At 38.7% G+C, this 68,838-nt stretch overlaps 2 protein-coding genes and 1 long non-coding RNA gene across 4 annotated transcripts; 1 reads left to right on the plus strand and 2 right to left on the minus strand.

Annotated features, from left to right (window-relative positions):
• Positions 1-1,496: 1,496 nt before the first annotated feature.
• On the minus strand, positions 1,497-6,523 carry LOC127143429 (uncharacterized). Its single transcript, XR_007814826.1, has 5 exons — positions 6,407-6,523; positions 4,889-4,952; positions 4,368-4,443; positions 3,094-3,155; positions 1,497-1,744 (listed from the first exon to the last, which is right to left on the minus strand). It is a non-coding gene; the product is annotated as an uncharacterized LOC127143429 (long non-coding RNA).
• Positions 6,524-8,737: 2,214 nt separating this feature from the next.
• On the plus strand, positions 8,738-13,513 carry gtf2a1l (general transcription factor IIA, 1-like). 2 transcript variants are annotated; one of them, XM_051076808.1, is made up of 9 exons: positions 8,738-8,912; positions 9,424-9,525; positions 9,681-9,900; positions 10,132-10,181; positions 10,821-10,914; positions 11,019-11,503; positions 11,615-11,848; positions 12,006-12,095; positions 12,197-13,513. In XM_051076808.1, the coding sequence occupies exons 1-9, from the start codon at positions 8,889-8,891 to the stop codon at positions 12,302-12,304; spliced, it is 1,407 nt and encodes a 468-aa protein (XP_050932765.1). In that variant the 5' UTR covers positions 8,738-8,888; the 3' UTR covers positions 12,305-13,513. The 2 variants fall into 2 exon arrangements, with proteins under 2 accessions (XP_050932765.1, XP_018548762.1); XM_018693246.2 differs by having other exon boundaries at positions 9,777-9,900.
• A 21-nt stretch (positions 13,514-13,534) lies between these two features.
• LOC108894551 (lutropin-choriogonadotropic hormone receptor-like) lies at positions 13,535-23,670 on the minus strand. The gene is given in 13 exon segments (XM_051076807.1): positions 13,535-13,998; positions 14,001-14,463; positions 14,465-15,011; positions 15,650-15,703; positions 15,871-16,059; positions 17,803-17,877; positions 18,335-18,403; positions 18,589-18,666; positions 18,954-19,028; positions 20,011-20,085; positions 20,330-20,404; positions 22,914-22,985; positions 23,291-23,670. Coding segments are annotated over 13 exon segments (2,019 nt in total). The 5' UTR covers positions 23,461-23,670; the 3' UTR covers positions 13,535-13,921.
• Between the last annotated feature and the right edge of the window lie 45,168 nt (positions 23,671-68,838).

Below are 68,838 nucleotides of genomic sequence, written 5' to 3' on the forward strand. Positions count from 1 at the left end.
AAAATGTCATAGTATAGTACGGGGTCAAAAATGGTCAAAAAATGTCACAGTATAGTATGGTGTCAAAAATGGTCAAAAAATGTCACAGTATAGTAAGGCATGAAAAATAGTCAAAAAATGTCATAGTATAGTATGGTGTCAAAAATGGTCAAAAAATGTCATAGTATAGTAAGGCATGAAAAATAGTCAAAAAATGTCATAGTATAGTAAGGCATGAAAAATAGTCAAAAAATGTCATAGTATAGTAAGGCATGAAAAATTGTCAAAAAATGTCAGTATAGTATGGGGTCAAAAATGGTCAAAAAATGTCACAGTATAGTATGGTGTCAAAAATGGTCAAAAAATGTCACAGTATAGTAAGGCATGAAAAATAGTCAAAAAATGTCAGTATAGTATGGGGTCAAAAATGGTCAAAAAAATGTCATAGTATAATAAAGGGTCAAAAATAGTCAAAAAATGTCATAGTATAGTACGGGGTCAAAAATGGTCAAAAAATGTCATTGTATAGTAAGGCGTCAAAAAATGTAGTATATTAAAAGGTCAAAAACCACCAAAAAATGTCATAGTATAGTGTGGTGTCAAAATGGTCAAAAAAATGTCATAGTATAGTAAAGGGTCAAAAAACACCAAAAAATGTCTCAGTATAGTACGGGGTCAAAAATGGTCAAAAAATGTCACAGTATAGTATGGTGTCAAAAATGGTCAAAAAATGTCATAGTATAGTAAGGCATGAAAAATAGTCAAAAAATGTCATAGTATAGTGTGGGGTCAAAAATGGTCAAAAAATGTCACAGTATAGTATGGTGTCAAAAATGGTCAAAAAATGTCAGTATAGTATGGGGTCAAAAAATGTCATAGTATAGTACGGGGTCAAAAATTGTCAAAAAATGTCAAAATAGTGTGGGGTCAAAAATGGTCAAAAAATGTCATAGTACAGTAAGGTGTCAAAAAATGTCATTGTATAGTAAGGCGTCAAAAAATGTAGTATATTAAAAGGTCAAAAACCACCAAAAAATGTCTTAGTATAGTTATGCTAAAAACTAAAGGCTGTCAACCAGACCCTAACCTCTGGCTACAAGTGGCTAACAATATTCACTTTCATACAATATTAAACAGACTGGCAAAATAGTCAGTGTTCAGAAGTATTTATTTGAGTAAGAGTTAGATAATCCTTTATTAGTCTCACAGCGGGGAAAATTCAGTGTTGCAGCAGCAAAATTTGAAAAGGGCATGATACTAAACAACATAATATATAACAATATGAATAGTATAAACAGAACTTTGTACACAGTAATAGATAGGGTTTGAGTACTGATAATGTACATTTGGAAAGGCAAAATATCAAAATGAAATGACAAACACAAAATCAAACGTAACCCACAAATACTGTGTAGAGGTGCGAGCGTGTGATTATGTGTGTCTGTGGAAAACAGAAGTAAGATTACTGCTTTAAGATTGTTCCTTTGTCATAAGATGAATGTCATAGAACAGCAAGGCATCAAAAATGGTTAAAGAATTGTCTTAGTAAGCCATAGAAATGTCATAGTATAGTAAGGCTTCAAAAAACATCCAAAATTATGTGATACTGAATGAGTTGTAAAAAGTTTAGTTTAAATCACTGTGATTAGGTATCAACAATGAATAAGGTCAGTTTAGGAAAGATAAAATAGATTTACTGATAAGTTTCTGTGATTAACACGTGTTCTTGTCTCTGCAGGAGGAGAAGACGACAGCAGCTGAAGACCTGAAGTGGATGAAACAAACAAAAGTCAAGTGTTAGAAAGCTGTTAATTAGATAAAGACCTCCACCATCTAACTGCTGTAAACAGTGCTGGTTTCCTGTTGGAAAAAAAACATTTTGTTTTTCTCTACCATCTATAATGCAGTTCAATTCAATTCAATTTTATTTATATAGCGCCATATCACAACAAAAGTCATCTCAAGGTACTTTTCATATAGAGCAGGTCTAGACCATACTCTTTAAAATAGGTATTTAGAGAGAGAGACCCAACAAATCCCACCATGAGCAAGCACTAGGTGACAGTGGCAAGGAAAAACTTCCTTTTAAGAGGCAGAAACCTCGAGCAGTCATGGGGATATTTTCCAAAGACCAACATGTCTTTATTAACCACATGTGAGAACATTCACTGTTTATGATACAGTTAATTAATTAATAATAGTACCACAAGCAGTTAAATGATCACAAAGATGCTTAGTAGACATGGTCGAATGTGCTCTTAACTACATTAACCCTAACCAACTAACAAATGTTTGCTTGTGGTCAAATGTCTGTCATAAAATCATTAAAAGTGTCTTCCTAAACTTTTGCATTGCATTTCTCTATTTTGAAACCAATGTTATACATATAATTTTATTGCATTTTATTATAAGTTTGTTTAAGTATGTTTTACTTTTTACAGGTTTCATCCTTAATTCGTAGAATTCTTTTTAAAGGCTGAATGTTTTTTTTTTAGTTTTTTTAATGGCTAATCCTTATTTTTTAGATATATTTTCCTTTAAGGTTTGAAGTGTATTTTTAAATTATTCTATACTTAGTTTTTAGACATTTTTTGAAGGTTTCTATATGAACTGTCAACTAATCACAGGAGGAATCATGTATATTACTGTCAACTGCATAATAAACACTTTCACCTAAGTACATTTTTGAGCAGGGTTTTAACTTGTGGTATTTTTAATTATACTTCAGTCCACAGGCAGAAAATTAACTGACAGTGATTTAGTTTTTAAAAATCATTAACTAGTACTACATACACATACCTGTTTGGTTTGTGAGGTGAGAGCTGGTGTTTCTGATCAGGCTGCAGCAGTTTTTAGACATTTTGTGAAGGTTTTACAATTAATGTTTAAATGATTTCTATTTATTAAAAGGGTTTCTATTCTATACTAAGATTTTATATGGTTTGTTTCATTTCTATGTATTTTGTTTAGACTGTATTAGACTTATTTTTTTACACTAAAAGTACTAATTAAAACTAATAATAATAACTGGTTACAGCAGCTTTAATTTGTTGCTATTTGTTCCAGACAAGAGATTTAAAGAGTCAGACTGAAAAGAATAAACTTAACACTGACCTTCTGGAAATGTCTTCACATTTGTCTCTTCTCTCTGTGATTTAATGGTTGAAGCTTGATTCCTGTGGAGAAAAACACAACAAACATTAATATAAAGATGTAACTTTTAACACATCAAAATAAGAGTTTCTTGGCATTGAACATCAAACTGTCAAAAGATAGAGACGTAAAAGGCACTAATTCTACAAAGAAACCAGAGTGTGGACTAAGTGGTTCTGGACTAATCAGAACTAGTCTAAGAATTAAATTTACTGTATACACAAAGACAGAAGAAGCTACTCTGACTGGAGAACTGACTACACCAGCTCCTGATATTCACAGAACGGCAGTGGATTTTTTTTCACAAACTCAGTTAAAATTTGAAGAGAAAGAGAAAATGAGAGAGACAGAGATAAAGGGAGAGAAAGCATGAGAGTGAGTGAGAGAGCAAGGAAGAGAGAAGGAGACAGAGAGAGAGTAGAAGGCAGAGGGAGAGAAAGAGTGAAGCAGGGTACACACCAAAAGATAATAAAGGTGATTATCTGTCCAAATCTCTCCCTTCCTGATCAAAGTCAGCAAAGGCCAGAATATCAGTTGATTCTAAAGGTGATCTTGCCAGATTCTCCTGTTGTGTTGATTGAATAATTTTACCCTTCCTGATCTGCTCCGAAGACAATCAGATCAATAAATACTAAACATGTTCAATATTTGCGATCAGAAATCCTGTTGTGTGGGGGGAACACCAAGGAAAGCAGAGCACACACTCTGTGGGTTGTCAAGTGGAATGGAACGACAGCCAATCAGGAAGCACAACAAACAAAAGACATAGTCGTCCGCCATGTTTGTTTACTCTAAAGTTGTGAGATTTGAAGTGTTGAGAGTCCAGACTCTGGTTGTTGGTGGTGAATCTGTTAGTGTTTGGTGTGCTGTACTGTGCACACTATAAGAACAAAACTGAAATCTGACATTATCTGTTGTCATGTGTGTGGTCTCACATTTTCTATACTGGGTAAGATTTTAAAAAACCTTTAGTGTGTGCCAGGCTTAAGAGAGTGAGAGAGAAAGAGAGCGCGAAGGAGAGAAGGAGAGCGGGAGAGTGAGAGACTGAAAGAGAGAGCTGATTCCTCATTTTCTCGTTTTGTACATGAACTATGTAAATAAACTATAACAATTTTTTAGTTTTTTCTTTTTGTAACTAATCAAACTATTGAGACTTCACATCAATTACTGAAGATATATAATTTACTGTCAGTGCTCTGTGTTGGACAGTGTATGTAAAGCAGTTTGTGAACTACCTGGAGGCCTCTGTCCTGGTTTCAGAGAACTTCACTGTACGAAGACTCTCTGCGATCATGTACGAAGTGGTGACACCTAGAGGAAATAAAAAGAGAAACATACAAAGGAAAATGATCAATACACTTACCTATTCCTCATCAACAGTTTAACCCCAAAACACACATAAATATTAAACATTACAGCCGAACTAGAACATTTTCCAAACGTTAAGAGTGTCTCAGAAAATGGGCTGTTTACTGTCACATATGACAAGAAAAAGCATCACATCTTTAAGAATCAATAACAATAAAAATTTGGGATGATTATCTTAAATCTTAAATTTCTATATGAACTGTCAACTAATCACAGGAGGAATCATGTATATTACTGTCAACTGCATAATAAACACTTTCACCTAAGTACATTTTTGAGCAGGGTTTTAACTTGTGGTATTTTTAATTATACTTCAGTCCACAGGCAGAAAATTAACTGACAGTGATTTAGTTTTTAAAAATCATTAACTAGTACTACATACACATACCTGTTTGGTTTGTGAGGTGAGAGCTGGTGTTTCTGATCAGGCTGCAGCAGCTGAATGAGTAAACCTGGAAAACACAAGTACAACACTTGAAAAACAACTAACCTTATTAATAAAGAATACTAAAAAAAAAAACTAAACACTAGAACCTTGACACACAATAAATCAATTATGTTACTAGAATATGACTTTATTGATCTCAGAAAGAAAAGCAATTTTTAAAATAGTTTTTATAATGATTTGTAACAGTAAATTCAGCTCATAATTTGAGCTCTCTCTGTCTAAACCCACCCTAAGTCCGGTTCTGCTCGAGGTTTCTGCCTCTTAAAAGGAAGTGTTTTTTTTGCCACAGTCGCCTAGTGCTTGCTCATGGTGGGATCTGATAGATAGATAAATACTTTATTAATCCGGAAATTGGGTCTTTCTCTCTGTAAATTTTATTAGATAAATAGTACGGTCTAGAACTGCACTATATGTACAGTGCCTCGAGATAACTTCTGTTGTGAATTAGTGCTATATAAATAAAACTGACTTGACTTGTGACCTACTCTTGAGGCTTAAAACTTGTGGAGGAGCACAGAGTTAAAATCTAGTTTTCAAGCTTGTATTTAACACAAAACTGAGTTCAATAAAGTCTCAAGTCACCACAAACAAATTTCTAATCAACAATATATACAACATGGGATCAGTGGATGTCTATGGGCAGATTACTACCACAAAGCTACAAAGACACAATACGATGCAAAATAACTACAAAGAAGCTGACCATAAATAGATGTAAAAGAGACAGCTAGAGACGCAAAACAATGCAATACCACCACCATAGACACAGAATGATCACATCGACATGATAATCTGCCATAAACTGATTTAAAATGACTAAACTGGAGCACAAATTTACAAAGAAGCAATAAGATGTCTTAAAGGTATTTGGTAATGAGATGCAAGCTGGGTTGTAAACAAACAAACTGACTGCTAAACAGTTACCATCCTCCACAACTCATGTCAGGGACGCTTTAGTCACAGAAACACAAACACGCCCCAAAGACATAATTTGAAGATAAGGCTAATGCTAACGCTCGACGCTAATACTCGCCACTAATGCCAATACTAACTCCCCGGTGTAAAACAGCCAGGTAGAGACCCAAAATGAAATAACATGACCACAAATAGCGACAAAGCGTTGACAACGATGATGAAACACCACGAACCAAGTCAAAATGACCTAGATGGAACACAAAATGACAAAGAGACGACAAATGTCAGTAAAGTGAAAACAAATACACAGATTTACACAGATTAATGAGAGTCTACTGTGTCTTCAACCGTCCACGTTGGGGGTCCACAAGTCAGGGACGCCTCAGTTACAGAAACACAAACACACTCTTATCCACGCGATATAACTGTAAATGGAATTAGACGACATGACTACAAGGTAATGCTAATGCTAACGCTCGCCGCTAATGCCGACGCTCTCTGATAACAGTAATGCTTACGCTAGCGGCTAGCTGTTTGCCTTACCTTCACGCTGCAGGTGTGTTCAACCTCGTGTTCGACAAAAAAAGCAGCTCCAGCGTTTGTTTAAGCATCCAGACCTCTTCGATGAGCACGTTTTCTCACAGTACTAGCAAACAGATGCGGATTTTCAAACTTGGTTTAAATCTGTTTCCCGACTTCGTTTCTCCGCCTCTCTGCGCTCCTCCCAGAAGCTCATGGCCAATGAGGAGACACGTTTTAGGCAATGACGACATACGTCAACTAACATTGGCAGAAAAACGCTGATTGGTCGGTCGAATCTGGTCCGCCTAGCAACCGCCTCTGATTGGTCTTAAAATACATCCACCATAAAGACGAAGAGAAGCCTTACATGTATCGTAAGATCTGGAGTTAGTTACAGCAGCTTTATTGCTCCTGATAGTGGGCCACAAAATCAAAATATAATACTGTGTGAACTCATTTATTCAGTTTGACCTCTAATTTTAGACATCACACAATGTCCACTGTAAGTCAGCAAGGATCCTCCTTCCCGAGACACATGACCGCGCGTAGAGTGTCAGGTTTCAGTGAGCAGGAGGCAGCATAACACAGATAGGTTTAACGGTAAGACCTAGAGAAAGCGGCGAGGCACCGTCAAATTCGTTGTGGCGAGATAATTATAATAATATAATAATTAACAACAAAAAAAGTTAAAAAAAAAAAAAAAAAAAGTAAATATAATATAATTCACTTCTCCAAGTTGGGGGTTTGATACATGGCTAATAACCCAAATCCATGGTGAAAACACTGTCAGAGGCAAAAATGCTCTCCACAAAATGTGTGCAAAATACTCCCCCAGAAAACTGCTGCTGTAGCATGATGTGTACCCACGATGCTCCCTTCACATTTCTGACTGCCCCCTCATATATGTTTGCCTAGAACCGGCTCTGATCTTACATATGGGATGTATGATATTTAATGCTCCTGTGCCAAAATGCTTTTAAAAGGCCCAGTGACAGAGCTCCCACACAAAGCCTTGATTATGTTCCCATAACCCCGGAGAAACTGCACATGCTGAAACACCACAATAACACATTTTGATTATTCACTGAACGTGATTATGATCTGGCAAGTGATGCATGAGTTGGGTGGAAAAAGTTCTTTATACACACAAAAAACCCAGTATCCTAACTTAACACCCTGTTTATCAAAACATTACACAGTGATGTTTAACTGTGTTTCTCTTCATCATTATATGGTTAACTACCACAGGTTGTAGTTTTTTCCCTCATCTGAGTGTTCTGGTTTACCATTACAGGAGACTGTGTTTGTGGCTGTAAATGAACCATGGTTACTTCTATTACATGACAACCCTGAGCTAACCTAAAAAGGATAGCATTTTAAATTGAGTGTCATCTTCTTGCAAGTCGAGGAGAGCCTCTCTATGAGTCCAGAGTAGCTTTGTGGCGATGTGACAGCTAAGTGCCTGTTGATTTCAGTGACTGCTCTATCAACAGGGGCATCTCATGTTGCTGCTTCTCTGCTGCAGCCCTCTCATCCTCATCAGAGGCGAGTCAACCTACAGTGTTGAAAGAGTGCCAGCGCTGCCAAACAGATGCTTGGAGGAAACAGGGGTCACAGCTCCTGCTGTTGCTATGAATCTATTGAACACCAAGTTCAAAATAAAGTGTTTTGTAAAGGGTGAAATATTTTTAACTCCTGGCATTCTGCACTCAGGGGATCAGAAACTGTACTGAGCTCCCAGCACTGTGGAAAAACGTGCAAATGTTGTAACCTTTCTATTGAAAGTAACCAGAAAACGTGAGATGGAGAGGCTCTGTTGGATGGGAATATTTGAGGGATTAGATAACCACAGTGCTCTCTGAAACTACATGTCTGAGATAAGCCACCGGTACTGAAGTCATATAGTGTTTTTGTTTGTGTAGGTTTTTACTGTTGCTATAACAAAGTATTTGAGATCCCAGTTGTGGGAATCTCAAACACACCCCCAACACAAGCAATGCAAACATGATGCTTTTCAAGCTGCGGCAGACTTTCTAGCTGCACTCTTGCTGAAACATGACCATGGCATCAAATGTTTGGTTAGCGCGTTTATACTAAACGAATCAGAGAACTGATTTGATAGTGGAGGAAATTCACCACCTGAGCTCTCATTTTAATTTAGCTGATTTCGCTTAGTTGAAATTATGAATGAAATTGCAAAGTCCAAACACGTTATTGGTTACAGTATAAAGAAAACATATCTATTCTTCCATTCAAACTTTCAGCCCCTACGGTTAATACATGACTAACAGAGTTTTCATCATTACTTTTTCTTCTGAACAAGTGAATGCATCAGCTCCAGCTACACCTCCCTGTGGAGCTTGATTACTTTCACCTGCGTACGCACCTTCTATTAAGCGGCTTCGGGCAAAACAATAGGACCTTATCACCGGTAACTTTATGTACTGTATTTCCAATTTGATGGAAATCTATTCTCGCCACTCCGTAGTTATCTCCTCGAATCATGCTGACCGACACAGGCCCAGTGGTAAGCAGCGCTGCTTTTTAATCATCTATTTATCAGCCGAACAAACTGTCGTGTTGTGTGTACGTCTACATGTATGTGAAGTAGATTAATAGCGGCTATTAATAACGGCTGTTAATTGTGAGCCTCAAACACGTAGTTTGAAATCAGCATGTTGTCAAACCAAATCTCATTCCATAAATAAATAAAATCTATCAATTATGTCGCATGTGGCTTTCTACATCGCCACCTGTTGACAGTCAGCTCAGTGGGTGTTTGGCTCATACAAAAATACTACTACATGCTATTGGAGTATTATATGTAACGAAATGAAGAGTGAGTTTGATTTATTTATAAAATGTCCTCAGTTACAACTGTCAGATTACAACTATCAGCAACATAGAAAAAGCTGATGTTTAAATGGAATTTGGTATATTGCTTATAAAAACATACATAGACTAGTTGTGACTAATCATTTCATCCCCAAAAGCAGCTCAACAGTTTCTGACTTAGAGTGTTTTGTAACTAACTGCAGGCCAAACTCTACTTGTCCATAATTGATGATGTGATTGAGAGTATGAGGGAGCTCTTCTTGGATGAAGGGCTTGAAGACAGAGTCCTGGACGATTTAAGACATGTGAGTTATATTCTATATAATGCTGCTTCATTTATATATATGTATATGTATATATATATATATATATATATATATATATATATATATATATATATATATATATATATATATATATATATATATATATAACTGTAATTCAAACATCTTGACTCAAGTTGTCAGTTACAGCAAAGTTAGATCATCTAGTATCATCTAGAGGAAGTGTGCACCATACCGGGAAAAGACAGACTGCTGTGTCTTCTGCTGTGCAGCTGTGGGAGTCAAAGATGATGCAGTCTAAAGCAATGGAAGACTTCAGGAAAAACAATATCAACTCATCCAACTTTGTGCTCCAGCTCCCTGCAAACTACAGACAGAATGATCAAGAACTCACAGGTAATACTTAACTGCTTAACATCTTATCTAAAGATAATTAATGCAGACAGTCAAACTAAGAGCATTTTAAGGTAGTTTGATTATTTTAAATGTGTTATTAATGGAAAAAAAAATACCAGTGTGTGCAAAGTTATAGAATATTACCTTTTTAATTTAAACATTTTTGTATTAAAATTGTACATGAAGAGTAGAAACTGATGTATCACCTGCTCTCTTCTGGTCTCTGCTCAGCCTCAGTCGTGATCCCTGCAAGTCAGAATATCTGCAGCTTCCCAGTCAAGGCAAGTGTCATCAGCTTGTACAGTATATGACCTCCCTGACTTCATATGGCTTTCTGCACATATGTATATAAGTAAAGAAAAAGGTAAACCAAAAGGAGAATTGGGGCAAATGGATGCTGCTTAAATAAAAGAAACAAATGGAACCAAAAGAGGACTTTTAAACAAACAACAGGTACAACTAATCTATATAAATGACAACAAAACTTAAAAGAAAGCCTTATGACTCATCTGTCTTTACTCCAAAAAACAGGCAAAACAGCACCATGTTTCTTCTTGTGTTTCTGAAACAACAACAGTATTCGTGCGTGTGTGATATAAATTTTTCTTTTAAAGCTATATCTGGCCCAGTCCCCTGATAGTTTCACAAGTACTTCAATGTTCAAGTTTACAGAATAAAATAATCAATCAGCATATAACTCAACAACACAAAAAGCAGACGATATGCTGGCAAGCTGTCAAATTGCATCCATTTGAATTTTTTTTCCCCCAATATTGGAGACTTGAATCTTCTATCTGTGAAACCCAAGAATTCTTGAAATTTCACCACATGATATGACCTCCTAGAAAAAGAGGGGAATTCAGACCACATATATTCAGCTAAAAGGCTGTAAAATATTTTCACATTATGTTTTATTTCAGAACAACTCAGAGACACTTGCTACTTTTTCTCTCCCTGCTGGGTTAGCCTACCCTGTGCAGATACCAGCAGGAGTCACTCTACAAACAGCCTCTGGTACGCAATGACTCTACCTGTTATAGGGCTACATTTGCTTTGGTTTTTAGCCTAGACTAACTGGTAGCAACAATATTTAACTCTTCTCTTTTGTCACACTAAAGGTCAGCTTTACAAGGTCAATGTTCCTGTTGTGGTTACTCCGGCCCCAGCAGGTCAGCAGTCTGTATCCCACCCCACACAGAAAGCTCCTGCCCCTCAGCCAGTTGCAATTCCACCACATACCATTCACCCACCCCAGGAGGTGGAACCATCCCCTGTTCAAGCTACTTCTGTCACACAGCCGCCACAGCTAATGACTGATTTACCCCCCAGCCAGGAGAGCAGCCTCCCCCAGCAGCCACAGGTTCCTGCTGCTGACACCTCACAGCTTCAGTCTCCACCACCTGAGGTCACACTGGCAGAAAATGAGTCGAGTCCACAAGCTGAACCTGTGAACTTGAGTATGACCGCCTCACCCTGCAGTCAGTTATTAGACTTCCAGCTCGGCACAGAGGAGGCTTTGACACAGACGACTCAGTTAAAGACCAGAGACGTTGATGACATTCTGAAAGAAGTGATTGAGGAGGAGAGAGAGAAAGCAGACAGGGTGAGGAGTCCAGCGCCTGCAAAGACTGTAGACCAGTCAATTACTCAGACTCCAATGTTTTAATAATATTATGATATAACTGTTAATTTTTTTCTTGCAATTTCTGTTAAGCTGGACCTGTACAGTGAACTGTCAGACATCGTTCAGCTGGATGGTCCTGCAGACAACTCTGACATGGAGGAGGAAGATGGAGGACTTCCGCTGGAAGAGAACGACTTTCTGGGTATGATCAATGCAGAGGCAATAAAGGTCCTGCAAGAAGGAGATGGAAGCAGTGACGACAACAGCATCTCCTCCAGCAGCGACAGTGAGGGAGCAGATGAACTTGCTAATGTAGAGGAAGAGGTGAGAGAGTGCTCATTTTAACTTTGTGCCTCTTTGCATTAGAAATGACATTTACTAGTCATGTTTTGCAAACAGGACACAATTTTTTTTCCAACAGCATTTCTTTGATCGCACATTTTAACACTTTGTTTCCCACAATACATTTTCTATTGATCAGGATCCTTTGAATTCAGGTGATGACGTGATCGAGCAGGACATCCCAGATCTCTTCGACACTGACAACGTAATCGTTTGTCAGTACGACAAAGTAAGAACATTTCAGTTCTTTGCTAGACATTTTTAACCTGTCAACGAAGCCCAATGCAGAATACTTAATGTTGATATTGAAAAATGTTCTTTCTATTGCAGATTCACCGCAGTAAGAACCGCTGGAAGTTTCATTTGAAAGATGGAGTGATGTGTTACGCAGGCAGGGACTACGTGTTCTCTAAAGCTGTTGGAGAAGCTGAGTGGTAATGAGCTTTGGTTCTTCTGAACAGATCAGATAATCATGTTGAAAGAGAGGAAACAATGATTTAAAAGGGAAAAACAATTAGTGAATTTAGACCTCTTGGTGGTGTAATTTGGCTCACACAGAGCAGGAGGTTAAAATACCCTTGTGCAAAATTACTAATGCTTTTTTTCATTTCGTAATTATCAGCAATCCTGCAAGTCATTTACGATGTTACATCTATTACTTACAGCATTGCTTGTGAATCCAATTTACTGAGGCAAACAGCATGAATTTATGTTGTATAATATTATGTTAAATAGTTTATTAGAGGAGCAAAACATTATTTGATCTGGAGTTTTTCTTCTGTCATGATCATGTTGTTTTGAAGATACCTACTGCTGTTTGATTTCCTAACATTGTGATGTTTTGCCTTTTAGAGTCAAATACACTGAACTGTACTGTTGTGCTGCAGACAATGAACTCTTTTCTTTCTGTGCAACCTTCTGCAAAGCCAGTGTTGCCTCGTTGTCACATTAGTTTTTATAATTAGGTTCTTTTTACACTATTGAAACCAAACAGTTCCCAGTGGCCTACAATATAAGAGTTGGCTGGAAAAAGTAATTTATAAATGCCAGCGTGTGCACTACAATTGATTAAAATTTTTGTTTGTGGTTTTGATACCAAAGGAGTTCCTCTCAGCATGAACAGAATGTGGAGGGTGGTGTGACAGCTCCAGCAACAAACATAAAAACCAAAACTCTAAGTGGCAAATTCTTGGAGAATTTTTTGGTATTGGTATGTCAGTTTCACAATTAGATATTGCATTGCTTTGGAAGGCCAAAGTAAACCAAATGCAGCTCAGTCAAATGGTATATAACAGTAACTATGTAAATAAGTATAGAAATGGAGGTTTGGTGTGTGGATCTTTATATGCTAAGGGATGTAAGTACAAGCTAGCTGTTTTATAAATTCTTTTATTTTTAATTAACTGTCTTACTGATTTTAAACAGCAGTATTTTGTATAAACCACTCCCCAGCTTTAACTGTGCTCTGGCTCATCTGCAGTCTTTAAGTTTCCTGAGTACAACAATCCAATAGATGGCACTAAAACTCATCTCTGAACTAAAACAACGACTTACATTTGATCACATTTTCTTCATTGTATTGAAACTTAAAATCTCAACCTACATAAGACAGAATAATAAAAAATTTCCACTCTTTGATATAGAATAGAATTATGTAGCTTGAGCTTGATCTAAATAAATGACCATTAATGATATGCTTTAGGATAAATTTGCAAAATATTTTTCATTTGTTCCCCATTCTTGCCCATCAAACTGCTTCTTTGTTCCACATTACTTGTGTAGAGATGGAGGCAGCAACACCCGTTGTCTTCAATTTGAGGTCTCTTTGTCCTGACTGATGAAATTCTCACTTTGTAAATTAACCTGGATCAAATCTGATCTGATGCCATGTACAAGAATGACAGTCTCTTCACCCTGACCTAAATTTAGAAGAAATGCTAAATTTTTTGATGTCAGATGCTGCCTTTAGGTTCATGATAAAGTTCTCATGTTGGTGGTCATGTAGTTCCCTTGTTCAAAAACCAACCCTTCATCTTGATATGATAGGTATAGAAGCTAAGTGAATGAGGTTTTCTGGTGGACATTTTTTGGGTACATGTGAGGTGTGAAGCCAGAGTATGTGACCTGAAATGGGCACTGGCAGGGCAGCAGCCGCAGCGACTCAGCAGCAGGCACATGTCCTTCCTGAAAGCCCTTGTGAAGATGGTGTACAAGAAGGGGTTGCAGAGGGAGTTGATGGGATAAAAAAGGATGAGCAGGATCTTCGAGTGAGACACAGTTATGAGGGGCATACACAGGGCTGCAGAGATGGCAAAGAAGGAGATTGGAGCCATGCATATAAAGTCTGTGAAAATGAGCACAGCCATGCGTTTGGCAATCTTGGTGTCCCCGTGACGAGTAGAGTGTTCTGGGTTGTGAACACTCAGATATATGCATATGTAACAGTAACAGACCACGATGAAAGCGACAACGTTGAGAATGAGCACAGCCACCACGTAAACCTGAGAGCCAAGCGTGTCAATGTCCATGGGCAGACAGATGCTCACTTTGCTGTAACTGCTGACCCCCACAAGAGGGAGCAGGGCAACCAGCAGAGCAGAAGCCCCAGCCTGCCCCCATCATAGCTGCCACATGGTGCATCTGCAGCCTCTTGTTGACATGCATGGCATTGGTGATGGTGTGCCAGCGCTCAAGGCTAATCACAGTCAGTGTATATACTGATAGCTCACTGGCAAACACTGTCAAAAACCCTGCTATGCCACACCCAGGCCCCGTCTGCCAGTCCGTAGCGTGGTTGTAGTACTCGTGACGGGAATAGTGATCCATGAAGGCAATGAGCATCAGGTAGAGCCCCATGCACAGGTCGGCGAAAGCCAGGTTACACATGAGAAATCTGGAGATGGTTAGCTTACGGTGGCCAATTAGCAGAATAACCAGAACAGCCAGGTTACCCGTCACAGCGAAAACAGTAATTATCCAGGTGAGACAGCGTAGGAAGGGAAAGCCCAGCAGGTCCTCGCAGGGGTTAAAAGCATCTGGCTTTGGGGTGCACTTGACGAAGGGGTTGTTAAGACAATCAAATTCCAGGTCTGGATACTGGAAGTTGATGTCATCAGCAAGATTCACTCCATCAGCGGTGGGCTCTCTGAGGAATACACAGGTGTAAAGATTATCCTAAAAATTTCAGAGCAATTGATCAATAATCTATCTGCTTCAGGGACAGTATGAAAATTATTGGGATGATGGGAAGCAGAAAAGGCAGAGAGTATTGAATTTTTTCTTTTTGCAGAAGGCAGCGACATCATTTTTTTGGGGGGAAGCAGAAGGCCACTTAACTCTTTCTCATCCTAAAATATTTAGTTAGAAGGATTTTGTCAATCCTGTCTGTGGATGTTTGTTATTAGTAATTAAAATGTTTTAATTATTATTTTTTTTAACTAAAGTAAAATCTGTCATATGAAGTGACAGTGACAGCTCTTGGTTCAAAATTAAAGAATAGCTGGAATATTTAGAAATCAGAGGCCACCACTGTGACATGTTTTTCATGATTGTGCCAATTGCTAATTTTACTCCTTTTATTTGCCATGGGTTTAAGTTAGAGTACACCTTCTCAAATTCTTTGTGCACTTTTAGTTATGAATGAAAGAATGAGCTGAGTCAATTCAGTAGTATTGGGGAGGGTGCGCAGGTCAGTAAGTATTAATAATGTTGGGGATGGTCTTACTTTCCTCCCCACCCCAATAATTTTTGTACAGTCCATATGTGAGCAGCAAAGTAACTTACGTTTCTGTTTCACTGAGATCACAAAACTTTGTGAAGTTCTTTAAGGCACTTTCCCTTTAAATAAAAGAAAGAGAAAGGAAAAGGTTAGACCACATAAAATGTCAATAAACTAAAGTGCTAATTGCCAAACTATGGATGATCTGTATTCATTGCACAGAGCTGTTGTTCTTTATGCAGATGTGAATGGATTTGTCACATCTCAGGGAGTGGCTGTCAGTTACCTTTGTTTCCGACGCCATGTGTGGAAGGCGCAGCAGTGGCTGGGGTACGTGAGCTCAGCCTCCAGCAGTTCAGCCAGGCTCTCCAGTGGAGGGAGGCTCTTCAGAGCAAAGGCAGAGCCGGCTTTCAGAAACCTCACCTGCCTCAACCCCTTAGGCGGAAGGGAACTCAGAGCTGTGGAGGAAACATCCCTGAATCACACATGCAGAGAAAGCAGACATACATTTCAGTGAGGATTAGTAAAGTGACTGCCACTGCTTGGCACTGAGCTGCCACAAGCCACTAGAACAGCTTTGGTCACCTTGTGTTGGATTTCATGCATAATAATCCAACTCTGTTGGAGAAGTAAAAAGTCAGTTTCCCATGACAGGAACCATCATTTGGTGTTTTGGTAATGGTGGTAAGAAATGCCATTTCAGGCAAATCTGCTGAATCTCCCACAGGTGTTGAGTTCTAGTGACTGCGACAGCCAAGTCCTAATTTACAGTATTTTCATATTCATCAAGCCAATGAGTAAGTCATGCTGTTTTTCTAAAGAGATGCACATTTGCAACAAATTTGAAACAAGCTTCATCACAGAATGAAGACTGTAATTACAATGACATTTACAAAGGACTGAACTGTTTTTTCCCAAAGCAAAATAATAATCAGGATCTACTTTGCTCTCTCATTTGATTGGATACTTGTAACCTGACATTACCCAGAAGTACCACACTGCAAAAGGAAGACCTTTGGCTGCATTTCCTGCATGTCAGCGAATACCACAAACAATTTCAAACAAATTCATAACCAAGATAACAGGAAATTTCAAATCTACAGAATGGGGCTGCTTGCAATCAGAGACCTTGCGAGCTGTATGCTCCTCAGACTTAGTTGTTTCCTCACTAATCAGTATTCAGCAGTCCTGGCTGCCTCATTGGTTGTTTACACAGACAGGCTGTCACTGCCTTAGTGTTTATACAATAAAATGATAAACATTGTTATGAATATTAATCTTGCTTGATTGACCCAGTTGAAATATGATCATCGTAATGTTGTTGATTTAAACAACATGAGACAGAGAAGGTACGGTTGACCTCTTTGCCATAATCTTCAGTTTGCATGTTACACATTAACATTAGACATTAAACCTAATTTCCTGTCTTGTTTCCACTGTACATTTTCTGAAAAGGCAAAAAAGGCTTAAATTTAAAACATTAATATAACATTATAAGAAGGGCTATGCTGTATGACAAGTACTTTAAACTTTTGGTATTTTGGTGTTGTTTGGATGTCTTCTATGCACAAGTTTTATGTGAAATGTATTATTTTAAGTGTGAAATTGCTACTTTTACTTAAACCTGCAATAACTGTTTGTTTGACTGTTTTGGTGGCAGCAGAAACAATTTGTAAGCATAACCTTGTCTGATGTGGCTAACATGATAGCAAGCAGTTCCCTTTTCACGAATTTCAACAGATGTAGAGTGATGTTAGCATTCATTTGTCCTCATGTGTCAGGCCACCTGGTGAACCCGAGTCCATTTATTACCTCCGCCAAGGATGTAATAGATGGAGGCAATATAAATGGATAATAATTTCTCATGAACTATTGTCTGGATGTTGTTTTTTCGATTATAAAAGCCAGACAGGCCTTTATGGAGGTATGTGCTCTACTGAGTACCAGTCTAGTTTGACTCTACAGTTAAAGATATCTGGCTCTTTAGCTGCTGAATGCTCCACAGTGTCAGCTAGTTGCTACTTTGTTGCTTTAAAGCTCCATAGCACTGATAGGAACTGCAGACTCGGGTGATAATTCTCTGTGGGTCTGTAACTACGAATGACCCCTTTCACCTAAAGTAGTCACGTGATCCACTGAAAATGTTGTAAAGAGCTGGCTCCTAGAAAATTGGCCTGACATTTTTTTGATTTTATTAACTTGAATTACTGTCACTTACAGAGAACTTGGACCTGTGGCTCCTTCAAAAGCGTCATCTTGAATGTAACTGAGATGAATGTTGTCTCTCAAAATTCTGAAAGACATAAGAAAACAACTGTAACACAAGCCCAGATCTGACCTCCACTCCTAACTGTAGTTTTACAGTTAATATACAAAATGAAAGCAAATTTAAAATGACACATTAATGGCCAAGAGTGCCCAAAACCATTTTTGATCTGCTTTTTGTTTTCTCAATTTGACACTGAGGAAGATGAGTATTATTTTTAGACTGCAGGGTGTCTACACATATCTCGTCCCCATCAACATTCAGCAGTATGGGGCAGAGCAAGAAAACAATGGGGCATCCAATCTTTGTTTAGTCTTACATAACATTTGTTTACTGGTACACTCAGTTTTTATGATTAGAAAAAGAAAAGCCTTAAACCTGAACAACATAGGTCTTCTTAAGAGCAACATACAGTGTTGACCTGTTATGTTGTTGTTAGTTTAGTACTGTATGAGTGAAAATTGTTGATTATCAAAATGCTTACAGTGTGTTAACCTTGGTTCCGCTGAATGCGTGAGATTTTATTTCCTTGAAGCCATTTCTAACCAGGTTCCTGCCAAGGACACAATGTTATAAATTTTAGTTTGCTGTCAAAAGCACCTATCACCAAGGTCAGAGAACTGAACATTCAATTACATAAGCATATTAAGACACATCAAAAAACATTCTTAACAAATGGTAACAAATTGTTGCTCTTAGCCCCTGATGCAACAAAAAGAATCTGGCTTCTGTACTCACATGTCAACAAACTCCTCTGTGATACCGTGGAAAGAATTGGCAGGAATGAAGTCGATCCTCATGTTGTCTGCCATTTCTCTGCGCACAGAGGAGATAACGTTCACCATTCACTGGGGCGACTTGGCTAAATTATCAGTTAGACAAAATTACGTACTGTATATTCATACAAAAAAGACCAGTTTGATGAATTGTGACCCAGTTGGAGGATTTGCGGCAGGGCTGGTGGCATCATTTATAGATAAAAGTAAAAGAATGAACAACTTGGGTTCCTGTCAAGAGTTAGAACATGCAGAACATATTGCGCAACATGCAGAAAGACACTAATCCAGTTTAGAAACACACAATTTTTAAATGGGATTACTTACAGGATAATATTTGGTGCCAAGGAAGAGATAGTTGTGAAGTCTGGGAAGTGTATCATTCCTGTGTTAGAGATGCTCCTGTGAAGACAAGCAGCACAGACAGATGATCATAAGTAGATAAGAACAAAATAATCAAATCAAAATGTCCGCACAGGAGTCACAGATTGTCTCAGCTGGTAAAGAGAAATTTTAGGAGCAAGTTCTGGAAAACATTGCAGGTTAAATATAATTTATCACATCATGTCACTGCCTGCTTGTAATGTTTGATATCTGTCTTCACATATAACTTGCAGCAATACATGAATAAAAATTATCTACATCTTCAGATAGATATTCTCTTGTGTAGAACATAGAGATCATAAAAGATCTTCAGCTTCAAATTCTACTGAATAAACGGTTCAACTCACAAGACTAACAGTGTTTTGTAGGTGACAAGAGGAAGTTGCCACAATAAAGTGACAGCAAAGGGATGTACTAATAATACTCCATACAGACTAGGCATTAGTACAGCTACAGCACAGAAAAAGCACTCCCATAAAGCTGGGAGATTTAAAAAAAGAATAGTCAAAATTCATGCCGCAGAGGCCGAGACATCCTGACTTTTATTCCCTGATATGGGTCACGCTTCAAAACGCTGACTCCTTCAATTCCCATAATGCAACTCAACAGATTTTTTCTTTTGAGCTTTCCTGTCAATATAACCCTGATGATGACCCTAGATTGCAATGTCGGTCACTAGATGTGCCTTTATGAAAATACATAAAACAAATACAAGACTGAGAGTCTACAGTAATGTGAATTTCCACACTGTGTTATAAATATTTGAATTGATGAGGCTTCTAAAATATGCAAGATCTAAATCTGTTGCACAAGTGCTGCCTCTTAAAACAACAAGTCCACTTGTTGGTAACTTAAGGATCTCCTCTAAACTTAATGTAAAGTCACACACACACACACATGCTCAGATAATGAGACTGTAATTAGTGACCCACTGGCTGGTTAGTGTGGTTTAAACAGATGAACAAAAACTAACTAACTAATGTAAAACAGTAGGGCTTACAAATATTCCAGTTTTGGCAGGTCAGTGAAGGCCCCTTTTTCAATAACTCTCAGACTGTTGATATTCTGCACCGAACTACAGGAACAAAAATGAGAAAAATATCAGTGATTACAAATTGTTGTCAGTGACAACAAACACAGAAAAACCCATGCATTCATCAGCCGCTCTGAAAGTCAAGGATTAAACATGCTGCTTTGTAATTGAGAGACTAATCCTGTGAAACTTCAATCAAATGCAAAACACATACCAGCTGTTCAAATGAATAACTGCCTCCATTGTGTTTGAATATGACGAGTGGCGGAAGGTGAGTGTCGCTTACATTTGCGCCAAGCTGTGGAGGGAGAGGAAGGCATGTCTCTGTATCTGTGTGATGCAGTCGCTCTGGGAAATCTCACTGTGACACAAAGAAACGGCTCCACATCAGTCAACAGATTAACAAGAGTCTGTAAACAAATGACTCTTGAAATATCTCAGATCCAAGGAGCAAATTTTAGCGAGACAAATATTAACAGCAACACAGGTGCTTGTTATGGATTTATTTCTACACTTTTGAATGTAACTTTGTTTTAGAAATGGGACAGAGTTGATTGATACAGGAGATACAAACCATGAGGGAAATATTAAAATACCACCACCAACAATTCATACTTCTAGGGCACAAGCTTCACCTCATGTTTGGAAAAGCTCCAAACATACATCACGGATGCATCTGGGCCAAGAAGACTAAGTGAAGATGTTTAAAATGGAGGACTAAACAAGGGCGTTCAGAGACAAACCAAGTCAACAAGACTTCTTGATTTGTCCTTGAACACTTTGTTTTCTGATGGCTGACTTTCCCTTTTTCTGAGCCACTCTCCATCTTCTTTTTGTAATCATCATTTCAGACTCCCACTCTGCCGTAATCAGTCAACACTTTTCCTAGGGTTAATGTCATTCTGCTTCCATTTCAAACTAAGAAACAATTAAATGACTCCATCTGTACTGCTTATATTTTTTTCTTTATCCCCTTCTCTGATTGCATTATGTACAGTGTCATAATTACCACTTAACAGCTCATGAAAAGCTTTTTCACATGATCATCTAGATGAAGTGATTTCCAGCTTGCATCATCAATGACAAACCACACAGAGCTCCTTGTGTCATTCTACCTTGACACAAGTTTTAATGGCTAACCTGGTCTGGGCTAAGAAAGGAATGAATGAAGGATCTACCACTTTGTTTAAACTTGAGCGTATTTTATCACCTAAAACTACTTTTCTTTGATAGAGACAAAATTTGAACATAATGTACCTATCACATGGAAGTACTGTAAGTGTCTGAGATAAGACTTGTCCCTGAGGAGCAAAGTCAAATGTGCTCAGCTCAATTTGAAAATGATTTCACCACAGGCTGAGAAACATTTCACATCTGCTCATCAAACTGTTAGTGATATATTAATTGAATGGTGAAACCCTTTCAGGATAATGTTATGGCTTTAGGACTGAGTATTTAGTAGCTGTGAACATAACAAAGATGAGATCTAATTAATCAGCAATTAAGATGAAAAGAGGTTACGTTTTTCGTAAGATATCTCATTGTGTTGTAATTAGATTAAGCTAAAATTTGTTGATAGCCCGAAAGCCATTTGAACCAGTGGTGATATTTCTGCTCTGATATTCCAACTGCTGTTTTTAGTTTTGCTGTTATATACTGTTGTGTTGTGTGTGTTCCTTCAGTAGATCATATTTAACAAAGAATATCCATGAATACACGAGCCAGCTTTTTTCTAATTATTGAATGGGACAAGTAGGGCTGATAATACAGATGTACTGCTTTAAGAGGAAATGGCATTCATGCGTAATTCTAAACAAAGCACATGTTTGAAACATGATGACATAAGCATGTGGGTGAAACTCTTTTTTCACTGAGTTAAACATGGTCTTTTGCTTTGGTTGTGGCATAGGAAGTAAACTCCAGAGCAAGACATCCAACTGAGGTGCAGTCATGTTCGGAGATAATAAGTAAAGAATTGCTCTGATACAAACAATTATCAAGATACAAGCATCAAGCACCTGATAAACATCAGGTGCTTGATGCTTGAAGTACTTCTAATGTCAGAGTTCAATGGGTCATGACAGAAAAATGTATTTTTTAAAAAGACATTCTTTACCCACTTCATTTTTATTTTTAAGTCTGATTTGTTGTTATTATCACAGCTAGAGAGATATTATCTGTCTAACATCAGAGTCCCTTTAAAGGATGTAAAACAGCAATGGTTAAACACTTTTTGGTGTGAGAGGCAGGCGGATGTGTGTCCATGTTCTACAGAAACACTCCTGCTTAATTTCTTAATGATGCTGTATGCTCCCACATATTTGGACAAATGAGCTGATTTAACACACAGCAGTTGTGTTTTCTAGTCATAAATAGATATTGTGAATGCTCTGCACACACAGGCCAATAGACGGCGCTACAGGGAAACTGTGGAAGTTAATTTGCGATGGACTCATAGAGATGTTTTTTCTCTCGTCCTATACATCACATTTCCTTACAGTAGATGTTTGCAGTATCTTCACCCAAAGCACATGGTAATATTACTGGAAATATTTGTGTAGGTTTATTTAAGGTTGCTCAGATATATTTGTGGTGAAGTTTTGTCCAAATTCTGTCATAGTTCAAGACTGCCAACATAGAACATACATTTAACAGTGCTGATAAGCTAACATGAATAATTTATCAGATTTTTCCTTAAGTTTGAATAGTCTCCTATTCCCATTTGCCTGTATGTTTCATCAAGGCTTAAGTGTCTATCAGCAGAAGTGTGACCTTTTCTAAGTCAAACCCAGCTTTAATGCAACACTAAGTCACCTGGTGTATATTTCTTCACCAAACAAAAAATGTTTAAGAAAACACAGGGGACTTACATTCTTGTGATGTTGATCAGTTCCTTGAAGGCATGAGTGGGGACTTCTTTGAAAGGCAGATGAGTGAGCCACCTGTAACAGTTAGAAATTAAGCTTTTAACTCCTCATTTACACTTTGAATAAATGAATAAAAAATCTATAACAAATTCAAAAATGTCTCTTCAGGTTATCCTTCAAAATTCCACGAAAAAACATATTTTGCTAATGATCAAAAGTAACTTGGTGTCAAGTCAGACATAGTAAGCCCTTTAAAAAAACAGTTCATAGCATAGCACAAGGGCATTGATAGGTTCAGCAGGTAATTAACTGCCACAGACCATCTACAGGAAGATTATGGATCATTATCAAGAGTAAAACTAGAAAGTTAGGTTACTTACAGTCGAGGCACGGATGCTGTCCCTGCCCGGGAGGCCAGCTGAGTGTCTCTGCTGCATTGAAAAGTGTCGGCGCTGCAGTGGCAGATGGTCGGGCAGGTATAAGCCCAGCAGGAGTGCGCGTTCAGGACACCGGACAGCGCGATCAGGAGCCAGACCGCCCGGGGAGCCATGTGTGACACCGGACCACTCACTGTGGAGTTAAAAATATCTGTATAGAGGAAAAAAACTCCACTGAATCTCCTCAAAGTTGTAGAAAAAAATACTTTAGTAAACCTGGCATGCTAAACCAAAGACTAAAGAATGTCATGGTCTGTTTTTTCACCTGCGGTCTCACTGAGTTTCAGGATCCAGTGTTGCTTTCAGGTGCTGCCGTAATTGCAAGTTTGCTCTCCAGTGGGAAGACCCGTCAAAGTGAAACACAGCCGGAATCGTCTTTGACAGCTGAGCTGCCGAGATATGACGTTTAGTGGGAGGAGACCATGAAACTCCTTAAAGGTGATGTGGTGAAGTCATGCTGTCATTTCACTCCTTTTTTTGTTTATAATAAATCACTTTTCAAGAGTAGTAGATAGATTTTTTGCATTTCCAATTGAGGTAGGCTACTGATTTTTTCTTTATTTCTTTATGCTTTAACAGTTATATATTGCAGTAGCCTATTTATTAGTTCCATCTTTCAACATTAAAATTTAGCTCTCACACAAACACATCTTTAAACAAATCTGACCATTTTCCTTTTTTTTTTTTTGTTTACTTTTAGATTTAAGGATTCATCCTAACATTTGGGGTATCCACCAGTTTCAGGTTTGAAAATCTATCTAAGCGCAGACTGACTGCACTGTGATACTTCTCAACAATAAGGTGAGGTTGTGAAAAAGTAATGCATACTTATTCACTGTGATAGTAACTTTTTAATCATTGTAGCCTAAGCAGGTTAAGGAAAACAGCAAGGTAGTTTGCAAATTAGTTACTTGGAGGGATGGATGGGTTGACAAAACACAAGACTTTCACATATGAGGACCACTGATCATGTAGGTTGGAGGACTTTTTTGGAACAATTATAACTCACAAGAAGCAAGCAGACTTGGAAATAGGATCACAGATGCACCTGCACACCAAGGTGCAGCATATTTCACTTCCAGTGAGTGTGTACCTGGCCCTGAAAGAAAATACTTCATAACAGGTTAAAACCCAGCTAATGGGGAAAATAAACATCATGGTGTTGCAGTAAAATGACAGAGATCAAACCAGGTGTTAGAGAACACACAAAGACACTTTTCATCAAAATTCAGGCTGCTGCTGAAGCTGCAGCTGTATTGTTACTTGTGCCCTGGCCTACTATACACTGCAGCAAAATGTGTTGACTCATACAAATCTAAATATTAATTCACATAGGGGAGTAATGCTGAAAAGTTTGACTTTCAAAAATAAAATGTACTTTGTTGGTATGAAGCAGTTTCTTAGTGTTACAAATTGCAGCTCAGCCTGCAACTATAGCAATGTGAAAGAATGATTTTACACAGTGGTCCAGTGTAGACCGTGTCTGTAGTCAGCTAGGCTTGACATAAAAACAGACAGATGAACTGACTGAAGGCTTTATGTTTCATGTTGAATCATCTTGAGTTAGTTTGATATCTATTGTCGAACAGTGGGTTTGCTCAGTTGATATATTCCATATCAATGCAGCAGTGAATCTGTGGAAACTAATGTCAACCAAGTCTGTCTCTCTGTAGTAACAGGCGCCACAGCCACATTTAACTGTATCCATGGATGAATATGAAGCTCAGGCAGGATGCGTCTGTTTGTTGTTCCACTGGTAAACCCTTTTCATAGGTTGGCTTGTCAGCCTGGGAAAAGGAGAGTGGAAAAAGGGCTTAAATACAGCAACAACACAAATTCAACACAGCCTCCTTGCTGTAAAAACACACTTTTACAACACCTCACCTCACAAGAGACAACACGATGACGAGCCGAGGTCCCATTTATACCAGTCTGTCGACCGAAAAGCTTTGTGTCACAAACATCCTTAGCTGAATCTCCTCTGCTGTCAGTGACCCTGACCCCATTTATACAGTTTTCTCATCCTGCTCCTCCACCCTGCCACTGTGACCCATGTCAACAGAGCAACACCACCTTCTTCTGACTGCTGGTGAGTAACACACGTGCACGCACACACACACACGCCCACCCCCACACACACACAAACACACGCGTGCTCGGGTCCCCGGAGAGGTTACTGCCCAGTACTGTTTACCAAGACTCTCGAATTCCCTGCCAGCCTCTCTGCTGAGCACAGTGTCAAGTTCCAGTATGTATAACCCTGTAGAAGAAAAAACACACTGACAGGGAAAGGGAGACTAATTTATGCGAATGGACCTCTATGAATCAGCCCATGTCCACCAAGCTGTGAATCACATCACACCTATAAGGTCACACACAGCAGGGAAACACGCTCAAGAAAAAGCATTAAGTTTCAAGATGAGAGTTACATCGCATTAAAATTTCATAATTGCTTGACAGACTATTTTAATAGCTGTACTGAGTTGATTGTTGGATTACTGCTGCTTTTCAAGCTGTGCTTTGTAGACAGCCCTTTACCTGCTTTATTGGATTTATCAGCATGGCTAGAACAGCTAATGTTGAAATTCAGTTTGAGACAGTTTATTCTAATAATGTGGCAGGGGCAGGTTTAGAAACCTAAGGGAGTGTGTGTGTTCGATAGTTAATGATAAACCTTGATTATCATATTGGTGATCCACAATTTAGTCCATGCTACAACTTCTTCTTTATCCTCTATCAACATGCATCTCCCTCTTCCTATGAAACTGCTAATTTCAGTGCAGTTTCCTTTATTTGGCTCAAATAACATTTTCAGTCCTAACAAGCCACACATACAGTTCAGCTGAAGAGGACTTAGGTCATGTTTACACTAAGCAGGATCAGAGAGTTTTAGTTTAAGGCCATGTCCACACCTGTGCAGATAAACTCAGTTTTGACCTTGCTATTGTGTTTGTGCTTTTATGTTCACAGCATACAGAGAAAACAATGTGAAAATGCTGGTGAGGATGTAAACCCTTGACAGGTGAACAGTAATCATTTCTGACTCTACATTAGTATAAGATGGACTAATTCTTTTTTTAGACTAACAGAGGGGCAGATGAGAACAGTGTCATTCAGACCTGTGTGAACGTGGCATAACAGACTATAGGTGTGATTGCACCCCTCGCTGTCACTTTCACTTGCTTTGTTACTGTATGTAGTTAGAGGTTCCTTTTTTAGGGACAAGGTTCTTCTTACCTCTGGGTGGGAGGCTGTTGACCTGTCAGCATCCTGCTGGTTATCAGAGCACACAAGGAGAGTGTGAGGAACACAACACAGCCCAAAATGACGTGATACAGTACGACACCAACAGCGGCCCAACACAGTACAACACAGTCTATCATGAAACAATAGAACCAAAGATAAAACAACACAGCAAAATCCAACATGAAACAACACAACATGGAAGTACACAAAAGGAGCACAAATCAGTTAAACACATCAAGGCTGAGTCAGAACAGGCCTGCAGTCATTACTGAAAGTGGTGGAAGCAGCAATTGGTGTCAAATGCTGTTTACTTGCAATTTCCACATAAAGTGACATTTTCAGGGAGCAATTTCAAGAGCGAACACACATCAGTGTGGCATTTGAGGTAATTGGCAACAGGGGCACTGAGTGTGTTCTGGGAGTCCCTTTGTTTCACTGAAGCTGTAGCTCAGCAGTGAACAACCACTTCTCTCCATCAATGTCAAACTTACCGGTCATCTCTTTAAAACCAAATCCCCAGTCCACTCTTGGTCAAATTAAACCAGTATTACAATACATATTTGAAGGCCTTAAGCAAACTCTTTTGAGGATTTGTGTGATTTAAATTAAACCTAAACAATTTTGGTAATTTGCAATTGTTAATGTGACCCAAGGAGGATCAGCTCTGTCAGTAGAATCCTATGGTGGTATGGTGGCAACTTAAGGAAACACATACAAAAAGAGAAAGCACAAGCCACAAAACATTAAGAAAACATCTTCATCAATTTGACAACATGTGCTGCAAATACACACAACACAACCAATGTATGTAGTTACCTCTGAGATCTCCAAAGAAACAAAGACAAACAGACCTACAACCAGCTTGCCCACAATACATTTTAGAGCGACATGTTAATCTGTTTTACTGTGGCAAATTGTGAAAAATATCTGGTTTTCCAATATTCTAATATATACCTAGGATTTCACATATTTTTTGAATCTGCCCTGTTCATGAAAGGCTGGAATGATACATCATGTTCAAACATACTCATTATGATATCTACAGTGATAAAGATTATGAAGAAACGATTTAGGTGGTTAAAAGACTACTTTGACATTCTGAGGACGCGAGTTAGATTCTTATGAGATGGAGTGAAGTTTCAAGTCCAAGAGCCAAAGCTCAAAGGCTCAAAGAAATAGCAATCAAATATCTGCCCAAATAGCGTTCTTTGAAGTTCAGAGGATGCAAGTTCAATTCTGACTTGGCTCAGTGATTTTTGACATCCAAGGCTCAAAGAACTAGCAGTCAAATGTCTGGCCAAATGGCTTAGATGGTTAGAAGGCTGCTTTAAAATTCAGAGGATGCAGGTTTGATTCTTATTTGGCTCAGTGAATTCTGAAAAATACCACCCAAAGTAAAAAATTGAAAAGAACTACTTTTTGACTGAAATTTTGTTGCAATATTGTGGTGGAGGCTAGGTGTTTTTGGAAGTACAAACATGCAGTCAACGAGCAGTTTGTCCACAAGGTACACATGAATTTTGAAGTTGCAGTTCAAACCTGACAAAGGAAATTAGTTTTGAAAGCGTACGAAGATAATTAGATTTGCAAAATGTCTGGTCCTGGAAATTAAAGAATGGTTATGGTTTTAATGGTTTTGTTAAGGCAACTCTGAGCACTTGGTTAAGATTAGAAAACACAGCATAACACAGCGCATGAATTATACACCATCAATTATCAAAATTATTGCCAATTAATTTTTTTAAACATTTCAGCTCGAGAGCACTGGTTGGTTTCAGGGTGCCTGCCATAACTTAGTAACATAACTATCTTGAATAACTCTACATTCTGTTCTTGAGCTTACAATGCTTATTGATAATATTAGTCTCCTTCTGTACCTCAGTTTATGTTACTTTACAGTAGATGTTCAAAAACGTATTTGTGCATTAGTTGGTCATTTCAGCATATTTAGAAAAATGACAACTAAGAGGAGCAGAATGACCGTTTTTGGCTCCAAAACTCTGAAAAATCAAGGCTCTTCACTCAAGGACACCACAGGAATCTCATATCACGAACGAGGAAGTTACGGCCAAGGAGACTGAAAGAGAGCCAAGAGAGTTCAACATGACAAAGCAGAGATAATGACAGACACACACACACATTAACAAAACCTCAACATACACACTGCAGACTTCCACAGAGGACTTCTACTTACTAATCTACTTCCTTAATCCTAACTGTTCATGAGGGGTTTGTATGTGAGTGTTGTGGATCTGGGATACTTCAGCAGGTTATAATCATTTCCATATGCCCTCTAATCACTCTCCCTCACTCCCACTCATAAGATGTTTTGCAGCATGAGCACCATGAGGCTGGCATGTTAATGAACGTGGGATAAATACGCAACTAACAAACAGGAGAGTCATTATTATGAATTATTAGGCAGAATTTAATGGTATATGACCTTGAGGCTGCCCGCTCTCTCTCAATTCCCAATTACACATATACATGTGCACACACACACAGACTTGCACAATTTGTAGACAGGGCATTGCTCCTGACAGCTTATCAGGGTAGGAATTCATGGGTCCTTGGACATGCAAAATGCATCACAGAGATATCGCATTAAGAGAGTTAACCCTATCACGACCAGATGGGACATGAACTTTATTCACTGCAAACTCACAACAAAGTATATGAGCAACAACAGGGTCAGCCATCACTGCCTGAGCTCTCACTATCACATACCACTATCTCTCCTACCATGTTTGATCAGGCACTGTGCTGTTTGATGCTCTTACTGTATGTATAGCCCTTATGAGGAATGGCTGTAGTTCTTCAGTTTAATCAACAGGTGTCAGGGAGTCCTTCTCTTTCATATCTGGGATTGAGCTCAGGGTTCCAACTGTGAAAAGCCAGCTGGTCTTTGATCACTCATTCATTCTGATCCAGAACTAAAGAATAATCAGTGTTGTGAAAATAGGACACGGCGGGCCTGGTTACAGCCTCAGTGGAGGCTGGTGAGCTCAAATTATAATGTCCAGAGAGCTGTACAGAGAGATGTACAGAAATCCTTCTGTTTTCCAGATCTACGCGTATGAGGATTCGGGAGCTATAGTGAGCAAAAAATGTTTGGTTATTTTAGAGTGAAGTCTGGTCATTTAAGCGTGTTTCCCTTTGCCCCACTTCAGAAAATAGAGCAAATTATTTAGCTGACTAGTTTTTGGACACATACTACAATTTATGATGCATCTGATGAATAAATGGGAGGAAAAGGCCAGTATTATTTCATGTTAATTACGTGTCCATTTGATGAACACAGATTTCTCCCACAAACAATAGACTGTTTCTGATGAAATAATCACTGCCAATTAGCAAATCAGTGATGATAACAGTGCTCGTTAAATATTTTTTGAATGTTTGCTGGATGCCATAAGACTCATTCAGAGATGCAAGATATGGCTTTGAAACAGTTTTGTTTTCCTTAATGTTCAAACACAAGGCTTAAATACAAATGTCCTCAATATTTCATTTTTATCTGAGTGCTAATTAGTCAATAATCCACAAAGTGTCCAGTCTGCTCTGTCCTGAGTAACGGTCCAAATGACACACACACATAAAAGATCTTAGGAAACTTTGCAGTCATTTAAATGTTTTTGTTCCAAATGTCTGAACATTATCTCCAGCACAGTGGCGGAAATATGTTTACTACAGGCAGAACCGCTCACAACTTCTACCCTTCATGCAATTCCAGCAGATTTTTTGGCCTCTACCAACATCAAAGCGTCCCTTTCAGTGCCAGCTGGACTGCAACAGCAGTGGTGGGATTGGCTCAGAGAGAGTGTGTGTATGCATGTGTGTGTATGTGTTAGAGAGTGGGAGAGTTGGACTAAGGCCCAGCCCTTGGCATATTTCTGTTGATAAACACATCTTAGCTCACCTTTTTCACTGGATGCTGTGACGCTGATCCTGAAGAAGAGGTGTTGTTGTCCACTGAAGACACTTTGCACTTGAAGGACAGATATGTCTGCTGCTGGGGGGCTCTAAGGGCTATACCCACTGGAGTCTCTAAAACACTCCTGGCTACTCATTTTCTAGGGGGCTGATCTGAGGACGGCACTCTCTGTACCTGCTCGGCACGATCTGAGCTCTGTGGGCGAGTCTGGCCCTGGACGTTTAGCACCTTGGATTTATTAGCTGGAAGCAATGCTCTGCTTTCATCTAACTAGTCTGCTCTATATTTTTATCAGTCAGACATACAATAAGCAAGTGTTTCTGACAGAGAACTTTGCATCAGCTAAAAGGCAATGACAGACATACGGGGTTACAGTTAAATCTGCTCCATTCACTGACTCACAGTCTACAGTGCTATCTTTATCCACAATATAAATAATTTGGTTGCTGTTTAAACCTGAGTGGCCCATTAAGTAGGAATCTACAGTTTCTCATGTCTATGTGTATAAGTCACGTGCAGTTTTCCAGAGGACAGCTGGTGTCGCCCATCAAGATACAGAAGCAGCTGGGACTCCTGGTGGCAAACAAATATGCTAATTAAAAATTGAAAATCGGAGAGGCTACAATTTTAATGAGATGTGAATCATTATACAACTTTTAATAATCCCAGGGAAAACATTAAATCACCAAATCACAATTTGGGCAGTGCACACAGTAGAGTGATCCGTTTCGTTTGTCATTTTGGGTAAAGGTTAATTACTCTGTTACACTGTACCTCTGCTGTACTCAAAGGTATATCTTTGTGATGCTGCATTGAAACACATTTGTAATTCTAGTGAAAGATGAAATTTGTCATATGTCATTCATGTTACCTATGAAATTAATTTTTAAAAAGTATAAAACATTTCAAGTAAAAAATTTGGCATTTGACAATAAGTGGGCTATTATCAGGGGGTGAATTTTTATCTGTCACCAATAATCAACAACTGGATTGCTGTTTCTGTAATTGTGAGTTTGTTAAACTACTACTTTTCTGTGGTTGAGGCACCAACCATGAAGTCCATCCGAGGGCCTTTGTTGCATCTCATTTTCCATTTCTCTCTACCGTCATTTCCTCTCATATCTCTACTGTGAATTTTGTAATAAAGTAAACAAACAAAATGCCCAAAAGTACATAAAACTGGGTGATGTGACTCAGTCAGCTTGTCCATGACCACACCACACTGAAGTATAATCAGCAGGAAAGTGGAAACTGCTGTGTGGGTGGATCATGGGTCTGCAGAATTTAGTTTCATTTATAACTAGGAAAACTCTAGAATTTCCTCTCATCATCTAAATCAGCTGCCACATAACCAATAATTACATGTACAAATTTGTTTTTATTTCTGTACTCACTCAAGTAACACATCATACTGACCCAACAGAGCACTTCAGAAGTGCTGTCATGCCAGAAAAGAAAACTTAAACCATCAAATATTGTAGCTAAACGCCCAGGTGACGATTGGGTGTATTGGTGGCTCTGTAACAGACAAAAGATGTGAAAAACAGGAGTTTGGAGCTGCTGGAAGAACATTTACAAGGGGGGATTACTTGTTTGTGCTAAGCTACGCTAATCAAATCCTTAACTAGGAAGGACCTTTTTATCTAAGTACTGAAAAAGCAAACATATTTCCTGAAATGTTGGTGGCCAGAGGTAGATTTTTGGAGGTAATCACCACTAACACGAGTGTTAGTTTCTTGAGAATGTCTCAGGAATTTGTGTACCTTAACTGCCAAATAGAGACTACAGTAAAAATAAATGCAGTTGTAAATGCAACCACTGTATGTAAGAACAATGGAAAAATGTAATGATGTCAAGACATGACGAGCATGTGCTTCAAAACAAAACACAAAACGCTCTCAATCATACATAAGCCTTGAACACTGAGAAGTCCATCCAACCAGCTGTCACAGAATGATGCTGTAATTGGCACAAAGAAGGCAAGGAGACCACCTTCACTTTAAGCACCCTAATCTTGTTCTATTTCTTCTCAGACACTGTTAAATTTTGGCCTCTGCTGTGCTGAGTTTTGTGCAGATGTATGATGATCACCCATTGTTTTGCTGATTTAAAGGTTCTTAAGTGATGAAAGGCAAAATGAATGGCTTTAATGATTATTGTGCAAACACTGTTTGCTGGAAAGGTATTTTTTTTTTTTTTTTTTTAAACAGGAGAACCATTTTACCGGATGACGTACGGGGGCAGATAACTTTCTGTCTTGTATAAGAAGCCACATTTATTTCCTTGTCACAGTGTCATTCTTTTTGTCTTTGTTTTTGTTCTTCTGTCTCTAAATCTAATCGAAGTTACATGTCACATTATGTGTTTTTTCTTCATCATACTGTTTCTACTGAAGGGTACCACATGATGTGCCATCTCTAAACCCTATAAAACCAGATGTGGACTCACCAGCCTGTAGCGACTCCTTATTTACTGTCGTTTGTTGTCACTGTAAAAAATGTCATTGACAAATATATTTGATTGTAATCCATCAATAAAACACACACACACAAACACACATCACCTGAGAGACACAGGTCAGCAACCTGCAGAACTGGTTACGTGATTGTCTTGTCTGTTTTCTCAGACGTGCTGCCGCAGGATGCTCAAATGGCTGCAGCCACACAGCTGGGTCCTCTGGTGGTCAGATACAGTTAAGTGGCTTGGTTGGCAATCAAGCAGCTGCAGAACAAACCAATACACACAACGAATGAAAGGCCGGCAGTCCCCTGCTTCAAATTCACAGTCTGTTGCTGTAGAGCCATCCATCCAGCAAATCTGTTCCCCCCCTAATTAAGTTGAAAAGGGGGAGTGAGAGGGTCATTAAGCACTTATTTATTTGGCAAACCACTGGTACAGAACGGCAATCATATTCTTCTCACCGGGTCATATAATTGGTCTGAACAATGATAAGCTTAGTGCCATGCAGAGTGATGGGCAAGGGCACTTGGGGGTGCTGTAAATTGTGCTACGTCTGTGGTACACAAACTTTGATCATTACATCCTCAGCAGGGAACAGCGCTGATGAATACCTGTGTTGACCTCCAAAGCGCCAAACGTATTTTGCGAGCTGCTGCTGAAGTCGCCTCACACATAATACTTTATTGCGGGAAATGAAAAGAGGATAGGTGTCCTGTGAGAAGTGGTCGTACCAAGTGCGATTACATCACAATCAAGAAAAAAGAGAAGGGGATTCAATTTAGGAAGGAGTGTATCACACGGGCATGGTGGCCCTTGTGCTTGTCAGAGATTGGGAGAGAGGAGCGTTAATCATGGTGCACAGCCTGCATCTCCTGGGCTCCAGCTTTGGCTGTTTGAGCCTTCTGCGAACTGAAATACAGCTGGTGTCAGAGAAAAGGTCAATGACATTGTTAGGAGGGCCTGTGCAGACGCTGAACAGGTGCTCTTTATTTGACAAATATAAACTATAAGCCGTGCTTCTCCACACTGTGCTCAGAAAATGATCGGCAAGTCCTTCAGGTCAGAACAGAGTTTAGCTATAATCTTTATAATTTTAAAAAGATAACCACCTGTACAGTATCCTGCAGTATCATGGTAAAGATGGGTGTTGCCAAATCACCTGGGTCTAAAACCTGATGGACTTAATTTTTAAATGTGCAAACCACTGATGAAGACAATACTTTGTGATGTTTAGGCCCACAAGCCGTCTGAATCTTGCAAATAATAATGCTGCAGATTAGCCTGTGTTGAGTCTGATATTAGCTTCAAGTTGCTGTGAACAGTTAAACAGGTCTATTTTGTTGTAGCTTACTAGTGTTATCAGATACAAGTCAGCTTTCAGACCTGGAAGGGTTTTACTGTGTCCATTATTGTTCCAAACGCCCAACAATACTTGAGGAGAGTACTGACAATGTCTTCCTGTACTGAGTGAGTTTCAGACTGGCGAGGGTCCTTTTTTGCTCTTGAGTCAAAACAAAAGAATGGATGGGATGAAAGAAATTTAGAGTTCCTCAGTTTTGACACATCCAATCTTACGTGAAGTTTGTGAGAAAATGTTAAATATTGAAGAGAAACTGAGTGTTAATTTATGTGCTGTTGGTGTTTGTTTTCGACATCCATCTAAAAATCTTCCATTTCATACTGTGAAGAGTTTTTGACTTTCAAGTGAGAACAAATCTCTTTGTATCTGTATCAGCTCCAAGTGAGTATTTTGCTTTGTTCAATGTAGAGGCCTAAATCTGTATTTAGCTTGCAGTTACTGCTGTGGTATTTCACAAAAACTGGCACTGCATTCATTCCTACGCTGTTCGAGACATTGATGTTGAATGAGAGATCACTGTATGATCAGGTACAATATAAAACAGTGATTTTCGAGCCTGTCCTCAGCACAACAGACAGCTGTTGTGGGATCAATGTGCAGCATCATCATTATTAAAGATGAGGAACTAATGGCAGTAACTTGTCCATGGAGGAGTGCGGAAGTGCTGCAATCAATCCTGATTGGGCGGGACATGGAGACGAGAAGGATGTCGGCACTCCTGATACTTATAGGGGTCAAGTGCCATCGATCATAAGCTCCCACAGAGACACTGACCTGTCATCGATAAGATGGATTAAGCTCTCGGTGCCAGCACGTTTCTCCACTGCCCATCATATCCTCACATCCTCGTCTGCAGTGTCCACTCTATGACTCACTTTCCCGTGAGTCTTCTTTGTGGGTCCAATGCTCCTGTGGCATATGAACTGCTCACTGAAAGAAACATATGAGAGGATTATGAGAAGGTTTCAGTGGGAGGATGGATATATTTACACTTATATATACACAAAAGGTATTTATTTCTTGTACATTTAGTTTTTGTACATTTATACTTTTATTTTCCTAAATAAGCATTGATTATACTCTGAGTTATAATACATCATAAAAAATCTCAATTAATAATCAATATTCTCATTAAAACAATGCATCAAATAAGCATTTGTAACATGAGAGGGGTCAGACCCACATATAGTAATCACCTGGCTCACCTAGCATTGTTAAACACACTATATGTAAGTTTCTGTAAGTTTCTACATAGCCAACGTTAGCATCAGCAGCTGTTTACTTGCCAGAGGCTTCAGTTACAATATGCCCTGTGGGCAGTGCTACTTATTCAACCTGGACTGGAGGCAGACTGGATGCTACAGTGGCTCACCATTGCAAATTATGAAATCTTTATGAGAAGTGATAGAAATAGAAGCAAAACTAAATTTAATACTGACATTGTTTTCCACTGCTGGAGACAGCTCTTGGTGAGTGAAGGAATGAGGTTTGACGCTGAAACCGCAATATTTCCTCTAATTGTAAGTAACCAGCTGTTAATCCTAACATTGGTGATGTAGCGACAGCAAAAACTTACATACAGCACCTTTAAGCTTTGGTTTTACAACCTGAAACTTTACTGTTTTCTATTCTCACTGCTCTCATCAGTGTCATTTTTGTTTTTCTAAGTGCAGCAGCCAATTGTTTTTACTAAAAAAAAAATCTGATCATCCTTCTGTTTGCAAGCCAAATTAGCAACTAGCTATCTTAGTTGAGTGTTTAGCAGCTAAAGAGTCATGTATTCCCCTCAGGAGATGGTGAAGACCAAAGCCAAGCTACAATGAGAGCGAATATTGGACTTGAATTACCCAGGCAGACAGAAGCACAACTTTTTTATTCTGCTGCCCCTGCAATGCCAGTAACTACACATAATTATGGAGAATAGTTGCAAAAGTAACTTTCCTTCCTTTTTCCCATAAACTGTGCAATATGTTTTCCCTAATATTTTTTGTTAAAAGCTTCTAAAATGGGAGTGTTTGTTATTTTTACCTGAAAAGAAAGCTCAGAGTAATATTGCATTATTGCTACTTACTGCTATTTATAACTACATAACATTCTACTTGAACCAAAGGGCTTATTATTTTTATTTTAGAGCCTATCTGGCTGACTGTTGTTTAGGCCCAATGCTTGGAGAATTTGTGGCTCTTGGAAACAAAACATATACAAGTTAAATTGGCTTTTCCACCTGCAATGACTTTATAAAGCTCCACTATTCTGAAAATGAACCATGCTGTGGAGAGGTGGGAATTGGTGTAGACAAAACACAAAGCAGTTGGATATGGATATGTGAATTCAGCAACCAGCTGCTCTCCCTCTCATGAAATACTGGCATATATCCAGACTCGCAATAAAACACTGTAGACTCCAGGGCATTTTTACAGTCCTCTGTGTATTCTGACTTTCATCTTGCTCAAATATATACTGTATATGGGCAGATTAAAACAAGTCTCTTAGGCCTTAGACTCTCAAATCTGTATTATAACATATTAAGTCCTGAGAGAGATGTTTGCTCCAGGTGGAGTTTTTCTGACAGATGTTTGCACATCCAATAACTGCACTTTAATGCTGAAACCGACCTGTTTCCTGGTGTCACGGTGAAACAGAAACACGCAGACAAGAGCTTTCACTTTGATAGCTTAAAAATCCCCCCAATTAGTGCAGCAGTAAGATTGTGGAGGAGCAGTGTTTCCTTTTTTAAGGGAGAAATATCTCACATTAGACAGTATTCAGAGTTCCAGCGTAATCACCATATGCTTTTTTCGAGCAGAAACTGTTGATGTATTGCATATTCAGCATACATCATTTTGGTGTTTATTTCTATATTTGTCTATGTGTTTAGTGCTTGATTACAGTTTGATGCAAATGTAAGTTGCGTAATTGCACTGTTGAATTTGAAATAGCCTTTGTAAATGATGAAATATATGAAAATAATTTCACGTTTTATGATGATAAATTGCGGTTGACCTCTTTTCTGCAGTGCATTTATTAGTGAGTTAGTCAACCACATTTGCTATTTCTGATTCTATATATATATATATATATGTTTACACATACGCACACATATATTTATTTATTTAAAAAGAAAATTCTGATGTTCACATCATGCCCAGTAGATGTCAGAAGTGTTCCTCAAAACCTGGTTGTTCCTTAAAGCACTAAGATCATACTATTGTAATCAAGCTTGTTTCCCTTGCACATTATACATGTAATATAAATATAATAGAGGCACAGTGCATGGGGTCTCTTTTTTGTGAATGCTGTCAGGTGTGTAAATAACTCATTTAAATGAGGAGGTTTTCTTTGAATGTGTGTGTGTGTGTATGTGTGTTAATTTGTGATTAATTGAGAATGGGTGCAGCACAAAGTGGGCACAGATACATGTAGCACTCCAGCTGTGCACCAGATAAAGAGCCAGATGTGGGAAATGAATCGGTGATGGAGGAATAGTGCCGGAATTGACTGGAAAGAAAAAGAAAAGAGAGGGAAGGCAGACACTGACGGAGGCAGATAGACAAACAGGCAGACAGACAAAATAGACTGACAATCAGGCAGGCTGGAGCATACAAATAAACACGAGTACCTGTACTGTATGGATAATGACATGGTTTTAGAGATGAAAGCAGTAACAATGCAAATAGCCCTCACTCTCAGCAGTTACCATGACAACCAACCACCTGAACTTGGAGGTAAGTCCCAGGAGAGGCGGGACAAGAGAGGTGTGTGTGTCCTGGTTTCACAGTTTGCCAAGTCCTCTATGCATCTCCTCATGACACACAAGTCATCCCAGTGTTGTGCAATGACGGCTCCACTGGGAGGCTCAGTTAAAGGCACGGGAAAACAAGTGAGAAACTGGAAACCACTAACTGAAATATTCAATATCAAACCTGTTCAGAGTTTTAATTGCTTGTCCCCCCTCCTCTGCCAAAAATGTTTATTTATTAAAAACCTCTGCTTTCTTGTGCTCTCACACCCTCGTCAACTGGCCGCCCCACCTCTCCATGTGCCGCACGTATAATGGATTCTCTTTGATACGGCTGAACTCGAGTTGCCCTAACCCAGAATGTGATCAGGTATCCACTCTGAAGCTCAGACCGCCTGTAAGGCTGCCTGATGTCGTGGGTGGTGGCAAATCCGGCAGCATTTATCACTTCCAGGGAATTAGTTTACAACTGCTGATTTTTTAAAAAAATGGAAAACTCACACAGTTGCAGCAGGAGAACAGCCTCTATCAGAAGTTATACAGAGCCAGAAAAGACTTTTCCTTTGGTTTTGTTTGCTGTTTGTGTTGATGGCCACAGAGGAAGTCTATTCTCAAAATGCTTTTTGTTTTTGGAGGAGCAGGCAAAGCAAACGTTATCATTTCTGTGCACAGGCATTTCTATGTTCTCGCCTGGGTCAGTCATTGAAGATATGCTTTTTAAACTTTCTAGGCAACAACATTAACTAATTAAGATTATAAAATAACTATAAATTAATGTGTTTTATTGGAAGATCAAAGCAAACAATAAACCCTGTACCAGAAACAAAGGGGACTTTACAGCCTGTATTTTAGATTTATATCTTTTACATTGTATTAAGTTTATAGTTTATAAAGTTAATGGCCATATTAACAAGGTTTTCTCCTCTCTTCACTTGTTCATGCAGCCACACTGGGGTATTAGAAAAATGCATACAGTATATACACTACCACTACATGTAACTACTGTACTTTTTTTCTGTGGCATGCGATCACATGCAAAATGAGAATTTGTATTTCAGGCATGGCAATTAATTTCCAGGCTGCACCTATCATTATGAAGCTAAATTTTAATTACTCATTTCAGGGCAGTTACGGTTAGAGCCCCAGCACACTAAAGATAATTTTTCGTTAATCTTGCGGAGGGGGGGGGGGGGGGGGGTTACAGCAGCTATAGTGGTGAGCGCAGGCGATTTTTGTGACAATCAGACCATAATTATGTGTGGGGATGCAGCCAAGCGCAACATGGCCCGATGTCATTAACTTGCAGCCCACCTCAGACTGAAAGAGGCTGGGGGGTTGTCATTATTTTCTATTATTCTGAGAGGAACACAAATCCAAATGAGCACAGATAAAAAAAACGTAACTAAGCTTGATGCCACAGGCTTAGCCAGCTGTTTGACATTCAGCAGTTAAACCTTGCTGTAGTGAAAAGAGTGGGGTCAGAGGGATAATATTGCTTGAAGAACAACGTGAAATTTCATTAGGTCTGCTAATGCCTCCCTGACATTAGTGATAAATCCTCAGCTGCTTGCTAATGGGTACTAAGGAAGCGGATATCTACGGCCTGGGGTAACTGTACCATGTCTGATGGCAGGTAGTCGAGGGATTTGGCTTGCATTCAGAGCAGTATACATCAGAAACATGTTGCCGCACACAGTATGACTGTGACAGCTCTGCCTTATCAGGAAACAAGATACTGAGGCAATGAGACTTTCTTTAGGCTCTATTCTTACACACTGCCATGACTACCCTGCATCCTAAATGGTCAAAACAGATGTACAAATCCCATTTGAAAAAAAGACATTTTTGCATATCCTACAATGATGTGGCTCCATTTAACTGTGCTGCTGTTACTGTCTTCCAGGATTCAGGAGGGGCTGTGTTGTACAGTATTCATGACAGACATTTTGGAATTATGGATGAATATTTCATGGCCTGATGGACTGGGATCCAGCCTGAGATGCTGTTGGCAGTGGATACCATGCATACTATCGCACTCATACCAATGCCTTGATACATCTCCTCCCCTTGAAATGTCAATGTGAAGTGATCTGAGAATCTGTCGATGTTTCCTGAAAAGGAAAACTAAGAAATCGAAACAGGGAGAGGCAGAGTGATTGTCTTACCAATAAGTGCTGATACATATTTTAATCTATTACATGTTTCAGACGACAAGGGCAGCAGCAGTCATGCTGTAAGGTAGAGAGGAATGTCTGACGGCACTTACTGTCCGAGCTCCTGGTGGACTTCTCCTCATGCTGCACTGGTCATCTGCGGATCAAAGGAGAAGTATCCTCCAGCACCCTGCCAAGCTGCCGCTGTGGAAACACCAGTCAGCAGGGGTGGGGCTGAGTGTCTGATATCACTGACATGTATCATAACAAGTGTCTGAGGCCATCTATTATGGCCTGCTGGGTTTTACCTTGCTTTGTCATCTCTTCCTCAAGCTTCTCTTTCCAGTCTTTACTCTACTTCACAAAGCGGTGCTGCTGAGGAGTTAGAAAACTGCCAGACTGCAGACTACAGCTGAATGAAGGAGAACACAGAGAGAAGGTTTGGAATTATTGGCTTAATTAGACCTACAGGGATAACAGATTGGATGATTTGCCTGAGTGATGATACTAATGCACAGGTGTGAGTCAGCCAGTGAAGCATATATGCACCTGAAAGCTACAATTTTATATGGATGTCTGCTGTTCAGGTTCACAGAGCCTTTCAGCCTTCCACATGAGGAGGGCACAGGAAAATATTGTTATTCTTTTTGCAAAATTAATGGAGCATCAGTTACTCAATGGGAAAATAAATGGAGCATTTGAATGCTGACCCAAGTTGGACTTGGGCCACTGAAAAGTACAGATGCATAAAGGAGTTTTTTTCTTTTCCTTTCTTTTCTCAATACATTAATGCATGTCAACTGTTAGAGGATACAAACTGGGGATTTAAATGTATCTTGTATTTATATACAGTACATTTCAATGTACAATTCAATGTATTTAGAATTACTATCATCATAATTATGTCTCTCTCGCTATCACATATTATTTTATGTGAACCTGGGAGGTTTTCAAAACTTTCTGACATAATCGCAATCCTGTTAATTGTTATTTTTAATAAAGATGAAAAAATGTGTTAAAGAATACATATTTCAGACTATATAAAAAATACTAAAGATCATATTTGCATGCATTGTTTTAATGTTAACTGACAGAATTCTGTCTTATGGCTCTACAATTAGTAAAAAAGTTATTATGAAGGTATTATTATTATTATAATAGTGGATCAATGTACGGTGCATGGATTAACACTTGCATGAGAAAGTTGCCAAAAAGTCAAACAACTGCAATACTATAACTGATACTGTGTAGTATCTAATATGACTAAAAAATTGGACTTCAGATCCCATTTAGATGAGAAAGTGTTTGAAACGATAAGAAGTGAAGTGCTGGTGCTACAGACGAGGACACCTCCAGCAGCAAGGTGAATTTAGAGACTCCTTTTAAATACAAAAAGTCTAAATTTAAGGTGCTTTTGTTGTGCCTGCATGTCTTTCAGCTTAATCTGAAGCTGACCCTGAAATCTGGCATTATGGTGAGGAGGGAAGTGAAGACACAATTTTACCCACAGAGATCAATTAACAATCATGTTGTTAGTGAAATGAAATGTTACCAGTTTTCAATGCAAGTGCATCAACCTTTAGTGGACAAATTAACTCTTGTGTGAGGGAGGTCAGCATGACAACAGGAAAATTAAATGGGTGCAGTAATAATGAAACGCATGAGGTGGCCTACGAGCAACTTTGACTTTAGATTAAATTTCAGTTATTTAACCAGGTGAGGTCCCACTGAGATTCCAAATCTCATTTTAAAGAGAGACATGGCCGAGACAGCAGCAGCAACATTTAGTTATAGATTGTACAGAACACAGTCACAACAAATCTGGCCAAGACTGTGACACATAGTAGGCATCATTAATATAATGACTAATGACATGCAACAACTGCACTGGAGTATTTAATAACTTATATTTATCTTTACTTCTTTATCTTAGTTGGAAAGTCAGCAGTCCAATGGTTGTTGCTTACCATTGTTTTTATCTTTACTTTGAACTCAAAGTAATACTTTCAGTAAACTAAACAATCTTGCAGTACATTCAGTGTATAATAAAACAAATACAGGAAAAAACTGTAATTATATATAGGAAATAGTCTGACAAATGTTCACTTTCATTTCACAGAGTAGTGAGGGTAAGGTAATGTGTTTTTTCCATTTTCATTTTTCTCCCACATGAGCAGCAGAAAGTTCCACTACAATACTGTGGATAATGTGAAGATAGTACAGTTGACCTTATCTGGCCCTTGAAAAATAACTAAACGTTTTATTTGGACCTCTGCAAATCTTTAATCCAGGACACCTCTACACAAGCTCTGCCCTGACTAGATGCTTTCTGAAAGACAGCAAATACTTTTCAAAGCTTCTCTGATGTTGATGACAGCTTGGAGTCCGTAATAAGGAGGTTAGTTTTGCTCAGATTGCAGCATTCCCTTTGAATTGAGCAATTGTGAATCACTTTTCACCACCACAATGGAGGAGCTGGACACCAACTGCTGCCATTTGAATGCAGGTTATTTTCCAGCTCATTAAGCATATTGATAACAGTAAACAAATGGTAGACTTTAAGAACGCACAGTATTGCACCCCGCTAAGTGCTTTCATTAAAAGTTTTCTGGTATGGCTTGTGTGCATCAAGGAAACTCATACTGTATAATAAATAAAGAGAAATAAACTGCACTAAATACACTTCCTCTATCCTTTACCCAATGCTGTGACTATCATATTATCCATCCATCCATCAGCTATACTGCTTTTCCTCTGAGGGTCACTGGGTGAGAGGCAGGGTACACCCTGGACAGGTTGCCAGTCCATCACACGACCAACATATATAGACAAACAACCATTCATGCTCACATCCACACCTATGGGCAATTACACAATATACACAAATAGATATTTTCAGTACATTAAATACAAGATTATACACTGTTCCAACCCTACCATTTTATAGTTCATAGGGCAGAAGTTAATGTTGTATTTGAGGATTTAAGAGGCGAGTTCTCACATCAGTCAGAAATACATATTGTTCCAATGGGAAACTTTAATTTTGCCAACATTAGTGTCTGATGTTTGCTTTCCAAATTGTACTACTTCTTCTCTCCTCTGAGAGAAAGGTGTTGGGTCAGATCCTAATTTAGACCAATATATTTAGGCCCCTAGCTGCCAGGGGAAGCACTGTCACAGCAAGATTGATTTTATTGCGTCAGCCCTGAAGTGTGTATATGCGAGTGTGTGGGGGAACAAAGGGTGGTGTAGGGCCTCTCAGTCTCCTCTGGGATTTTGAAATGGGTCTTACCATCTGCTGAAAACAGTCAATACATCCCAAAGCATCATGTAAGGCCTCCCCATATTCCTCTCTGATTGACTCGAAAGGTCACAGGCAGCATCAAGAATAAGCAGCCAATCAACATGCATGCCTTTACAGAATGCCAATATCTCATCAGCTCTTTTAAATGGTCATCATGCTGACATTAGTTCTCACCTGCTTGAATAGCTGGAGAAAAACAAAGCTTTTTAGAAAGACGACTAACCAAAGACTGGCTCAAGTAGTCAGTCACTTATACTAGAAAGGTTTCAGAGGCACCTTATATTTAGATGCTATTTAACTAAATATAACCATATAAATAAACTATAGGTTTAAAAAGTCACCACCATGCCAACACACTATTTTTGTCCCAAAGGACATGTACAGTGCAGTATGATAAAGACAGAACTCAAAACACAGAGATTGAGAAAGCGAGAGAGAGAAACCCTCTGACGCAATATATTTGAATTAATAAATGATGAGCGGTATGGGGTGTGTGTTTTCAGCAGCAGCAGCATCTGCTTCAGACCTGACATCTCTACTTTCACTTAACAATTGCACATCATAGAAATAATATGGGAATTCTATTTGAGGGAGTATTTTTGCTATTGTGTGGTTCAGAATCCTTGAACCAGAACACAAAATTTATACTGAGGTCACACCCTCAATACTGATCACTGATATTGATGAAATTGATTGATCATGTAAACATTCAGTTGTTTAGAGATTTATACGAGGAAAATTGCATCTCTTGATCAAAGAGCAGCTCATTATTGCAAAGTCTCTTATCTCAGTCTCACAGAGATTTGGAATCCTTTTATGATCCCATATGGCAGATAAGTAAAGCTCTGCCCTGTCTGGAAATTCAACATCATTGGTAATTCACCAAGATACTCTAATTTCTTTATTGCCTGTGCCATCAAAACCTAAAACCAAAAGTAAACAAAAGTTACACCCTGCAATTCAAGCTTTTGTTTTAAATGAAATAACGAGTAGTTTGTGAGCATTAATTTCTGTCTTGGTTGGCAACTTCAAATTTAGTGAGATTCAAGTCAAATCTAGCAAAAATATAACTGATGAGCTTTTCTAAAGATGACAATTATGTACCCAAATGAAAGGGCTAAAATAAGTCTGAAAACTGAATTTTGACAGGAAAATGAATTTATTATGCAGTTTAGCACATTTAAATGTTGCAAAAAATGAAAACTACTTTACTGCTTTAAAAATAAAAAGTCCTTGCTCATAAAAACATGAATAAATAAAACCTTTGGTCATAAAACCAATGACTGAGACAGTTGCATAAATGTGTTTCATAGACGACGTGGAGCATGAATGCAGCAGGATCAAATTTGGAAATTTGGACTTTGCAAAAACATACTGTACATACATACGAGGCATCTGCCAATAGTTTTGGACATTGTCAGATAGTAGATGCCCAGAAGCAACAAAGCAAAATCAATTCCGCATGACAAGGTGCACGGATGATGCCAAAAGTCTGGGGCTCATCTCGTTCAGCCGAGCATGAAGGGTGCAAGTATTAATAAACCACCAGACACAGAGTGGGAGAAAAAAAACAACAGGCTGAGAGAATGCAAGGAATGATTTATAAGAGAGAATAGTTGGTAATGGTTAGGGGGTAAACAATAGTGTCCCTCTGCCCTGGTCTGCATTTCATAGTACTGTGATGAAGCTGTCACAAGTACGCACCACTCTGGTAATACAATCCTCTGGGGGACGCTTAGTTTTAATTTGGATGTCAGAAGAAAATGATTGACTTTTACTGTTTGAGTGTGTGTGGTGAGTGTGTGTGTGTGTGTGTGTGAGCTGCTGTATATCTATACTCGTGTGTCTGTCTATATTTTCAGGTGCACATTGATATTAAATTTGCTTGTGTGAAAATATTCACGTCCAAGATGTCAGCTACTCCAAAATTATGAAACACTCTTGTTACTAGATTGAACACAATTATTTTTTTGTTCATTATGAAGTCAAACACATAATACATGGCTGACTTCTTCTTCATCCCTTTTCTATTTATTAAAAAGCATTAGCACCATTAAGCCTTGTGTTTTAGTGAGGTTGGTTTTACAACAGACCTAACTGCTGTCTGTGAAAATAATAATAATGATGATAATTGTAAAATTAACAATTTTCCTTTAAAATTGTTTTTGAGAATCCACTGTCAAAAAACATATTTTACAGCTGAGGCCCAAAACATTTTTCTGTAGTGTTTATAGCAATATTTAAAAACTAGGAAAGGTCAGGTAGTATCAAGATGGTAAGATTTTTCAACATTTGCATTAACTGTATTACAAATTCACCCTGTCTCTAAATATATATATTGTTTGCCTCTTTCAGGCACATTTCATTCCTGTATATATATTGTTAAAATTGCTCTGTAAAAACTATCAATACAGTGAAAAAATAGTTTTAAAAGCTACTTCCTCCCTTGTCAGCTGAAGTAGTGCATATTTCTGCCTATAATACACTTAAAAAGCATTTCAATTTTCCTTCCAAAACCACCACATCTGCACTCAGATACTGTATATCCTGAGACCTTGGATCCTTGTGTCAATTATTTAAACTACATCCTTCTAAAATACTTGCATAAAGTTATGCAAGTCTTGTATTGTTGCTTGCAGCTATGTTTGGAAAAGTTGATAAGCCCAAGGGCTGCAGAATTAAGAAAAAAAAAGTTGATAAGCACAAAATTCAACTTTGACTCAACTTTAAGGAATAAACAAATTTAAAATGCACTCTAACAGCAGTGATACACTTCTTGGGGAATATTTACTGTATTCCTTTGTCTGTTGGTATAACAACCAGAAGTCACAGATTAGAAAAATGTTTATGATTTGAAAATATTCTGTTCACAGGATAGGGGTTAATGCAGTTGAATTGATACAGAGTAAATATAACGTATAGACTTAAAGCAAAGCAGCTCCACACGAGTCTGGTTTTAATACACAAGCGAGTCCCAAAGTGATCAGCCGTAGCATCATCATCAGAAGAACTTCACATCCTCATGAACAACCGTGAGCCATAAACAGCATTTCATTAAAATGCCTTATTTTTGTCTCTAAAATAAAAATCAATGCTCTTTGATACTGTGTATTTTAACTTACGTCACCACAGTGTTTCACCAGTTATTTGGAACAGAGACATGGCAAGAGCAAACAGAAATGTATTTGAAAAGGATTCGTGCAATCGTGTAGACTGTGTCCTGGCAGACAAACACAAAAAAGGAGATAGGGCTTCTTCATAGAGCCTTTAATGTTGTTATTAAAGCTTCCCTGGAAGGCGTAAATATCGACCTGAGCGTGGACTCCTTCACGGACTGGTGCACTCTGCTGTCCCGCCCCGCTAGTGCCATCAAATCAATCAACCTTTCTAATTAACTGCATCCAAATGAGGCATCGTCTTCTGTGCCTCCAAAAAGACCCCTTTTCCACATCACCTCTTGCACACACAACATGTTCTGCTATTTCTGCCTGCACCCTGCCTCTAACCTCACGCTTGCCGTCCTCACTAGTGTGCCATCCCTCCCTTTGAACATTTTTCAAAGAGAACCAAACAACAATTTTGACCTAACATTTTATCTTAATTGAAAATTCACAGATTTGGTCTTCCTTATATTGAAGCAGAATCATCAGTTTGCACTTCTTTGTTTTATTAAGATAAACAAAGAAGAACAGAGTGACAGATAAACGCTTTATAAGGATACAGAGTGTCTGTGGGCTATTGTGGATGTATGACAAAGTATCTCTTTGAGGGCTGATAAAACAGGAAGCTCTGCAAGGAACAGCTGCTCAAGAGTACAAATCAGACCCTGCCAGCCAAGTCTTGCTCTCTCTTTTCCTCATCTTCTTAAATGCTCTCTCTCCCCTTGCAGCTTCTGATGGAGCAGGCGAATGGAGCTCCTCTTAGTGACGGCCCCAGGGCACTTGGAGGGGCTCCAGATGTGCTCCTCCATAACTGTAGACTGCAGCATCTCTGGCATTTTTCCATGCATGCAGCTCTTGTTCACTTCATTTACAATCAGTTCACATTTCAAACTCAATCTGAAAATCAGCTTCTCTTCCATTTTTACCCCCCTCTCTCCCCCTCTCTCTGGATTGTAGCATTAATTGAAAATGTAAACTGTAATCAGATCAGTTGAATAAAAATGAGTGGCTTAAAGATGGGAGATATGAGTGACAATTCACATGGCTCTGCATGAGAAATGCAGAGCCTGGTTGAGATAATGAGGATGTGGGTTTGATCAGTGTATGAGTTGCTAATGGTCTGTTTTGGCAGCCGGTTTGGCTGGTCCCCCCTGCCCTCTTACACTGGTGGCAGTTATCTCAAAATTATTCTACTCTGAAATGCATCTTCAGAAAAAACGATAACTACTAATTAACATAATTGTATCTGTGCTGGACTCTCTTTTCGGCGATACTGTCAATAAAATATTACTGTCACAAAATTGGTGTTGGGCAAATTAATTGAATTAAACCAATGACTCAAACATATTGCTCAATGAAAAGTAATTACATTACATTAACATTTACTTGTAGCTACTACACATCCACAGGTCTCCACACCCTACCACAGTTTAGAGGTGTTTCCTTACCATCAACAACTAGCTTAACATCAGTCACTGTCAAAGTAACTAAGAGCTGCTGGTTATTAGGGCTGCACCTAAGAATTATTTTTAATATTTAATAATTGGCTGATTGTTTTCTTGATTGATCAATTAATTATTTGAATTAAGTAAGTCTGGATTGGTTTGGCTTCAAATGTCTTATCTTGTTCGACCAACAACCATCAAAAACCCAAATATTTTCAGTTTCCAGTCATATAAAACAATAACAGCCAACTTTCCACATTGGAGAATCTGCAACCAGAGAATATTTGACAATTTTCCTTGAAACTCTAACATATTATTGAATTTCTAATCCCTTGCACTACTTGTTATGGAAAAAAAATCACTATAATTCGTAACAAGTAGTATGTTTCTGCATTTCTGAAAAGAGGAAAGAATTTGACTCGATGAGATGCTATGAATAATCTGATGATCCGATGAAACTGGACTGAATTCACAGCAAAATATTCTGCTGACTTTTTTATACTGTACATGCCACTCAAGTGTGATGATCCCCGTCCTGAGTCCTTGTGATTGCTTGTGACAACAATTTGCTCTCCTGCTTTCTCCTTCTTCTTACCATTCAGACTGTGACTGTGCCAAATTATCCTCACCTGCCAAAATTTCAATGGGGATTAATGGAAATAGTGTGGGGTGCCAGCTAAATAGACTCACTGGGCTGGTACCCAAAATGTTTGAGTTCCATTACCCGAGGCAATATTTTTTAAGGCAACCTGCAAATGTTATGGGAGCATGAGAACATGGCTAGCAGTTAATGTAGTTTCACCTGTGGGTTTAAGAGAAAAAGCTGCATCTCAAAGGAATCTTTTTATCGCTGTGAGGTATTAGAAAAAGTCTTCTGAGTACAAAACTACACCATCACCTGGGGTTTGACTGCACGATAGTACAACTGGCTTGTTGATAATTTAAGAGTTTATTTAATTAATGCTGGAGTCAGGGCAGATGTTGATGAATAAAATTCCTGCAGGGAGGACTTGCAAGTATAATATCTTAGAGTACAGGCACTAATTAAAAACATCAGGATCCAGGAGTCAGGGATGAAAAATAATCTTACAGTGTATTTTTGGCTGCTTTGTAGCTCATGTGTGTCCATTAAAAGCTTCTCAGAGGGTATACTTTCATACACATTTTAGATTATGCTCCATATTTAAGGCACCTTAAGGTACCTATCTTTATTGACAAAAGACTGATGTTCTATTGGTTATAATCCATACGCTCCCTTAACAACATAGCAGCTTAAATTAATAAACCATATGCTCATTTTCATTCTAGACCTTTCCTGACTATATTTAATATTTTCTAAACAAAAGCCTCAACAGAGGCAAGCACAGCAGGTCACAAACACAACTGCAGGACTGAGCTTAGATTTTTATCTTTACTTATTTTTCCTGTAATGCTATGTTGCTCTTGTGTCCTCTAATTTAGCTCTATAGTTAGTGTTGTTTCAAGTGCAGTAGAAATAACATGTATTATAAAATTTCTTGATGGTCTAACACATTTCAGATTGGCAGCAAGACAGATATTTCCCCCCTTTCTTGTAAGCTAGATAGAATTTAACAGTGAACATATGCATTATTCATTTTTAAAGCCACATTCTCTGAGTGGATCATTTGGCCTGTGATCATGCCTTGCGGGGGAAGACTGTTTATTTTTTATTGAAATAATCTCTCAGTAGGAGAAAAGTTGCCCATGTGAGAAATCTGATTTTCTGGCAATGCACCAGAGTGCAGAGGAGGAGCGCAGAGGAAGAGAAGTAGAGAGAGGAAGCTGTATGAACAAGATTTTCTTTTGTTATAGACTAGACAAACAGCTCTTATTGCGACAGCTGACAGCTAATTGCTACCTCAAAACCACTTTACAATCATTATCCTGACTACCTGATCTTTTGTTGGCACTTATGCTGTGTGTGATCCATAACTTGGAGGCTGCAGCCTGTGTTAAATGTTTTGCTTAATAAGCTAATTTTACTCACTCCTGACCAGACTTCCTCTCTATTTCCCTCCAACCATTGCAGTTTTTTGTGCTCCTGTGTAAGTGTGTGTCCATGTGCATGTGTGCCTTGAGTGTGGGTGTAAACAATGTGCACTACATAGTTGCCATACCTAATGTGCTTGTTAGCCATCTCGCACTCCCCTGAGGCGTGTGTCCCTATCCCAGGACTTATTCATGGTGCGGTTTTAACAAGCGCTGTCGATGTGAGGCCATTGAGAGCTTGCAGGATTGCAGTCAATGGCAATTTCATGTGCTACACAGAGTGCAAATGAGCTCTGCAAATATTACTGGGGCCCTCAATCTGTGTCAGTGACAGCAGGAAAGCTCAGGCGCAATGGCCAGAGGCTGCAGGTAGCAGATATAATTGTATTAAGAGCAGCCAGTTCAACAGTCCAAGGAAAATTAAACAACCTTTACCCACACTTTTCGAGCAGATCACTGACAAAGCAAAATTATATTTTATTGTTTCATTATAAAAAGAATATTATGAAACAAAAAGCTCTTGTGTGTTGAAGTAATCCCCTTTAACACACAAGGTACTTGAGGTAGGATCCAAAGTAAAGGATGATTTAAAACTTTTGATCCAGCCTTTTAAGGAACAGTTTGACATTTCCCAAATATGATGTTGTCATTACCAGCCAGTTAGCTTAGCAAAACATAAAGACCGGAAACATGGGGAAACAACTAGCCTGCCCGGAAGTGACAAGAGCCACCTTATAGCACTTGCACCTGGCCAGGACACAACTGCCTTTAAAAGGACAATGTATCATTTTTACTTTTCTGTTTTTGTACAAATAAAATAAACAAGATATAATCAATAGTGATCATTAGAGGTGGAAGAGACAAGCAAAACGTTAGAAATCTATACGTAGAAGTGATAGTAAGTGGATTTTGTTAACTTTGAACAGACCCAGGTATGAGATTAGCATCAATCTTCTCAACTAACTCTCAGCAAGAAAGTGAGCAAGCATATTTTCTACAATGTCACTCTTTTTTTAAAAAAAAAAAAAGTGAGATAGTGCTGTAAGTAATTTTTAAATGACTTTAAAAATTTAAACAATGCCAGAACATTTGCTTCAGTTTACTGTTGCATGTGCATCTAAATATGTCTCTGCAACCCACCTGGTGTGCTCTGTGAGTGCTCTGGAGATGTCAGTTTTTTAAATCTTTGCTTCTGCAACAATATCTGTATGAAAACAAATACAAGGTCAATACCAGGTAAAAATCTATATGAAATAAATATTTTATATTTTTTGGAAACAGATTAAGCACTTAAATTAAGTGTAGATAAATGCACCAACTGTGCCAACTTTAAAACTTTAAAACAGAAAACTAGTTTCATCAGATTAAAAAAAAAGGGAAAAGGAGTCTAAATGTTGCTATATGATGTTAGTCTTCCTCCCCATGCCACTTGCATTAATCTATTAGCAGGCAGAAGGCTCTCAAAGTGTCATGATCGCTCCTCTGTTATTCCTGCATGTCCAGAAATAACTTGTGCTTTGTGTGTCGCTGAATTATGAAGTGGGACATGGTTTGGACTGGAAGCACTCCCAAATGAAACCATGTCCTCCTGCCTCAACTATGACAAAGAAATGAGGGGAGTGAATGTGCGAGAGTACAAAATATATCAAGGAGAATAAGGGAAGAGGACATGTGAAAGTGGAAACCACTGGAGAGGAGGGGGCTGGTAGGTGGGTGGGGGGGCAAAAAGCAGAAACCCACTTCATGAATTAACAAGCCTGTGGTAATGGAGTCTAAGGTCTCATTGCTATTTGTGATGGAGGCAACCATGCATTCACTCTCTACTTATTAGGAGGGAATGGGGAGACATACTTCTTTTGATTAATACTGCCGCCTTTGTGGGGTTGGTAGGAGTGGAGGAGACAAGCAGGCAAAAGAAAAAAAGGAGAAGAGGGAAGATAAGATTACCATGAGAAGAACAAAACATTAGAAATCTATACCTGGAAACTGACTGACTCACTGCAGCAGGACAATCACAGAGATTTAGCAGCTGGCCAGATTAGCAACACAAGAGGCACAGCAAAGCTAAACAATGGCTATGACTCATAATGCTCTTTGACTAAATATAACAGAGTGAAACACTAGATTTCTGGAGAAGCACTGATACAGTACATACAGTATCCTTTCAGAAAGAATTGGCAGTCAGATTAAATATGATCTAAATGGGATACCACATACAGCCACAACGTTTGCTAGTTAAACAAAATGAAAAAAAGAATGAAACATTTTTTTAAATTAGTATCCCTCGTGGAATAAATTTCACTTTCAGTCAGTGTAAAAGTGTCTATTATAGCTCACCAGACCATTCAAAATGTCGATGCGATGGCTGTGGAGAGATCACTCACATGTTACCATGAAAAGATCCTAGCAGGCTTTTATTTTTGTAATAGCTACAACTACACTTCATTTTTCTATTTCTGGCCCATTACAACCCCCAACATGAATGTATTGTTGAAGAAATGAACTGCTTATGTCTCATCTGTGTCCACCTGCATTAGAGTTAAGTGACTACACAGGCCACTGGAGCTTTTGGAAGTTATTCTGCCTAATTTTCTTGTATATTTTCTCCTATTTAGGTCCAGACCTGTAGCTGAGTTGAGTGCATGAATGTAACTGAGATAATACAGCCACATCTGGAGTTGGTCCAGTCCTCATTATTGACCATAACGATAAAGAGACAAAAGATCATTAATGTCAGTAAGTAGCTATTTTTTCAATGTAACTCAGAGCTTTGAATAGAAAATGGAGGAGCACATTTGTGGGTGGGGGTCCATTATACGCAATTTTGATTGTTTTATGATGCAATTCTGAGCTGCCATTTTAAAGTTTCTGGCTATAATAATCATAACAATAATATATGAATGCAGAAAAATAGACGATACAAATATAATCTACACTACTGGTTTAAGGTTTAAGAACACTTCCATTACTTCCTGCAGTGCAGTATTGTTCTAATAATGCATCAGAGGGTGTAGTGACAGAGTTTGCTCCAACACTGCCTTTGTTACAAACAGAAGATTTGTAAGTAAGCAACAAAAGTTGGAGAGCCTGTAGGAACTGTTTGCATTAACTTCAAGGTTTAATTCACTTCCATGGCTGCAGGAGAGCTGTAAATTGAGCAATTTCTTAATCCCTGAAAAGGCCTTGTTTCTGACCTTTGTACCATTTAAGATTATTCACTGAACTGCTTAAATTTCAATAAAACTGGAAAGATTAGGGTGTTCTGAAACATTTGAATGGTAGGATATTGAATATGTCCATCCTTTAAAGACTTGATTTTCTTTCAATAGTCAGAGGCATGTTGAAGATGGACGGACTTTGCGTAACAATTAACATTTAACCAGATTTCCTTGACTGTCTGCCTAGCCTGTCTGTGATCTAAAAAGAAGGTATTCGTGATTTCTAAATGCCAGTGTCTGTGTGTTCCATCCAGTCTTTTCTACTTTGTGTTGTTTTGCTGATGGATTTCTTATTGTGTTGATGCTCTACAAACAGTGTTAAGAGGTCACTTCCAACCCCACAACTTTGTGTCACAGCACAACTGCAGCACTTGAGTAAAAGCCATCTTAGTGTTTGAAAGCTATAGGGACAGATTTTATCCACCAATTGAGGTTTAAAGGACAGCTGCAGCCTACAACACTATTTCAAAAAAGGCTTTGTTGTTTCCTCTCTATACTAACCCAGTGTAACTCACATAACATCAGGTTGTGATGTTTACAGCCATAGTGGAGTTTGATTCCAGGATTTAATTCAGAGGTTTGAGCATTGTTCTAGTGTCAGTCAAAAAAACAAACTAAAAGCAATAGCTTCTTTATTAATTTAATTTAAAATTAATGTCTTAGATGAACAGTGACATAAACATGTTAGAACATATAAATCAGAATATAACTTTTGGATATTTATAGTATGTGGATTGCTGTGGAGAATTGCTCGAGTTGTTGGTACCTGTCAGATGTTTTTTGTTGAAGAGAAATGACAGCACCTAGTTGTGCATTTGTCACCGTGTCACCACCAACTTGCCTGAAAACATCACAATGATTATTTCATGGGATTTCAAAGAGAGGTGCCAAATATCCACACCATTTTTCTGTCATCAGATATAAGAAGTTTGGCATCTGGAATTTTAATAGAAGCAGCTGGTAACACACAAGGACAACTAAAGTATGGCTACTTATTGTTGTAGGTGCAAAAATTATCTGATGAGGAGATTTACGGCATGCAAGCACTTACAGATATGAGCATGAGGTAAGTATAATCTACTGACCAGTCTCTCATGTAGCACTGGAAGCGAACAGTAGCTGCCATCAACTAGGGAAAGTGTACACTTGCAATTTTCAAGCATTGTATTACAGTTAGTGTTTGGATTGTTGTACATTAACAGAACCTAAGTCTGAGCAATTTTTCAATTCAAAGTTTTTGAAAGATATTTAAATATTCTTCAAATAATGAAAGCTTTTTATTGAAACATGAAGAGGTTTTATATTATTTTATAGTTCAATATATATATAATATATATATATATATATATATATATATATATTTTACATGTGAAGGAAGGAAATACTGTACATTTTACGCACTGTTTGATATAAAAGTGTGCGAACACGTGGGTGGATTTTTACGTGAAGGTGTGAAATTCCATTCATATTAGCAGTGAGGGATACTTGCAATTAAACAGATATCAGTAAAGGATAGTTGCAATCTGCCTATATGATGGAGTTGAGTCATAGAGGCTTTTCATTTGATTATTGAATAACTCCCACAACTATTAATTTCATCTGGCCATTGTTGCAGCTGACAGTCAATATAATCAATGCAGTTTTCTCTTGACCAGTTTTGCAGCACAGTCACAGCACTTGAGAAATGCTATTTGACAGCCAAGTCATCATTTCTTTCATCCTGAAGGCTTTGGAGAAGAAAGACTGGCTGCTCTGCAGTCCTGCACTTCAGTGGTTGCATATCAATCTTTTATTTTCCTGTTTCTGCCTTAAACACAACATACTTATTAATTTTTCCCACATGTCTGGGTCAATTTGTAATGCCCTTCAAATTAAGAGCGTGGAGTTGCCTGCGCACACCATGATGAACATTTGGGCTAGCTCCGAAAAATGCCCTGAAGGTAAACAGTGGAATTGAGACAAAGCTTTCCAACTCACAAAGGCTGCCAAAATCTCAGCTTGCATCTATCAAGCAACAGTTTGGTATCCTCACCTCCCCTTACCACCTGTCTCCTACAGATCACCAGTTCAAACATTTCTCTTTCATGTCCTCACTGACTATGCAGCTAAAAAGGAAGATTGGAGGTAAGGTTGTTGTTTTCGGTTCTTTCTTATTTTATTCAATTCCAACTCCGTGGCGAGACCTCAAAAACCACTTTCAACAAGCGATACCTGCACCTCGGGTTACCATGGAAACTCTTCACTTAAAAATAGACCTAGAGGAATGAAAGCTACGGATAGAATATGCCTCCTTGATGTGGTTCAGGGAGATATATGGTGCTGGGTGTACCTAAAAACAGGTTAGCATCTGGCTCTGTTTTACAGCATCCTTAAATCGTTATAGTGCCTTGAGATGCCACAATTGTGTTTTCAAAGCTACAAAAGCAATACAGCCCATATTTGCTGATGCAATGTTCTGTTATAAAACTGAATTTATTTTGTAGCATGTTGCTGATGGACTTGTTACAGCTGAATGATGAGTAAGTGCCTGTTCTCCTTGACATGTTTCAGTGTATTTACAGGAGATGACAATAACAAAGTGCTGGAACAAGGTGTGTTTTTCATTCCTGCGCTGAATGAAGTCTCTACAGAATAGTGTTTTGACAGCTGTGACAGACACTGCTTCACTTCCAGGATTTACATATGCTGTGGATGTGAAGATACCTGACGGCTACCAGTGGGGTGTAATTCTCCTTTGTTCAAGTGCCACTACAGGACCGATTTTAAATCTGGTTTGTGCTTTGCTGTCACACAACGTTCCATCTTTAATTTACTATCAAAATAAAGCAAAAAAATAGTAGCTTTATATGACATATCACTCCCCACTTGTCACTTTTCCCTGTGAGTTTATCTTAAAGAAACCACATACATCGTGAGCTCTTTCAAAACGTGTTTTACAGCTGCCAGAAATTCAGTTTACAGCCCTGGATTTATTTCAAAGGGTTCACCACCAGCGGCGGCATAAAGCATGACCTGCTTGTGTTTACATAAGCAGGGCAAGTGTTTACTCAGCATTCAGTCCAGATGTTGAATAAAATGATGCAGCCTATAACAAAGAAGAATTATAAGTGGACCAAATATAAGGGAAAAAAGCTTAAAAAGCATAAGGTTACTAAAATACATCAGTATTTATTTCTGATTGTGAGAGCAGTTTGAGACTTTTATGTGCTTTCAGTGATGGACACTGGTGCTACAGGAGAGCCATGAATACATTTTTTAAAGGTTTGGAGTAAAGCTATTTCCTCCTTCACATATATTATATCCAGTGTATGTACAGTACGATATATTCCAAAAGGAGTAGACCCTCTTCATCTTTTCTTGTGCACGATTGTGCATGTGTGCCTATATATGGACATCTTTATGTGCATGTGTGTGTCTGTGTCCATTTGATTTAGTGTTTTTTTTCTTGAAATCATTCATAGATTGTCTCTGTCTTTTTGTTTTGTTGATCCAATTATATGTGATTGACAGGAAGACACACTTGGGCTCAAGTGGATAGGGGCCTCGGGCTGTTTGCAGATCTACATTAGGTTCACTATTACATACTAAACAAAGAGAGAGCAGTAATTTGCCCGTAATGAGGGGAAAACAACACATAGCACCAGGTACTTAAAAGGAGTTATTGAGACAAATATGAAGACACAAGCTGCTATGGTGTAAAATAAAGCCAAGAGGCCTTCTTAACTGTCAGAGCAGAGAATAAAAGAAAATTCAGCAGCCTCTATAGATGCAGACACAACAGCTGTAGGTGAAAATAAATAAAAGCATCTACATTTATGGTTATGCAGTAAACAATCTCACTATATATGGGGCATTTTCTGACATCTTTGATAACATAATTGGTGATCTTTGAAACCATAGCCAACCTGTGTGTAGCACCTGAGAAAATTTGTTTTCATCCAAGTCTATTTATTTCTGTATTGTTTTATTTTAATATTGATCAGATTGGCCAAACTTGCCACATGTGCTCCTGTTATCTGGAGAGGCTGAAGTAGGTAAACACAGGAATCCAGGTAATCCAGTGTGTGTGTGTAAATGAAAGTGAAAGGGGATGTCTGTGCTACTGTGGTATCTATAATTGGACAGTTAATTCATTAGCACAAGTCTTTACCTTCACCTTCCTGCTGGTCAGAACCACCAGACTGAAGAAAGGACAGAATGGAAGCTGAAGAGGGACGATGGAGGCCGAGCCCTTGCCGTGGCTTCATTGCACTGGGGAATTGGTAGAGACAGAGCTGTGTGCTTGGTAAACACATTAGTTGACTGTGATAGATGTGCTAGACTTAGGTCTATGAGCAGTAAGCAATTCAATGGATAATTACAATGTGTATATAGATGGTGGCACACTGCAAAAACTCAGGAAAAAACAACCCAAACTAATTTTAAGCTTTTTGTGATTAACAGTGCATCTCTGGGTCAAGTTTGTGGTTTCATAAATTTAGATGGCATTACATCACATACATATAAAGAAAAGTATATAAAAATCAGTGATCTCAAATAAAATTCAACTTTTGATGTCAGCAAGTAGTAAGCATCAAAAAGTCTTTTTCTATAATTGCCATTTTTCACTGATGCTTAGCAATCCAGCTATCACATATGGAGTGATCCGATGAAGAGGAAAAAGAGGTCCTGTCCTAGTTTTTCCACCAGCAGCAGTCTCAGGTCTATAGTGCAATGTAGTCACAAGATATGTAAGGTTTTTCAGCTTTAGTTTTTTTTTTTTTTTTACTGTCTGGAAAGTCATCAGTCATGAATATTGCTCTCTCCTCCTACATAGACATAAAACCTAGCTGGATAAAGCAGGTCCAGGTGAATCAACTGTATTCTGAGCCTCTAAAAGGCATTCTGAGAAACTTGAAAATTGCTAATGTACAAAAAAAAGAGGTAAATTTCACAATACACAAAACCTCCATAAGATGCATTGTACACCACAGGCTGAAATGCAAAAGTGTTCAAGAGAGTGAAAAGATGCTTTTGTTGTACTGAAATTTCAAAGCACATTATTAATAACAAGATCAGGCTGGGTTACAGGCATTTTAACCTCCAAATAGATTAAATATAGGCAAGGGAGACACCATCTAAGATCAAGCCTCATCTAATGTTATACATATGCCTGTTATTCCAGCTCATAGCCTGATTTCTGTCCATGAAATGGATCCAGGAAAGACAATGAGAAGATTATGACAAATGATAGCTGTGGTTAACTATAATGACTATAGATTATTTGAAATGGAAAAAAAAAAAAAAAAAAAACAAATAATCAAATGAGATAAATATAAAAAAAAAGTCTTGGTAGGTTATATATTGATTGTGATATGCGATGACAGTGACGAATGGTTTGGTCTCATAACTCTGTAACAGGAATAAATTGTATTCTTATATGATATTTGGATGGCCGTGTAGGCTGAAAGCAATAGCATGGTGCAACAGGATGCACCATTTATTCTCTGATAATAGCAAAGTTAAGTCAGGTCAAATATATTTGTATTGCCCATGAATCACATTCAATGTCTCAAAGGGCTTTGCAGGCTCTCAACAGCACAGGTTTCTGACCCAGTCCAAGCTCTCTGTGAAGACAAGGAAAAACTCCCAGAACAATACCAACAAAAACTAAATCCAGAATGCATACTAAAGATAGCCACATCTCATGTTAACTGAGTAGAAGTCAATCTGTAGCTCTACTCGGGGCAAGACTTCAGGTTTACCACTGGGGAAATGGTACTCATCTCAAAACAAAAGTGCTCAAGGGATGAAAACCGCAGTGGGCCAACTTTGCTATTCATAGATTCTTATTACCAGTGGGCAAAAGTGGAAAGTTTGGGCTACGGGTGGCACCAGGAAAAAAGTCTATGTTCTTACTTAATCGAATGAGTTTGTTCCCAGCGTCCTATGTCCCCCTATTCTATATAGTACATAATGGCAACTTAAAAAAGATGTATGCCAACACTGTATACCACTTCATATAAAATGGGCTACTGTGGGAACTCATCAAAGTGGCTTTCTGTTCCCCAGCATCGCTGTATGGCTCTAAATATAATAGGCCTACACTTGAGGTAACTTATCAAATGGGTTGGAGATGGTGGAGTTATACAGTAGCTTTGAAACCTTGTTCCAATAATAAAACTGGAAAATACATGTATGAAGTTTTAACTTCATCTTCCCATTTTCGGCGTGTAGGCTGCTAGCTTGGAGGCTGTTGTTGTTGCTGTTTCCTGTACCAAAGGGGATTTTGAAAGCATGCAGATAGCAGAGGGGAGAAGAATGTCATATGCAATACACATCTATATCCAGTGAGTCAGACTGCTGTTCGTCCAACTTGGCTCAAGGTAAGTCTCTGTACTTTGCCCATAACAGTAATCGCTGAAGGAACGAAATTGAAGCCTGGCTGTCACTGAGTTTTTTGGGACCTTGAGTTGGCATCAGCTGCAAGCTCAAGAATGGGCCAGCTTAAGTAGTCAGCCAAAACAGTGTTTGTTAAAAGCGTTCTCTTTCCTTTGTTTTGCTGGTTTGTGGTTGGTCCAAAAGGGGCAACAAGTATGGAGATTGTTGGTTTAACAGTTCTCACCAAAAGACTCTCACTTCGACTGAAGCCTAACAAAATCAATAACCCTCAAGGTTATACCACACAAACACTGCAAACTTTATCCTAGCAAAGCTAAGAATGTGCAGTAAATTGGGCTGTTGAAGTCACTGATTCTTGAAATATCTCATCATCATCAACACCACAAGGTTGTGATAGTGCTCTCTTTTTTCTCGAGGACACCACTTTGGCTCAATATTTCCTTGGTGCCTGCGTTATGTTCACTGGCCTGAGCTGCCACAAAAGAAACTCTCACTGGGAGAGAGAAACAACCCAATGGGAGCAAGGGTCCACCCAGTACGATATGCTAGCACTGACTGGGATGTGAATCCTTGCTGGCCTCCCACATTACCAATTGTTTTAGACCAGAGGCTGCCAGCAGCTGAACCCTGCAGCAGTGGGTGAGTGTTTTTTCCTCTATACCAGCTGGATGCATTGCTACCTCTCTTTTAAGTAGTGCCATGAAACTCTTATCTATCAGGGCTTCCAAACACTACTCTGTGTATGAGGTAAGGCTGCCATCCAGGCTCATCCTACTCCCTGTGTTTGTTGTTAGCAAGCAATGAGGGTGAGAGGGGTTCTGCAATGAGAAGAAATGTTTGTTTTGGGGATAATCGTGTTTAAGTCTGCCTGGCAACTTAAACACTACAAATTCCCATGACAGATTACACTTCTAAGTCTGTTTGCATACATATTTACTGATCAACACTTGAAGGTTGAAGAGGTCATGCTCACTCATGATTGATTTAGAATTTGACACATCTGCACAAAGCCTTGTTTACTTGTGATAGTGAAAAGGTTTGATTATAGCTTGAGTCAGTCACTCAGGCATCTTGTCAAGGTGTTCAATTATAAACATATCATGTGAGAATCTCATAAAACACCTTTAAACCATATCACATAAACTCCACATGAGAAATGGCTTGGAAGAGTGAGCAATTCCATAGAATGAGATTGACTAGGAACAGAGTGACAGGATTTTTTTTTCTCTTGTAACATTATTTGATGCTTTTTCACCTGAGTCCTCTGCTTGTGCCTTCCCACCATCTACACCAGCAAGATCAAAGGTGATCTTTGATGGGATGGACAATTCATTCCACCCTGACAGGTGGGATACAGTCAGGGATGCCCATCACTCAGGCTCCCATCAAGCTGTCAGAGACGTTTCTTGATCAATCACTTGAGGAGAAGGAGAAAACTAACCCCTTGACAATTGAGAAGGTAAACAATGATATGAGAATGAATCTTCTTTTATGATCTATGAGCTAAATCATTTAATATGCTTTAACATGCTCTGATCATCAAAATTATATTCAAATTTAGTGCGATGAATGTCAGAACAAGTTATCTATAGAGATATACACTATACAGCTGTTAGGAACTGAATTCTCTGTGTAATTAATTTTGTGGAATTCTGTGTGTTTGAATTAAAATGCATATAAGTAAATGGAGCATGGGTGGTTGTACAACTGCCTCTTTGTAAACAGATTGTCATTTATTGTAAAATGACAGTAACAACATAAATGCAAGCGCTCTCATTACTTTGAGGCTTTTACACTTATAAATATGCATGACCTTAAATAGTCACAAACATTGCAGATTAAGGAATGGAAATCACACCTCCATGGTCTCTTGTAGCTTTTGTGAGTTTAATTTGAGTCTATGAAAATTACATCTATTTGTAACTAAGCGCTCTGCCTGCAATACATGTAAGAATATGGTGAGAGAGATATAAAATTCCCTTATATGGGTAATACATTTGTTTGCATGTATGAAGATACTCAATGACATTACACTAGCGTCAAAAGAGTAAGAAAGAGCCATTACAATGTAGAATTTCATATGTTGTTATGATGCTGCTGAGTGCCACTGAAATATGCATGTACACTTACATGCACAGGCACAATGTAAATAACGGAAAAGACACGGCTGTGCTCACAAACTCATTCATCTCCTCACAACTGAACAAACACGGACAGATGAATTCAAATAACCTGCAAAACACAAATCATTAAGTGGCTGCTGTTTGTATTTATTACTTTGAAATGTCACTGCCCTTTACAGAGTCTGCCTCTGGACCTTGTGAGGACAGCTATTCCCAGTTAGAAATACTCAACAGTGAAATTTATAAAAAGAAAAGCTCATCAAGCCTCATATCAAGGAAATGTTTTCAAAAGCAGTGACAGTGTCTGAGGCAGAAAATGATAATTGCTTTCATTAAAATGCCACTGTGGTTACCTTGTTAGTGCAGAGAGGATTGTATTGACCTTTTTTGTTAAATCTTAGATAGACTGAATTTGCATACACACATATATATTGAGGGATTAAGTACGTATATTGTTTATATGTGTGTGTGTATTTTCTAGTGTTAACAGCTTTAAATACATGTTATTCCTACAACTACCTTTTATATAATACAGTTCCCGATACAAAATGTATTCTAATTAAGTAAATACAGCTGGAAAAGTAACCACTCCAGGGTGCTTTGTGGCTTTCCTCTCAAAGCATTATTTGGGTAGGTAGGCTCTCAAATTCTTTGACCTTGAGAAGAAATAAGAAGACATAACAATAGAAGAGAAATAAGTGAATGAACAAACAAACACAATACCCATTCTGGTAAAATCTTTATGTCAGTGCACCATCATGCACTGGCATTACTGTTGCATTAAACTCAAGAGATCTAAAAGGGATCTGAATCTCCCAAATCAGGTAAACCTGACAAGGCAAAAAAAACCCTTTCCTTTTAGAACAACCAATGCACACAACATCAGTGTTAATTAACTCTGAGTGTTAAAATCAACACTGTGCCGGTTTATGCAAAATTAATGTAACACTCAGTTGCCCCAGAGCCATATCAGCTCTGTGAATGTACCACCAACCTTCCAATCAACACTTGTCATCTTAAAATAAGTGCTACTGGAAAATCAACGCTTTATAACACCAAAATATTTCATGTGCATCTACTGTAAGACATTGGAGATTTGGAGTCTCTGGACTCTCCAGATCCCTCCTTTTAGGGTTATTTTTCCAGGGAGAGAGCTAAAGCAGCAGTGTTCCCTTGTATCTTTCTGTTTAAAGTGGACCATGACCACAGGTCCACCAGAGGCCCAGATCCTAATTGTATGGTCCTGAACACCAAGATGACCAGAGCTTTCCTCCAGTGCCCAAACAAAAGGAAGCAGTTTCACTCATACCTGCTGGCTGTTTCAGAAGTAGGGTTGGAAACAGAAACTGTAATCTTGACCCTAACCCACCTAGGGCACAGAGAGCCAGCACAGTGGTCGGCACAGACGAGGACAATGGCCATAGATATACTGTATACTCAAGGCCACAGCAGGGCCTGGAGGGTAGAAGAGCATATTAGTCATAAGAGTCTTCTGTTTCCTCTTTTGGGGTAAATTACTATCATAACCTGCCTCTTTGGTCAGATGATAGATACAGGCAACATGTGAAAGAAGAAAGGTGTCGAATTGCTGTTTGAAGAGGGAATTTTTCAACTTAAACCAAAGAGCCAGGGGCTGTCCCACCACGGCTCAGTGCTGACGTGTTTTAGTGGGATCCCAGGAGATGACAGACATTCATTCTGCCCACAGTACTATCATTTCAAATTTGATATCATATATGGTCATAACTGTCTGAAGAGGTTCTTAATGGATTGAGATGCTATACTATATGGTCAAAGTAATTGCCTCCACACTGGCAAGGATGCTGACATGAACAAAGTGTGATCTGTGGTGCTTTTGAGAACACACAGCAGTTTTTATCCTGCAGAGGATACACAGAGGTCCTTCCAATGAAGCCTTTAACATGCAAGTTCTTTTGGCATATTTCCTGTTTCCAGAAATTCTGACCTTCTGCCAACACAACAATAGGTAATTATCAGATAAATAGGGCCACAACTCAAGCATTGTTTCTCTGAAATACACATATTTGTGGGGGGAAAAAAACGACTTACTGCTGAAAATGTATGGCAAAAATGCAATACGGCATTGTGTGGTTAAGCATGTTATCTTTGGGACAATTTAAATGAGGTTGGCCAGGAATAAATTGTCATGGCAGCAAACACAATACCTTAGCTGCAAACAAAACATTGGACAAAACTTCATTGCTGTAGAGGGGAATGAAAAGTCTCACCTCTCATGCATTAAATCTCATATTCTTGAAGGGATTGATGCTTCTAACAATAGTTCACTAAGCCCAGCTTGTGGAGCCCTTTACCCATAATTGCTTGTAGCAGCAAAATTCTGCTGCAATAACAGCCTGCTATTGTGGAGAGGAGAATTAGGAAATTGTCAGAATAAAATATTTACTCTGCCTGGCAGTCAAAGGGGTAAATACAAACACAAGGCTTTTGACTTAGAGCAGTGTTTCCTCTTTGAAAGAGTGCTGACAGTTTTTAAACAGGCATATCCCAGTCTGAGCTCATGACGAGTCACCTTCAAACATCAGCTGCATCAATAATGATCAGTAAAGTCAATGAAATCTTTAATTCAAACCAATTAACAAACATGACAAGCATGCCTTACGCCCCAACAATACCCCTGTGAGAAAAGGTTAAGCAAAAGAACAGCCAAAAGGGGATGTTTTGTTGTTGTTTTGATAAGTGCATATTAGAGCTGTGGAGGGGAGATTTGTGAGAAGGGGTGGAGTCTCTGATTAAAGATGCGAAAGGACTCTGAAGAACCAGCTGGACTGATACTGTCCTTTGTCTCACTGGAGAGCCGGCAGAGAGTGGAGTTCAGACTGACCAGGAGCAATACCCTTGATGGTAAAAAGAAACCAAAGGCTGGGCCGTATCACAAAAAGGAGACCCTTAGTAGCTTTGTGTGACACCAAGGTTTTGAATCTGAGTAGGGACAGCAGGAGGGTCGAGACACTCAATAATTTGGGAAGGCTGAAGACATAAGAGCTGCAGAGAGCATCTCAAGAGGGTGGTTAGGAGCAAGCTGCAGGAGTCCAGACAAGAGATGATTAAAGCACTAGGAGGTGGGCAGATTCGCTGCAGAGGAACACTCTGATCCAGCACATTTTACAGAGGTGCAAGACTTCAGGATGTTTGGTTTATTTTGGTCTCATCACTGTAATGTGTTTACTCATTAAAAGGGTGACTTTTTGGACCATTACTTGATGGGTGACTTCATTGTCATTTGTAAAAATTCCCAGAAAGTATTTGAAAAAGTGACACTAGTTCCATGCCAAAATTAAGTGAAACATGTCTAGATGAGGTGAGAGGAGACATGATTATTCAGAGTTAGGGTCAAAATCTATCCTTAGCACTAACAGCAAGCAGGTAACAATTACAAATTTAGACATTTTCATTATTTGTTCATTTTCTCTTCACAGTTACATCAACAACTGCAAAGGAAATACAATGACCTCCTGTCATTATTCTGGCAAGGAAAAGGGAAAAAAAATGTGTCAATCATTCCAATAAATGTTGAGATATTCCACTGGATAGTTATAAATTTTAGCCCATCGGTGGAACTAGAGCAAAAGTCAGGGGATCATGATCAGGAAATCAGTAGAATTCATCCTCTGAGCACCGTGGACATCACATCTAAATTTCATGGCAATCAATCTAATAGTTGTAGATATATTTCAGTCTGGGGCAAAGTGGTGGACCAACCGTAGAGCCACACCACTAGCTCTAAATCCAGTGTTCTCAATTTGACCATATGCCTCCTACCATTTTCACATTCGGTACCTGTATTTTGGATGCTATTAACATGTTTAATTCTCCCTTAACAGCACCAAAAAAACAAAACAAAACAAACAAAAAAAACACAGTGCATCATTCATCAGACAGAAAGCTTGATGTCTAAATTGAAATAGATAAACCAACATCTCCCAAGAAAAAGGAAGTGAAGTTCAGGGAGACTGGTGTCATAGAGTAACAGCATAGAAACGAAAGCAGAGACTGAAGACTGCATAAAAAGTGCGTATATGTAACAATACTAACAGTTGTAATGAATAAATAACTAAAAGTTGATGTATTATGTATGAAGCAATCTCTGCAGCTGGAGCGAAAACAGTGTTAAAATGGGGAAGAATGGTTTTACTTTTCAGTGTTTCTGTGGTGGAATAGAAAACAAGGAACAGACGGTAAAGGAGGTGCCATTGATTTCCTGCGCCTGCTATATTCACAAATTACCTTGACAAATGTGTCACTAATCATATCATGGGAGAATTAGTACTTGAGTACTTGTGGTGGGCTTGCTGTTAATTGTGATAAATTCATTAGAATATTAGTTGAAATTGATGATTATTGAACTATTTTATGTATTATTTAACATAGTACACTTACACTTTATTATGTTCAGTTGCAAATATGGACCTTGACAGCAGACCATACTTCACTTTGCATGGAAGTACTTTACAGAATGTCTATATTCTCATTATATGCACATCATGAAGATTGAGAGTGGCTCTGATGTCTTCATGTAACTATGGTTACCAAATATGCTGGCCTACACATCAACACCTCCTCAAGAAGATGTCCAAGGAGCAAGGAGCCTGGATATTCTCTTCTCATTCTCTTGCCTACTCTATCTATCCATCCATCCATTCATCCATCCATCCATCGCATCAGAGACAAAATGAGAGACCAAAATCTACTACTTGTGTTGACACTTGAAAACACCTGCTTGTCTGCCTGTAGTTGTATGTTTTGGTGCTGTTGCAATGCTAATATCCATATAGTTGAGTGTCAGCTACTGAAAATCAGTGGTGTCTTGGAAAACACTGTGTAAATTCTCTGCTAAACATGGTAACATCCTCCAGTAAAAAAACTACTTTCCACCATGTGACTCTCAAGTCATTCCCATGGCTCATGAATATGCCGCAGTACAACAGTAGTCAGCTCTACAAGCACACAGCAGCCTGCAGCAGAGATTTCAAGCAGAAAGTAAGCAGGATAAAAAATGCAAAAACACTAACATGATCCTTAAGCATGCATGGGTGAAGAAGAGACAAATTATTTCATATGAACAACCAAGGTCATTTGAGGTTAGAATTTGCAAAACAGGTGAAAAAAAAACCGCACAAAATACCCAGACTACTTCTGTGCATAAAATAACACAAAATTTATTTAGTATGCTTGAAATTATACTTTTCATTTTCTATTTTTTTTGACAACAATGAACCAAATAGGTTTTCCACCAGCAATGGCATTTTGAAAAATATTGTTGGTGGAATGTTACCTGAAAAAGTTCTTCCCTTTGCATTTGTAGTTTCAGATAATGTCCCTCATAAGTCATTCAAATGAGTGTGTCATGAGGAAACTGAATGTTATGGCATCTGACAGTATAATAGCCAAAATCATATGCCAGAGTTGGCCCAGATTCATGGTCTCACTTGTCTCACTTGTGTGCCTTACACGTCACTGAAGGCTGTCAGTTCTACTCGGTTCATACTGTGTTAGCATGAATTTTAATTTGAGGACAGTTTTAATAATGGCATGTGGAAACTCACATTTTCATTGTTGGGATCCCAGAGCTCTCATGCTGGCGCTACAGTAGATGTTAAGCAGCTCATGGATATATTGAGAAATAAATAAAATACAGTGTACTAAGACATCCCATTCATTTCTGTTTAGGTTTGTCACTGACAGCAAATGAGGAAAAAGTTTTTCAGACTTCTGTTCCTACTTCTGTAACTACCTTTGTTCAACAGCTGGGGTCCTATTTTGGGGGGCATGGAACCATCTTTTAGATCAGTTATGAGTACTGACCATAATTCCCTAATTGAATGAACAGACTAGTTGTAGCCACAGTGTAAATCCATGGAGTCTACTGCAGCAACTCTTTAATAAGTCTATATATTTTAAAGACATCCCTAGGAGGCAATTTGCATATTTCAAGTTAGGCCTAAACTTGTTGCTTTAAAAACTTTTTGCTTTAGAATTCATTTGTATGGAGCTGTTGCTAATTAACAGGCCAACTGCAGGAACATTACAAAAACAGACAACAATATCAAATGAAATGTCAAATCTGTCATGCCCACGAGTTGCACACAGTGACAATTCGAAGACAGCAACTGAGGTACGCATCTGTGAGTGAAATGAGAGCAGAGATAAATGATTCACTAAGACAGGCTCCGACTGAGAATTAATTAGGGTAGAGTTGACAACACAATTGAAAACATATAAAAACAGAAACATTCAAGTCAGTCTCACAAACGCTCACACACAGGTGCACAAATTCAGCACTGTCAATTCTTTGCCTCTTTGTTGTCTGAAGGACAATTTTAACCTCAATCTACAAAGTATAAACTCCATCAGGTCAAGGTCCACTCAACGTTCATACATTAATGCCATGCGATTATTCAGACGTGCGACTGTCATCACACCTGTCATTATTCTGCTGAGAGTATACCTCTGTGGACCCACTGCTGAATGATGTATCACCTGTCGACTTAGAAATCACTGGCACTTCCATCACACACTCTCCCTCACCTTGGAACAGCGGAGCAGGGGTGCACAGGTGTGGTAACTTATAAGAATTCATGTTCCCCTCCCCTTCCACTGTATCCTGGCAGAGTGCTGTCACGGCACCTGTCATCTCCAGTATGTCAAATTTCATTAGAGGAGGGATTCGCTGGACTCTTCGCTGCACAGCAGGCAGCAGGTGGCTTGAGATACTAACATCAGCTGTCCTCTTGCCGTCCCCCCATGGGCCATTTGAAATGCTTTCTCTGCCACACTCACCCTACACTGACCTACCTGTTTTGCATGATAACACCGCTGCAACCCCATTACATGCCATTGTTTTTTGTATCATCAGGCTTCAGAGGCCAGCACTGGTCATGACAGCAGCCCCTGCTCATACATCTCAAGGCTAGATAT

Source organism: Lates calcarifer, linkage group LG16_LG22 (assembly GCF_001640805.2).
Source record: "Lates calcarifer isolate ASB-BC8 linkage group LG16_LG22, TLL_Latcal_v3, whole genome shotgun sequence".
NCBI lineage: Eukaryota > Metazoa > Chordata > Actinopteri > Centropomidae > Lates > Lates calcarifer.

Bases quoted from the DNA above. Each gene is read 5' to 3' on its own strand.
- gtf2a1l (XM_051076808.1), top strand. From the start codon at position 8,889: ATGCTGACCGACACAGGCCCAGTG. The intron at 9,526-9,680 runs GTGAGTTATATT...TCTTGACTCAAG, and splicing joins TCCTGGACGATTTAAGACAT to TTGTCAGTTACAGCAAAGTT. The intron at 11,504-11,614 runs GTGAGGAGTCCA...ATTTCTGTTAAG, and splicing joins AGAGAGAGAAAGCAGACAGG to CTGGACCTGTACAGTGAACT.